The following is a 72,089-nucleotide window of genomic DNA, read 5'->3' on the forward strand; positions in this document are numbered from 1 at the left end:
CACGGACTCCGAACCGCCTGCACCCATGCGTATTGAATCTGACTGGGCGTCGATCATGGAGTTTACCTCTGCGGATATTTTTCAGCACTCGCCTTTCGGCGACATACTGAACTCATTAAGGTCTCTCTCCCTATCAGGAGAGTCTGAGCCGAACTATGTTCGGCAGGATTGGGATGCGGATGACGAAGAAATTCGCCGCCCACCCACCACCCACTTAGTAGCCACTATCGACGATTTGACCGACATGCTCGACTTCGACTCCGAAGACACCGACGGTATGGACGATGATGCAGGAGATGAACAGGAACCATTGCACACAGGGCACTGGACGCCCACTTCATCATATGATGTATACATGGTGGACACACCCAATGAAAACAACAACGAGGAACAGAAGGACGCAGCGAAGGGTTGTTCGCTTGAGAAGCAGTCAAAGCAGCGGCATAAGCGCCGCTCCAAATCCCGCCTCGGCAGAAACAACGGTCATATAGACCCAGCGTAGAGCAGGGTGAACCATCGCCCGACTAGGGAAAGACGGAGAATTAAACCGAACAACCCGACCCCGTAGAAGATAACAGTCCGGACGATATCACACCGGACAGGCACCCGGAGCAATAGAATGCCCATCAAAGGCTGGTTGCCACTGTGAGGAGTCTGAAAAAGCAGAAGCAAAGTCTCAGGGCTGCACAAGACACACTCAGAATCAGATGCAGTAAAGTACTCAACACTGCAGCGAAGTATGGCGGTAATCGCCACACCAAGAGCTACCCGAAGCGAAAGCTGCTACCTGAATTCGATGAGGAGGCCTTAGATCCCCCGCAATCAAAAATCAAAACAACCATCCAGTCGGATAGACAACCTCGTGGCAACCATAGAACGGCTGACGACACTGCACATAAGCCGTACACGATCCACGTGAGGACTCGCATTAAAAGTACGACGCAACCAGATCCATCTACGGGCCACGCAAGCGCGCTCTAGCATGCAATGCAACACAACAAACATCCCAATACCTCGGTACACCCAAATACAGGGGTGCCGCACACCCCCTATTTTTCACCTATGAGGTGCTGGACCATGAATTTCCAGAGGGATTCAAACCCGTAAACATAGAGGCGTACGATGGAACGACAGACCCGGGGGTCTGGATTGAGGACTACATCCTCCATATCCATATGGCTCGAGGAGACGATCTCCACGCCATCAACTACTTACCCCTCAAGCTCAAAGGGCCAGCTCGGCACTGGCTTAAAAGCCTCCCCAAAAACTCCATTGGAAGCTGGGAAGATCCTTTTGGGCAAATTTTCAAGGGACCTATGTCCGACCACCAGATGCAGACGATTTAAGTCATATAACTCAACTGCCTGGAGAGTCAGCCCGAAAGCTTTGGAACAGGTTCCTCACTAAAAAGAACCAAATAGTCGACTGTCCGGACATCGAAGCCTTAGCAGCTTTCAAGCACATCGTTCAAGACGGATGGCTTGCCAGACACCTCGGCCAAGAAAAGCCGAGAACAATGGCAACATTAACAAGCCTCATGACCCGCTTTTGCGCGGGCGAGGACAGCTGGTTAGCCTGATGCAGCACCAGCAACCCAAGTACATCCGAAGTCAGGGACGGAAATGGGAAATCACGACGCAACAAAAACAAGCGCCGGAATAAAGAAGACAGCCCGAAGAGCACAACGGTAAACGCCGGATTCAAAAGCTCTCGGCTAGGTCAGCAAAAGCTGCCCCCAAAGGCAATAGAGGCGAACTGTCCAACCTAAACAAGATTCTGGACCAAATATGTCAGATCCATAGCACCCCCGATAAACTTGCAAATCATACCCATAGAGAATGTTGGGTCTTCAAGCAGTCCGGCAAGCTCAACGCCGAACACAAGGGGCAGGATACACCAAGCGAAGACGAGGACGAGCCTTGCAAGCAAAGCACTGGGGAACAGAAGAAGTTCCCACCAGAAGTCAAAACAGTAAACGTATTACACGTGACAAAGGGGAGAAACAAAGCGGCACTCCTAGAGACACATGCCCCAGGGCCTATCACAACGGAGTTCTGCCACTGGTCGTCCCAACCAATCACCTTCGACCATCGGGATTACTCGGCAAGTATCCGGCGTGCAGGATGGGCTACTTTGGTGTTAGACCCGATAATTAATGGATACCACTTGACACGAGTCCTGATGGACGGCGGCAGTAGTTTAAACCTGATATATCAGGACACAGTCCGCAAAATGGGGATAGACTCAACAAAAATCAGCCGCAGCAATACTACCTTTAAAGGAGTAACGCCAGGCCCAGAAGCCCATTGCACGGGCTCCCTGCTACTAGAGGTTATATTCGGCTTCCCCGATAAATTCCGCAGCGAAAATTTAACCTTCCACATCGTTCCGTTCCAAAGTGGCTATCAAGCACTACTCGGACGCGAAGCTTTCGCTCTCTTTAACACAATACCGCATTACGCTTCCCTCATGCTTAAGATGCCCGGTCCACGTGGCATCATTACAGTAAATGGAAATATTGAGCGCTCCTTACGCGCGGAAGACCGTGCGGCTGCCTTGGCAGCCGCACACTAAACGGCCTCACCAACTAAAACATCTGACAAGTCGTTAAGACCAAGGACACGGTTGGACGAGTCCGGTGCAGCTATATGTAATTGATACATGTTTGATGGCTATACCCCTATTACAATACAAGGGGCTCAACGCGCGCGCACAAGTGGCAATCAGGCTCAACTTTACTCATTTTGAACTATATCTTGTTTATTTTGTATAACTTACCTTTTGCACGTCAACTTTTCAACTAAGTTCCTCTCTTTTACAAATGACCATCGTGCTACACCCGTCCAGAATACGGCACAACGGAGACACAGGCGCAGATGTGCAGCAGGGACCCGTTCCAAGGATTCTTTTTAGATTAAGACCCTGCGTAAACCTTTTTTATTGTCTCTCGTTGATACACATCCCTCGGATTCTCAGTACAATTGGAAAGGATGCTAACGTATTGGCATGTGGCCACGTCAGAATATGGCACGTACCTGGACACCAGGGGCTTATTACAAAGGGCATTGTTTAGGCCCGGTTTACACCATAAAGACCGAATACCTTAGGGAGTGTTCGGCATCGCGAGTTTGGACTTATATGCATCAGCTCCGAATCATGTCTTTGGTCAAATGTTGGATTTGCTCGGCTCCTGTGTTTTGCTGCCTTACGTTCCGCTCTATCGGCTAAGGCGGCACCAGGAGAACTACTGCAATTGTGCCCTGGTTCATCCGGACGAGCACCTTAGTAGAGAAAGCCGAAAACTGACTGTCATGATATAGCGTGAGACTGGTCAACCACTCGATGACCTATCGGAATCTTAGGTATTCCTCCGCCTTAACGAAGGGCCGTTTCCCGGCCAGGCATGTACGCACCCCGAATTCGGATGAGTGCGGAGCCACCAGGGGCTATATAGTAGCCCCACTGTCAAACTCCTCTAGCTAAGTCAAAGTGTTAAAGCATTATAGTCCGGTTGCCTAGTTCGCTGCGCTATCAACTCCTTAAGGGACCAAGACGTTGGGTCAAGTGTGAGCATGCGTCTTCTGCGAACACCCCCACATTATATGTGTGGGGGCTGAAGCCGACGACTGCAATCTTTCAGGTTATATACATATATACATAAACGGCCGCACAGGAGGCATCATAATACTTTCGGGCAAAAGTATAAATACAACCTTGATAAACTTAATAAAACATTGTTTTCACAATGGGAATACATGTCACACAAACATAATATTCTTCGAGCACTGGGCCTCTATTGAACGAGCGCCTTCAAGAACTTCTTCAAAATAGTGCTCGGCAGCTACTCGGCCTATGGCCGAACCCTGCGCCGCAACAGTGGTGGCATCCATCTCTGCCCAGTAAGTTTTAACACGGGCAAGGGCCATCCGCGAGCCTTCAATGCACGCCGACCTCTTCATCGCATTAATGCGCGGCACCGCACCAAGGAACTGCTGCACCAAACTAAAATAGTTGTTCGGCTTTGGCCTTTCCGGCCACAGATGATCCACAACAGACCTCATGGCGAGTCCGGACAATCTATTCAGCTCGGCGCATTCGGCAAGCCGATTAGTCAATGGAAGCGGACACTCTGGAACATTAAATTATGACCAGAATAGCTTGTCCACTTCACGATCTGTTTGATCTCGGAAGTATTCGGCCGCATCGACAGCACTCGCCGCCAAGTCAAGATATGCGACCGCCAAACTCCACAGCCGGTCTAGAGGGGCATACTGAGGATCTCCAAACTTCCTCTGCAGCATAAAGGGTTTCCCAGCCATGATATCCCCGACTTGACGCAGCTCCTCCTTTTTTGCTCTCATCATCGAGTGGGTATCTTTGGTCGCCATCGTGGCCTTTTCCAGGTCCATCGCCTTCGCCCGGTTTTCTTCTTCTAGAAGCTGGCAACGGTCGGCAGTATCTTTTAACTTTACTGCCATCTTGGCCATTTTCTCTTTGCTCTCACAATGTGCGGCCTGTTTGGTCCTTAACTCTTCAGCCGCTTGCAAAGCAGCCGCATTGCTACTCCTTGATTGCTCCTTGGCTCGGGCAAGCTTCGCTCGAAGGGCCTCCATGGTGGCCGCTCCATCTACAGTCAGAACATATTAAAGATACTGGCATCATGCTGCTCTTATTATGTGATGATCACCAGAAAGGCCACTCACCCAGTGCCTCGTCAAGCCGCTCGTTGACAAGCACGATGTCGGCATCTGCCGCATCCAGCTGCCGCTTTAGTTCGGCATACCCATCAGTCCAGCTAGCCACCAGAACCTCCATCACCTGCACATAAAGGCAGTCTGGTTATTACCTGGGACTATGATCCTCTATTTGCTACCGTTTTCGATGATAACCAGAGTCTCAGGGGCTACTATCTACATAGGGCACATCTAAAAATGTGCGGTACTTTAAAAATATACATCATTTCACGTACCTCAAAACCCGTCAGTAGACTCATAAAGGCTTCATGCAGCCCGCTTTCGGCGGACAAAATCCTTTCAATCACCATACTCATCAATGTGCGGTGCTCTTCTGAGATAGCCGCCTTCTCCAGCAGTTCCCTCCGTACATCCGACCGCGCACCAGACGATGTCAGACTCTTTTTGCTCTCTTCGAGAGCCGGATACTGAGGACTTCGGGTGGCCATAGGATTACCTTCTGGCCTTGCCGGATCAGGACAAGCCCTCCGTGACGACACCTCAGGGTCGCCTACTTCGTAAGGCGGCGTGCCAGGGGGAGGCGTTTCTTTTTCCATCATCTCCGGAAGAAGATCCCCCGAAGACGAGCTCAGCTGAGAAGGGCTAAGATTCGAACTACAAGATAAATACTTCGGTTATTTTCCTCAGAAGTAAGGTAGGATATCTTCACCATTAAATAACTTTTGATTACTTACAACTTGTTAGAGGGCTGATCCCCGCGCGGACATTGTGCGGCAAGAACACCCTCCGAGGCAGGACCCTCTGGCGGAGATTTCTTCTCCCGTTTGGAAACCTTGATTTCCGGATCTTCGGAGGTAATCCTCTTCCTTCCCCGGGGAGAGAGAATGTCAGATTCTTCCCCTCGGTTATCCTCCCTCGCGGAGGCGCTCCTTACCTTGGTTGGAATAGGTAGCGAAGGAGGCCCGCTTTCGCCCTCTTTATTCCCCCCTCCGTCTTCCTTTGAGGGCACCAGACAAGGTGCTGGCTCGAGCATCTTTTCCAGCACTGGATTGTCCAAGCCTTTAGGAAGGGGGGCCGAACACTGGATCATCTTCGCCTTTGTTATCCAGTCCTGGTCAAAGAGCGATTCTTCAGAATGATGTCATGATAAATAAAAGGACGGTGTGTTCGGCCATGTGATTACTTACTTGGGCAGCGATGCGGTTGCTGCTCAGGCCCACGTCCTCGGTAGTGTTCGGACACTCTATTTGGGGTCCGAAGAACGATTTGTACATCTCCTCGTGCGTCATGCCAAGGAAATTCTGAATAGTGCGCGGTCCTTCTGGGTTGAACTCCCACATGTGGAGGGGCCGACGTTTGCAAGGCTGGACTCGACGAACCAGCATGACTTGCATTACCATAACCAGACTAAAATCTCCCTCGAAGAGATCTCGGATACGGCACTGCAGTATTGGCACGTCCTTGGCTGGACCCCAGCTCAGTCCCCTGCTGATCCATGACATCAGTTGTGGTGGAGGGCCCGAGCGAAAGGTGGGGGCAGCTACCCACTTGGCACTTCGGGGATCTGTGATGTAAAACCACTCCCGTTGCCACAATCCGGACACCTTGGAAAGGAACCCTTTGGCCATGGAGCATCAGCAATTCTGCTTATTAAAGCACCTCTGCACGCTGCATACTGTCCCTCGAGCATCTTCGGCTTCACATCGAAGGTCTTGAGCCACAAGCCGAAGTGAGGGGTAATGCGGAGGAAGGCCTCACAAACGACAATAAATGACGAGATGTGAAGAAGGGAGTCTGGGGCCAGATCATGAAAATCCAGCCCGTAATAGAACATAAGACCCCTGACAAAGGGATCCATAGCGAGGCCTAGTCCTTGGAGGAAGTGGGAGACGAACACAACGCTCTCGTTGGGTTTAGGAGTAGGGACGACCTGCCCTCGGGTGGGCAGCCTATGCAAAATTTCGGCGGTCAGATATCTGGCCTCCCTCAACTTCTTGATGTCCTCCTCCATGACAGAGGAAGACATCCACCGGCCTTGAAGGCTGGATCCGGACATGATTGAAGGTCCGAAGCACCTGACCTTGGCTTTGGGTGTTAGAACTCGAGGCGGGGGAAGGATTCGATTGAGCACGGGAGGGAGAAAAGTAATAGCCTTGTCCCTTTATAAAGAGGGTGAATATCAAGCGTCCTCCTCGTGGCCGTTTGGGACTCGCCTAAAATCTAGGTGTCCTAGGCACGGTTGGGTTACCCACGTCCATATTGTTGAGAATCCCGTAATAAGGGGAACACAATCTCTGCTTTGACAAGACGTGTCAAGAAACCGCCTCGCGTTATGTGCGGGGCTGGTTAAAGAAAAACGGTTCAAATAGTTACCGGGTCGTGGCGTGATGTCATGCTGCCAAAACGTGTCAGCAGATTAGATTTGTGGTAATATTATTCTCTCTACAGTGGTATGTGGAACTTATTTTGCAGGGTCGAACACTATCCTTGTATTCAAATTCTTCCCTGGTGTATTCGGAGGAGGAACCCGTCTTGCAATGTCGAAGACAACACTACGCGCCGGACTCGTCGTCATTGAAGCCTGGTTCAGGGGCTACTGAGCGAATCCTGGATTAGGGGGTCTCCCGAGAGCCGGACTATATCCTTTGGCCGGACTGTTGGACTATGAAGATACGAGATTGAAGACTTCGTCCCGTGTCCAGATGGGACTCTACTTGGCGTAGAAGGCAAGCTAGGCAATACAGATATGTATATCTCCTCCTTTGTAACCGACCTTGTGAAAGGATCGATATGGTTGACTAGAGGGGGGGGGGTGAATAGGCAACTACCAATTTTTAGCTTTTCTTTACCAAATTAAACTTTGCATCAAAGTAGGTTGTCTAGATGTGCAACTAGGTGAGCAACCTATATGATGCAATAACAACAAGCATACAAGCAAGCAAGGGTAGAAACAATAAAGAGCTTGCACAAGTAAAGGTAAGAGATAACCAAGAGTGGATCCGGTGGAGACGAGGATGTGTTACCGAAGTTCTTTCCTTTTGAGGGGAAGTACGTCTCCGTCGGAGCGGTGTGGAGGCACAATGCTCCCCAAGAAGCCACTAGGGCCACCGTATTCTCCTCACGCCCTCACACAATGCGAGATGCCGTGATTCCACTATTCGTGCCCTTGAAGGCGGCGACCGAACCTTTACAAACAAGGTTGGGGCAATCTCCACAACTTAATCGGAGGCTCCCAACAAGACCACGAAGCTTCACCACAATGGAATATGCCTCCGAGGTGACCTCAACCATCTAGGGTGCTCAAAACACCCAAGAGTAACAAAATCCGCTAGGGATGAGTGGGGGAATCGAAAATCCCTTGGTGGAAGTGTAGATCGGGGCCTTCTCAACCACTCCCGAGCAAATCAACAAATTTGATTGGCTAGAGAGATAGATCAGGCGGAAATTAAGCTTGGAGTATTTAATGGAGCTTGAGCAATAAATGGAGCTTGGAGGAGGAAGAGGTAGGTGAGAAGGAGGAAGGGGACTCCCTTTTATAGTGGGGGCAACAATCCCGTTGCCCCCCACCAACCAGCCCCGCACAGGGCGGTACTATCGCTAAGAGGGGGCGGTACTACCGCCAGGCGATGGTACTGCCGCGCCAACCAGCGGTACAGCCGCGCTGAGGATACTTAGTAGGGAACGGACCCAAATGTGGTACTACCACGGTGGTAGGGCGGTACTACCGCTGGGTGCGCGGTACTGCCGCTTAGACCTAGACAGAACAAGGAAGAGAGGAGAGATCTCTTCAATGGACAGGAAAAGCTCGGAGGGTGAGAAGCTGATGTGTACGTGATGATTCCACCCAAGCAAAACCCCAGCGGACCCCCTCTTGATAGTACGGTGCCCTCTATGCAACTAGTCCACCGAGAAAGAAACGAAAGAGCTACACCGTCTTGAAATACACTCCGAGGGGAAGAAAGCGTCTCGTGCCAGGGGAGAATCTGTGAATAATTCAACGCACAAGATTAGTCCGCAAACATGTTGTCATCAATCACCAAAACTACCTTGAGAGAGATATGCCGTAACAATCTCCCCCTTTTTTGGTGAATTGATGACAACTAGGGATTTGCGCAAGGAAAAGAGATGAAACGAAGAAAACTAAGAACTACAAAATACAGACGGGCTCCCCCAGAATGTGTGCACCTAGAGATGGCACGACACACACATTCGGATCAACACTCCCCCTATATTTTATAGTCCAACAATACTAAGCATAATATATATGAGAGAAGTGAGTAAACAGGACAAGCATGCATCTCACAATAAACTACAGTACTTTGAAATGACATAAGTAATAAGGTAGCGACAGGGAGCATATGTCTTACACCATATGACTAGGACTTAGGACTCACACCAAACCAAACCAAAGAAGGAACACACAAGAAAACACAAGACGACTCAAAGCACGACACAAGAAGCAAATCCCTACACTCTCTCCCCCTTTGGCAGCGAGACACCAAAAAGGGCATAGAGTGACACTACGACTCCAGGTGATGGGAGGAGGAAGAGCCCAAACATCACATCTCTGCATCTTCATCATGGGTCGAAAACTGCTCGGCATCGGAGTCGGTCCAGTGGCAATTCTGATGAATCCAGTCCTCCTCTTCAGTGATCTGACCCTCAGACCCACTGACAACAGTTGCTCCCATCTGACGCATGAGCTCCTTGTGGCGCGTCCTGGCATGCTTCTCCGCCACATGAGTCATGTACTGACCATGAGACTCCATGCAGAAAAGCTTCTTCATCTTGCGCTTAAGCTTCTGTGCCCATGACGGTTTTGCACTAGAGGGGCCAAAGTTCTCCTCATGATCATCAGTAGCAGCCTCACCCTCGGTCCCCATGGCAGCAGCAGCAGCAGAAGACGGACCCTCTGTGGCAGCAGTAGAAGATGGACCCCCTGTGTGAGGCGCTGTCCAGTTGTCCTTCTTCCTCAGACGCTTGATCTCATGAGACACCAAGTCTCCAGTCTCTAGCAGCACTCTGGGATAAGTCTGTGCCCAGGCCCTCTCAATGAGCCTCATGATGAATGGACCATAGATAGGACACTTGCACTCAGACACGGCAGATAGAAGTTCAGACCACATGACATGAGAGATATCCAGGCTCTCTCCAGTGCTTGCTTCCTTCTCATGCTGACAGAAAAGGAGCATGTCCACGAGGTAAGAGTGGACCATATCTAGATTCCCGATCCGAGGGAAGAGAGTCTCACGGAATATGTGATGAAGAATGTCCAGATACGATGATAGCTCATAGGTCTTCTTCTCAGTTAATGGGTGAATCTTCACAGTGCAGTAAGGCCAAAGGGCTTGCTTGTGGGTGGATGTAGCATTGCGGTGAGGACGGAAACCGACAGGAGTCTCAAACCCGGTATCCACCACATCAAGTAACTCCATGAAAGCCTTCCACTTGATAGAAAGCAGCTTGCCATTGGTCATCCATGTTAGAGTCCTGTCGACATCCATCCCAAGATGGACGGTGGCATAGAATTGAGCCACCAAATCTGCATCGAAATCCTTGTTGAATTGCATGATCCTGAGAATGTTCAGCTGAGTGCACATCTGAAGAGCTTCGCCAAAGTACTCTGGGTCCTTCTCCATAGCATTAGTATCAATGGAGCGAACATCAACAAAAAGATTCTTCTTGGCCTTGATCACATCAAAGTAGATGGCAAACTGAAAACGGTTCCAGAACGGGCGGTTGACCAAAGTGGGTTCTTGGGCCACCGCATAGGGGTTGCGGCGACGCTTCTCCCAAAACTCCTTGTTGGTCATCTTAGTCACAGTCTTCCCTTTGGGTTTTCGGGCGGCCCGCTTCGATTGCTGAGGAGGTGGAGGAAGACTTGCAGATGCACTTGCTGGAGGCGGTTGGGTGCTCGAGGAACCACCGGTTGGCTTAGAGGTACGGTAGCGTTTTGATGTGGCACGCCCGGGGTTGATACGGCTACCTAGCTGCTCAGAAGGGTCATCACCTGGAGCCAAACACAAGAACACGCAAAACAACCAGAAAGAACGAGCATAAGCCAACAAACTCAACAAAAGATCAAGGTAAGACAGGAAAATGATGGAAATTGGCACGCAGCGGTAGTACCGTGACCTGCCCGCGGTAGTACCGCCCCAAGCGGTAGTACCACCCCAGAGAGAGCGGTAGTACCGCTCTAGGTCAAGCGGTAGTACCGCTCCAAGAGAGCGGTAGTACCGCTTGAGGCGGAGAAACAGCAGTTTCTTAGCACGAGGCAGTGAAACAGCGGGTTCCTACTACCGTGGTCAGATCCGGCACTACTGGCCTACCAAATTCAAAAATAATCCTACCAAACTCTAATTGAGATAGTCTAGTTGCTTTCTCCAACCAACTCAAGCCTAGATTTAGCCAAAAATCTAGAGATGCAACCACCATTGCCCTAAGAAACAAGAACTAAAAGGAGACAAAACGAAAGAAAGAACGGGGGTAATACCGGCATCCATGGCAAGAGGACGAGGTGGGGATCGACTCCACCAAAGGAAATGGAGAGGGACGCCCCGGAGACGGAGATCCGCCGGAGCCCTCCCGCGGTGAGAGGAGGCTAGAGAGAGGAAGAGACAAGAGGGGCGAAGTGAATGGGTATGGGGGAGAAGAAACCTCCCCCTGCCCCGACTTAACCCCCTGGTCCCGTCCCTCAGCAGTAGTACCGCGCACCACCAGCGGTAGTACCGCCCAGCATGCCACGGCAACTAAACAGACACGGCTTTAGCTCGACGAAACAACAAAAATGGCAAACACACCAGCAAACGACCAAGACACACCTCTTCACAAGAGGGCGGTGGCCGAGGCCACCTATGTTTGAGTCAAAAGGTATGGCACCGCGAAGATTTTAACCTTGGGCCCATGACCAAAACTCGTCTTTTAAGCACAAGTGCCATCAACAATGGCTAAAGTGAAAGACTTGATCAATTTATGCATAATGGGGGGAGGGAGAGTTCATTGAGAGAACAACACTCCCCCTATGTCCATGCCTACACCTAAACTACACAACAAGTTGAGCATGATAGGGTGTGCGCAGGTTCAAGCAACATTGCTCGAATCAATGATATTTAGCTCATGCCTTAACTCACGAAATCTTGCTTCATCCAAGGGCTTCGTGAAGATATCTGCAAGGTTGTCATGAGTGTTGACATAGTTGAGCTCGATCTCTCCTCACCTAATGTGATCCCGGATGAAGTGATACCGAATCTCAATATGCTTCGTCTTGAAGTGTTGCACTGGGTTGAGAGAAATCTTGATGGCACTTTCATTGTCACACCAAAGAGGCACTTTGATACAAGTGACACCGTAATCTTTTAAAGTTTGCCTCATCCATAGAAGTTGTGCACAACAACTACCGGCGGCAACATACTCCGCCTCAGTGGACGAGAGAGACACACAACTTTGCTTTTTGGAAAACCAACTTACCAAAGAGCAACCAAGGAATTGGCACATTCCGGAAGTGGACTTCCTATCCACTTTGTCTCCCGCCCAATCGGAATCTGAGTACCCTACAAGCTTGAAGTTTGATCCTCTTGGGTACCATAAGCCAAAGTTTGGGGTATGAGCCAAATATCGAAAGATTCGTTTGACCGCCACAAAGTGACTTTCCTTAGGTGCGGCTTGAAACTATGCATAAATTCCCACACTCAACATGATGTCCGGTCTAGATGCACAAAGGTAAAGCAAGGAACTAATCATGGAACGATATACCTTTTGATCCACCACTTTACCATTGGGATCTAAGTCAAGTTGGCACTTGGTGGGCATTGGAGTGGAGGCCGGCTTGACGTCACTTAGCTTGAATCTCTTGAGCATGTCTTGGGTGTATTTGGATTGATTGATGAAGGTTCCTTCTCTTCTTTGCTTCACTTCGAACCCTAGAAAGAACTTCAACTCTCCCATGGAGGACATCTCGAACTTTGAGGTCATGAGAGCGGCAAATTCCTCATTGAAAGCTTTGTTAGGAGAACCTAAGATAATATCATCAACATATAATTGGCACACAAACAACTCCCCTTTGACCTTCTTAGTAAAAAAAGTGGGGTCGATTAGGCCAACTTCAAAACCACGGTCTTGTAACAACTCGGTAAGGTGGTCATACCACGCACGTGGGGCTTGTTTAAGGCCATAGAGTGCCTTATCGAGTTGATACACATGATCGGGAAAGTAGGGATCCTCGAACCCGGGGGGTTGCTTGACGTAAACCAATTCATTAATGGGACCATTAAGAAAAGCACTCTTCACATCCATTTGTTGTAACTTAAAGTTATGATGAGAAGCATATGCAATCAACATGCGAATGGATTCAAGACGAGCAACGGGAGCAAAGGTTTCATCGTAGTCGATACCCTCGACTTGGGAGTAGCCTTGTGCTACCAAACGAGCCTTGTTGCGAATGATAATCCCATGGGAATCTTGCTTGTTCTTGAATATCCACTTGGTTCCAATGACATTATGGTTCCCCATTGGCCTTGGCACCAATCTCCACACTTTGTTGCGCTCGAAGTTGTTGAGTTCTTCGTGCATGGCGTTGAGCCAATCCGGATCTTCTAGCGCCTCATAGACCTTGTGGGGTTCCACACAAGAGACAAACGCGTGATGCTCACAATAATTTGCTAATTGTCTACGAGTGCTTACCCCCTTTCTTAAGCTTCCAAGAACATTCGTCATGAGATGATCCTTGGTGGAGAGCTTGGAAGCAACCTTGGCGGCACGACACTCTAATTCCTCCTCGGTGGTGAGTTGAGGAGCGGTTACTTGATCATCTTGAGCGCCGTCATGAACTTGTTCTTGATCTTGAACTTGCTCGGGGGAGAGAACTTGACCTTGGGCATCACTTGGTGTGTCAACACCGTCTTGAGTATGATCTTGCCCTTGGTCTTGTTCATGAGGTTGAGGGCCTTCACTTTGTTCTTCGGAAGCGTGTGGGCCTTGGGTTGGTGATGGCTCCACTTGAGTGGAGCATTGTCCTTCTCCTTCGGCCACAAGGGGTTCCTCAATGGGTAGGATGAAACCAACACCCATTCTTCTTATGGCTTGAGGAGGAATTTCATCACCTACATCACAAGTGCCACTTTGCTCCACTTGGGAGCCGTTATTCTCATCAAACTCCACGTTACACGTCTCCTCAATAAGTCCCGTGGATTTATTGAGGACACGGTAAGCATGAGAGTTTGTAGCATAACCAACAAATATGCCCTCATAAGATGTAGCCTCAAATTTAGACAACCGAACACATTTCTTGAGAATGAAACACTTACACCCGAATACCCGGAAGTACTTGAGGTTGGGCTTGTTACCGATGAGTATCTCATATGGGGTCTTGTTCAAGCCCTTACGGAGGTAGAGCCGATTGGATGCATGACACGCGGTGTTGATGGCTTTGGCCCAAAAGTTGTATGAAGACTTGAACTCCGCCATCATGGTCCTTGCCACATCCATGAACGTCCGGTTCTTCCTCTCTGCAACACTGTTTTGTTGAGGGGTGTATGGTGCGGAATATTGATGCTTGATTCCCTCATCACTAAGAAATTCATCCAAGGTGTAGTTCTTGAACTCGGTGCCGTTGTCACTTCTTATTGTCAAGATCTTTGCATTGTGTTGACGTTGTGCTTCATTTGCGAAGTCAATGACGGTTTGTTGGGTCTCGCTCTTCCTCTTGAAGAAATACACCCACGTGTACCTTGAGTAGTCATCCACAATCACCAAGCAATACTTCCTACCTCCAAGACTATCGAAGGATGGGGGCCCAAAAAGATCCATGTGAAGGAGCTCCAAGGGCCTCTTTGAATAAATGATAGTCGTGGGAGGGTGAGCCTTCTCATGTAGCTTTCCTTCGATACAGGCACTGCAAGCACGATCTTTAACAAAACTAACATTCGTTAGTCTACGGACATGGTCCCCCTTGAGAAGACTTTGCAAAGATCTCATATTGACATGGGCTAAACGGCGATGCCAAAGCCATCCCACATCAACTTTAGCCATTAGGCATGTCGCGGTCTTAGTGGGTCGCTCCGAAAAGTTAATCACATATAGACCATTCTCGACATGCCCAACAAAAGCTACTTTAAGAGTCTTGCTCCACAAGAGGGCCACGGTATCGATATCAAAGAAAGTGGCAAAGCCCATGATTGCAAGTTGACGAACGGAAAGTAAATTGTATGCAAGGGACTCAACAAGCATGACCTTCTCGATCGTGAGATCATGAGAGATGACCACCTTGCCAAGTGCCAATACCTTAGAGGATGAGGCGTCACCCCACTCGACATTGGTGGGCATAGATGGAAGTTTGTGCACGTCCACCACCAAGTCCTTGCTTCCGGTCATATGATTTGTAGCTCCGCTATCGAGCAACCATGATCCACCACCGGAAGCAAACACCTACAAGAGATCAATGCTTGGTTTTAGGTACCCATTTTGTAATGGGTCCTTTGATGTTAGTAACAAGGGTCTTAGGAACCCAAATAGACCATTCAATATCCTCATGAAGAGAACCAACAAACTTGGCATAAACATGCCCATCACTAGCACGGCATAACACATAAGAAGGATTAAAATTGCCGACTTTGTTGGGAGGGGTGACATTGCCCTTCTTGACATTGTTCTTCTTCTTCTCCTCGGGGGCACTTTCTCCCTCCCTCACAAAGGTTTGCATGAGGGGAGGAGGTCATTTGGTCTTGTCATTCTTCTTCTTGTTCTTGGAGTCGGGCCCATACCCAACCCCTTCCTTGGCCACACACCCCTTTTGGTTGATCAAGAGATCGTTGAGGTTCTTCCTGCCTTGTATGCAAGTCGCAAGACCTCTCTCAACTTGCTCCTTCAACTTAGCATTTTCCTCAACAAGATGTATATGCTCACAACACGGGTTAGTAGCATTTGCATTATCAATTAAAACCATATGAGGAAAAGTTGCTTTCTCCTTTGTTAGCTTCACTTGGAGTTGATCATGAGACTCCTTGAGACTAGCGTGAATACCCTTCAAGGCCTTGTGGGCCTTGTCAAGTATATCAAACTCCTCTTTGAGTCTAGCAAGATCAACCCCGAGTTTGGCCTTCTCGGAATTTAGCACACGAGAAACAATGAGGGCATGATCATAATCTTTCTTTAACTTAGCATGATCAACGTTGTGTGACTCCTCAAGAGCCAAACGAAGACCACGCTCTTCCTCAAGAGCATTGGAAAGATCCGAAATCTCATCGGCATAGTCACGACTATGCCCTTCCATCTTAGAGATGGTGTCTTCGTGAGCCTCGATCATGTCATTGGCCTCACCCAGTTGTTCCAAGAGAGCAACAAAGTGCTTCTTGGATTTTCCCTTGAGTTTGCCCATAAAGGCCTCAAACTCGTTAGACTCCACATTAGCTCCCTCAAGTTCATTAATGCTATCCGTTTGGGAAGGATGATTAATGATGTTAGTTTTGATGTTGGAGGTTACCTTGTTGGTGGCTTTAGCCATGAGGCACTTGGCGGTGGTGCTCTCGTTGGGTGAGTCGAAGAGAGACACTCGTGACGTTGTTGCAATGGCAACGGAGGCCATGGCAACCGACTCATCATCTTCATCATCGTCATCATCCTCATTGTACTCTTCTTGCACAACCAAAGCCTTGGGAGGAGTCTTCTTGGTGAAGTTGTTCTTGTTGGGGAACGACTTGACCTTGTCCTTTCAGATGAGTTTGCCACCATTGTCTTCCCTCTTCTCATATGGGCATTCCGCAACGAAATGACTCACGTTGCCGCAGTTGTAGCAAGTCCTTACATGTTGCTTGCCCCTTGTGCCACTCGAGTTGTTTTTGCTAAAGTTGGGCCTCGAGTTTTTCTTGCTCCAAAATTGCCTTGAAGCAAGTTCCATGTGTTCATGATATGCATACTTCGTATCTTCGGGGTTGCTCTCCTCTTCTTCATCTTCTTCTTCTTCCACGGTGAGCTTGGCCTTCAAAGCAAGGTTAGGCTTCTTTACCCGTTGAGAATGGAGCACCGCATTGTCGGCGGTCTTGTACAAAATGTTCATGGCCACAAACTCATCCAACACTTCGCTTGAGGTCAAAGTGTGGAAGTTCGGTCTTTGACGAATGATGGAGGACATGGCATTGTGGTAGGGCATCATTGCCTTGAGGAATTTGCGCTTGATCCAATTATCATCCGTGTCCTTGCTCCCGTGATCTCGTAGTGAGACCGCGAGTTTGGTTACTCTCCGATAAAGCTCACGAGGTTCTTCATATTCCTTCATTGCAAACTCATCGGCCTCATCTTGTACCACTTCATAGTTGGAGCATTGAATGCTTGCGCTTCCCCGGTAGAGAGACACGACACAATGCCATGCATCTTCGGCCAAGGCGAAGGGACGAAGATGAGGTAAGTCTTCGGGTGGAATTGCATCTTGAATGATGAAGAGAGCATTCTCATTGAATTGATTGTCCGCGGCTTCTCAAGGAGTGAAGTTGCTTGGATCATTTGGATAGAAACCTTCTTCAATGATTCTCCAAAGGTTAGTGTTCACATGATTTAAATGACGTTTAAAGCGGTAAACCCAAGAATCAAAATCCTCATTTTTCACAATCTTAGGGGGAGGACCAGAATGGTTCAAATGAGTGGAAGGAACCGGTCCACCATAAACAAGTGGTGGTTCCACATGGGAAAAGATGCAGGTGCCATTCTTGCCACTAGAAGAAGGAGCCTTTTCACTACTAGCTTCCCCCTTGTCGGGGATAGCATCCGACACCTTGTTGGCGGAATCACCCACTTTCAACGATGCGGTGGATAGTTTAAGCCCCTCAAGAAATTTAGTAAACATGCTTTCAACTTCAATCGTCATGGAGGTTTTCCATGTCTCCAAGGCCACATTGAACTCCTCATGAGAGACCGAAGTTCCCCCATCTCCCGTAGACGAGATCGGATTCACACCGGAGTGTTCCTCCACACCGTCTACGGTATCAACCATACTCTTTGGACGGTAAAGTCCTTAATAAAGAGACGAGGCTCTGATACCAATTGAAAGGATCGATATGGTTGACTAGAGGGGGGTGAATAGGCAACTACCAATTTTTAGCTTTTCTTTACCAAATTAAACTTTGCATCAAAGTAGGTTGTCTAGATGTGCAACTAGGTGAGCAACCTATATGATGCAATAACAACAAGCATACAAGCAAGCAAGGTTAGAAACAATAAAGAGCTTGCACAAGTAAAGGTAAGAGATAACCAAGAGTGGATCCGGTGGAGACGAGGATGTGTTACCGAAGTTCTTTCCTTTTGAGAGGAAGTACGTCTCCGTTGGAGCGGTGTGGAGGCACAATGCTCCCCAAGAAGCTATTAGGGCCACCGTATTCTCCTCACGCCCTCACACAATGCGAGATGCCGTGATTCCACTATTGGTGCCCTTGAAGGCGGCGACCGAACCTTTACAAACAAGGTTGGGGCAATCTCCACAACTTAATTAGAGGCTCCCAACAAGACCACGAAGCTTCACCACAATGGAATATGGCTCTGAGGTGACCTCAACCGTCTAGGGTGCTCAAAACACCCAAGAGTAACAAGATCCGCTAGGGATGAGTGGGGGAATCGAAAATCCCTTGGTGGAAGTGTAGATCGGGGCCTTCTCAACCACTCCCAAGAAAATCAACAAATTTGATTGGCTAGAGTGATAGATCGGGCGGAAATGAAGCTTGGAGTATTTAATGGAGCTTGAGCAATAAATGGAGCTTGGAGGAGGAAGAGGTAGGTGATAAGGAGGAAGGGGACTCCCTTTTATAGTGGGGGCAACAATCCTGTTGCCCCCCACCAACCAGCCCCGCACAGGGCGGTACTATCGCTAAGAGGGGGCGGTACTACCGCCAGGCGACGGTACTGCCGCGCCAACCAGCGGTACAGCCACGCTGAGGAGACTTAGTAGGGAACGGACCCAAATGCGGTACTACCGCAGTGCTAGGGCGGTACTACCGCTCCTGGAACGGTACTACCGCCACTACAACCGTGACTAGTGCCACAAAACCCGCCACGACAAAAAGACCTCTCGAATCGAGGCGGTAGGAGCCAGACTACCCAGCGGTACTACTGCAGAGGGGTCAGGGCGGTAGTACCGCTATGGAGCGGTACTGCCGCTTGTGACCCTTCGGCCGTAGTACCGCAGGCAGTGCGGTACTACCGCTGGGGCGCGAGAGAGAGGGAGAAGGGATCTCTCAAGGAAACTGAGGACCAGGCGGAGGTGCCAGGCCCCCAGCGGTACTACTGCTGTGGAGCCATGGCGGTACTACCGCTACGAAGCGGTACTGCCGCTTGTGGCTTCTCAGCGGTACTACCGCTGGGTGCGCGGTACTGCCACTTAGACCTAGACAGAACAAGGAAGAGAGGAGAGATCTCTTCAATGGACAGGAAAAGCTCGGAGGGTGAGAAGCTGATGTGTACATGATGATTCCACCCAAGCAAAACCCCAGTGGACCCCCTCTTGATAGTACGGTGCCCTCTACGCAACTAGTCCACCGAGAAAGAAACGAAAGAGCTACACCGTCTTGAAATACACTCCGAGGGGAAGAAAGCGTCTCGTGCCAGGGGAGAATCTGTGAATAATTCAATGCACAAGATTAGTCCGCAAACATGTTGTCATCAATCACCAAAACTACCTTGAGAGAAATATGCCGTAACACCTTGTGTAACCCTAGCCCCCTCCGTTGTCTATATAAACCGGAGGGTTTTAGTCCATAGGACAACATACAATCATACCATAGGCTAGCTTCTAGGGTTTAGCCTCTCCGATCTCGTGGTAGATCAACTCTTGTACTACTCATATTATCAAGAATAATCAAGCAGGACGTAGGGTTTTACCTCCATCAAGAGGGCCCGAACCTGGGTAAAACATCGTGTCCCCTGCCTCCTGTTACCATCCGCCTTAGACACACAGTTCGGGACCCCCTACCCGAGATCCGCTGGTTTTGACACCGACACTGGGTCTCCGGATCGTCCTCCTCATCGCCAGCTGCCTCCCACCGCTGGTCTCCGCCGCCGTCAATGGGAATCATCTCCGCCGTGTCCACCGTAGCAAGTCCATCACCGCACTAGGGTATGGACTTGATCCTTGTGCTATTCCCCCTCTGATTCTTAGCACATTGTTTTGCCATGTATCTTGCCATGTTTGAGATCATTCTATCCATCGAAATCACTTTGTAGTTTAGTCGTGGATTGAAAATTTAGGGTTAGGTTTCCGCTGAAACCATCTCGGACCGACCGAGTTGTTGAAATCGGTTCCACTGATTTGGCTAAGGCCATTGTACATGTGATTCTCGGTCTGACCGAGTTCAATACTTTGTGAAACCCTAGCAGTCTCGGTGCCACCGAACTGTGACTCCGTCTGACCGAGTTCACTAGTTTAGGTTCCAAAAGCTGCTTCGGTATCACCAAGTTTGAAAATCGTTAGATCCGAAATGCTTTCTGTGGAAAACTAAAACTAAGTTTTTAACTCATTCTTTTGCAAAAACCTCTGTACTTTGTGATGCTTATCAAATCTACCTCATCTATAATCTATTCACAGGGTCTGCTGTCAGTCTTTGCATCATGTTAGATCAGAGTGACAGTCAGAACAAGTCTGAGGAGCAAGTGAACATGAGTGAGGGCACTAGTCCCTCTAGAAGCTTTGATGAAGTAAGCAGGAGTACACCCAGCAACTTGCCTAAGGCAGCCACCAGGACCAGAAAGAAGAAAACCTCAGATTCTGAGGATGAGGACTATGTGGCTGTTGAGGAAGAGACCACCTCAAAGAGGAAAGTCCTGAAAAAGGAATATGGCACAGCTGCTTTCACTAAGCCAGGAATGAAGCAAAAGGTTCCTCCCAAGAGAGTTCTCATGTCAAAAGCCAGAACATCCACTCAAGAGACTTTGGGATCTGCACCCAAAGAACAGTTGTGGCAGAGAAGAAAAGGAAGGAAAGGGTCAAGAAGACCACTGCCAGAGTGCTTGGGAGATCTTCAATAATGAAAGACTCTGAAGAAGAGGAAGAGGAAGAGGAAGAGGATGCAGCACCAGCACCCAAAGCTCAAAAGCTTATGGGAGATGCTATAAGGGCAGGGGCTGCTCCATCTAAGCCTAAGACTGCTCCTAAGACTGCTGCTCCAGCTCCAAAGCCAAAACCCAAGAGGAGCACCAGGAACATTCCTGCTGAGGAGAAGAACAAGGCCCCGATGCCTCAAGCTGCTGAAGAAGAAGATGATTCTGTCGTCTTGAGGAAGTTGAAGCCCAAAATTCCAGATCACAATGATGCTCACCCGGTTGCAGAGAACATGAAAATCAGAAAGGATTCAAGTTTAAGGCTATGGAGAGAGTCTGATACATATGCCACCAGGAGGAGGACTGTTGTGGACTACAGGTTCCATACAAAGGAACAGCAGGACTTCTATGAGACTATCTTACTAGAGAAGAAGCCCATCATGTGTGACATGAGATGGGTAGACTGGAAATTCATTGAGGAAAATTAAGATCACTTCCCTGGTGTATATGAAAGCTTCAAGGCATGTGGAGTCGATGAGTTTGTGGCTCAGAAGCTCACAAAGTGGAATGATGACCTCATTATGCAGTTCTACTCCACAGCTCATTTCTACCCAGATGGAAGGATTGTCTGGATGTCTGAAGGTACTAGGTACCAGTCAACGGTTGCAGAATGGGAAAAATTGATCAATGCTCCCGAGGAGAGTGAAGATAACTTGGATGTCTATGCCAAGAAGAAGAAGGATCACAACACCATGGCACATATGTACAAAGAGATCCCAGATGCTGCTCTTGAGACACACAAATTTGGATCAGTACATTACCTTCTGTCAGGCTTGCCAACAATCAACTGGATCCTCAGGCACACTCTCTTGCCAAAGTCAGGTGATCACAAGATGATCAGAGGCCATGAAATTAACTTGCTTCACATATTTGATGTGCCTCAAAATTTCAAGGTCATGAGCCTAATTATGGAAACCATTAAGAGAACAGCTGCAGATTAGAAGAGAAGTTGTGGGTATGCTCCACAGATTCTGGAGCTAATCAACTCCAAGATGGGAACTCGCACATATCTCCTGGATAAGGAACACATGCACATCTACCCAGACTTTGAGGACAACATTGTGGTGATGGATGAAAATGAACCATCTTCTGTGCAAGCACAATCCAAGAGGGAGAAGGCAAGGGCTGAAAAGACTGCAAAGATGCCAACCACTGAAGAGGCATCTCAGTATCTTCTGAAGAGCAAGCAAGATCAGCTTGGCTACTTGATTGCCTCCACTCTGAGGATTGAGAAGGGATTGGCTACCCTGACTCAAAACTAGGAGAGCTTGGAGAGGATCATGGAGCAGAAGTTCTATGACTTAGATGTGAAGGTCAATGAGATCCAGTCAGTTGTTGAGCAACTTCAGGATGAAGTGCAAGAGAAGAAGGGCAAGTCCACCACTGATGCTTTTGCTAGAGTGCCCAGAGAACAAAGATCTGCTGCAGTGCCTGTCACAGACACCAAAGCAACTTCATCTGCGCCAGCTACAGCTTCAGTGCCACCAGCTCCAGCACCCACTCCACCAGCTCCATCTACATCAACTGATGCCTTCGTCCTTGGCGTGTTATCTACACCACCACCTGAAGACCAAGCCTGAGAGTCGATCTAGCACTATGCATTTTTATGAAGTTTTTGGTAACTTGTTGCCAAAGGGGGAGAAAATGTATATATCATAGGCTTCGAGAGAGAGTGTCGGTGTCAAAACCGGCGGACCTCGGGTAGGGGGTCCCGAACTGTGTGTCTAGGATCGATGGTAACAGGAGACAAGGGACACAATGTTTTACCCAGGTTCAGGCCCTCTTGATGGAGGTAAAACCCTACGTCCTGCTCGATTAATATTGATGATATGGGTAGTACAAGAGTAGATCTACCACGAGATCAAGGAGGCTAAACCCTAGAAGCTAGCCTATGGTATGATTGTTGTATATATTGTATATATATCGACTAGCCTGGCCTCGATTTATATAATGCACCGGAGGCCTAGGATAACAAGAGTCCTAGCCGAATACGCCGGTGGGGAGAAGTCCTTGTCTTGATCGCCAAGTCTTGTGGAATCTTCCTTGTATGCGACAGCCGTCCGAACTGGCCCATGAGTATACGGCCACGGGGGTCCTCGGCCCAATCTAATAGATCGGGAGATGACGTGGTGAGTACCCCCTAGTCCAGGACACCGTCAGTAGCCCCCTGAACCGGTCTTCAAGTTAGGGACGCTCCTCGATTCTTCCGAACTGTTCTTCATCTTCGGTTGCCGGTCTTGAAAACTGGTTCAACAAATCTTCTTTATCTTCGATCTTGAGGATCGCCGAAATGCATTCGACGAGTTTACACGTCGGGTATCCGAGGAGCCCCTTTAAGTTTCCGGCCTTTATCAATGCCTTGTTTATTTTTATGCCACACCTCAGGTTTGAAGTTGTTCCCGGGAGGCAGGGTCCTCTTGCGTCCGAGCTCCAACGCCGGACTGCATTCGAGGTATCTTTTGCAGCCGAGCACCAACGCCGGACCGCTTCCCAGCTCTAGCACCGGAATGTATCCGAGCTCCAATGCCGGACTATGTATCCGAGCTCCAACGCTGGACTGTATATCCGAGCTCCAACGCCGAAATATATCCGAGCTCCAACGCCGGACTGTGTCCAGGCTCCAATGCCGGACTATATCCGAGGTGTCACATCACCTTGGTTCAAAAAAGTTGAAGGAGTTTAGCCGAGCTTAATGCCGGAAATGCCCTCTATGGAGCCAGCCACTAGCGCCCGAGCTTTATGCTGGACTGCTTCCGAGGTGGTGCACCACCCCGACTATGGGCCGATTTTTTGTCAATATTTTTTATTGGTGCAATTTATTCTCTGCCGAGATATATAGCCAATAGCCCTCAAGGTGTGTATCGGTCTAAAACCCGAGATGCACATGAAGGATGACATAAGACCGCTGATCCCAGTAGCCGCTGAGACTCAGGTTGATTTGCAAAATCGGCCTGAGGATCAAGTCCTAGCTTGGTAGAATACTTCGGGACACAAAAGCGGCATGCTCAGTCCTCAAGACTCAGGTTGGGTGCGGCCCACCAACCTGAGGATCAAAATCTCCTCGGAAACTATATTGCACATACAATTTTCTGCATTGGACAAGCAATGCAGTAGCCCCCGAGACACTGGTCGGGTGGCAACACCAGATCAGGGGATCGATGTGCCCCTTTAATATTTGTAAATAATAAGCCCGAAGCCCAGTAGCCCCCGAGCCTTAATGCGGGCACGGGTGGCCGAATTAAGGACCAATATCCATAGTAAAATCACAAATTATGTGTAATGACTCTATGTATCCAAGTACTTTACGTCATTAATGCTCGGATCCGCATTGTACAAAACTTTGTTGACCGACCATCGACTTCCACCTCCTTGGCTAGTAGCCGAGGAGTGTTTGTCCTACTTTATAAAGCCTTTATGAGGGCAAAGATTTACGACAAACAAGGCAATCTGGCTACACGGTTTTATAAACAAAGGTACGCAGAGAGATATGTTATATTACTGTTTAGAAATGTATTCCAAAGAAAATAGTCCCGCTGTCGGTTCCTTTCTTTGGGTTGTCATGCTAAGCATGATCATGAAACCTCAGCTCGAATGTAAGAGCAAAATATCGAGGATTTAGTTTGGGAGGCAAGTTAATAGCCCCCGGTAGTGTTCGGCGACAGTCGAGGTCAAGCCGTAAACACTTCGGCCAATGTTATGAATGGCCCGTCATAGTCATCGGATCGCTGACCAGTTTACGCTTATTGTGACAGTCAGTTTCCGGCTTTCTCCACTAAGGTGCTTAACCATGTGAGCTGGAAGCACAATCGCAGTGGTTCTCCCTTTGCACGCCTAGATGAACAAAACGGAACGTAGGAAGCAAGTGCAGGAGCCAGGCAACCCAACTATTGACCGAAGACACAATTCGAAACCGATGCATATATAGCAATATCTGAGAATGTTTTTGCCGAATCCCTAAAGGTGTCCGGCGTTGCACTGCGAGACTAATGCTGGAAAAACACAAATAGTTTAAAAGTGCCAAATAGCTTGGAGAACCAAGAAACGTCAGTAAAAACATGACGTCCGAACAAGATCAAGTGTTCGGTGCCAATCCGAAAATTGGTCTTAGAAAAAAGAAGTGCTTCTGTCGTCCTTTAACATGACACATCCTATCTCAAGACTTCGAGCGGGTCAGCCTACGGCTTCAACCTCCTATCTCGAGGGCGGAGTACTTCTCATTAGGCCAGTTTAGCAAACTAAACTCTAGCGGCTTTGAGAGAGAAATTAGGCTCCCCGGCTAGTGACCGCACACTCGCGTCGAAAAAAGGAGTGATAAATAATAATAATAGAACTTTGCAACGACTGAGAAGAAGAACACTTATTATAAAATGGCTCAAATAAACGTAAGAGCCCCCAAGTGACTTGGGTAGAAGAATGATTGCATGTACCGAAGTACTTATATCATATCTATGTTCAACCGAACTTTAAACGCGTCTTAACCGACCGTCGGCTTCTCCCTCTTTGGTTAAGGACCGAAAAGTGTTATGTACTCCATCGGTCGAGAATATCGACGGTGTTTCCAATAACCAGGCAATCAGGCCATAAGGCTATAATAGACAAAGCGCGCTCAGGGAACTTATGCTATATTACTGCGAAGAGTAAGAAGCATCTTCGAAGAAAATAGTACCCCCACCGATACCTTTCTTCGGTGCTCATTGTTATTATGAGACTTGTGCAACAGATTTTTTGTACTCATGAGTTCCGTTGTGTGCCGACCATCATTGAATAACTATAAGAGCGCTAGCTTTCGGCTTCACCCAGTCTGAGGTCCGGCTCGGGTGACCCGATCGTGACAATCGCAGAGGTGCTCCCTTTACTCCCTAGCCGAACAATCGGGAACGTAGGGGTAAACACAGGAGCGAGGCAACCCAGCTTGCAAATCGCTTAAGTCAATGTGGTGCATATTGTGGCGTAATACACGAAGAAGGAACGAAGCCGTACAAGTATAATCATATGCAACGGGAAAAGCTTCACCAAGGAAGCCCCCAAGTAAACGGGGTATTTGAATTTATGCGTCACAAACAAAGTTTGGACAAGGAAATTTTTTAGAAGCAACTTTTTTCCAAAAAAGTATAATGCTTGGTCGAACCGAACGCAAGTTAGAAATTAAAGCTTTGAGCGTGAAAGCGACTTAGCTGGTTAATGTGTTCGGTATTGATGACGTGGTCCGAGCTTGATGCGGGGCAAGGTTCCATCCCTCAAGCCGGTCCCGAGGTGGCAGAGCGGAGAGCTTGACACGCCGAAGTGGTGACATAGCACGATCAATGCAGACCGGCAGAGTGACGGCGAAGTCCCCGGATCATTTTCCTGTGCACAAAAAATAGTGCAAACCGGAGATAATAGTAATAATGATAATTAAAAAAATCATTGCATAATAAATAATTTATGCAAAGTGAGTAATAAAAGAAATATGGCCTGGCGCTGAAGTCAAGTCGATGCAAGGTGTCGGCGTGATGCGGTAAAGGCGTGGCAAAGCCTGAATTCGCAGGTCGGTCCGAGCTCCGAGTGCGGCGTTCGCCGAACTATATACGGAAACTGAACGAACCACCATGCGACTGTCGTTAATGCAGCCACCATTTTATAGACCTGTATACATATGACGGACAAACCAGAGTAATAATTCCTTGGGAAAAATGAACCCAAACAAGCAAAAAATACTGGGATTAATAGCACCTGGTTTATTTGTTGTAGCAATCCGAAGGAAGGTGATTCCTAAAATTGGGACCCGCTCGCACACCCATTGCCCGATGGGTGATAAAACGACGGCATGACAATGCTGGTAAAGGTTGACTCGCCGAGGCAAAGCCCTTGGCCCAGCTAATGTGATGGAGCTGGTCGGCTAGTGACGCCGAAGTGTCCGGAGTAGGTTGATGAAGAGATGGCGAAGCCCCCGATCCAGCAGAGATGTCGAAGCCTCGATGTCAGCCGATGAGTCGAAGTAGGTCAGCGTGACGGACACCAGCTTGAAGAAGCAATAGTGCGGCCCTGTCGATGCAGGTCGTGACGTGGTCGATGCCGGCTTGATGAAGCGACCATGCGGCGATGCCGGTATGCCCGCTCCGTGTAATCCGTGGGGCGGCGATGTTGGTGATGATTTATCCTTCGCGATGCCGGGCTCTTGTTCGGCTTGCCGAGATGATGATCCTAAGAAGTTGAGCTCGGCTCAACAAAGTGACGCCGTGTCTAGCGCAGGTCGGCAGCCGTGGAGTAATATTGCCGGACTGGTTTGACACCAGCATGATGTTGAAGATCATGTTCAAAAGATCTTACAGTTAGTGGGATGTGTTCGGGAACAAAACACAATACCCCATACAAAACTTTCTTCAAAAAGGATGTCCGAAATCCTGTTTATAAAAAAGATGAACTCGGGCCGGATTCGTTTTCGCGCAGAAAACAGATCCGAAAAGTGATGCACTAATCGGAAGGTTCCCGGAGTTTGGACGGTCGGATCGAGCCAAAATTTTGAGAGGTGGTAGATCTAGGAATTCCATAGCCGATCAACGGTTGGATCTTCCAAAGGACGTCCGAGCTAGAAGCTGGACACCACGCCCTAAACTCATCCAAATTCCCGTCCAGATTTGACAGAGCTCCGGTATATCGTGGATTGCCAGAGATTCCTCCATCGGAACTCGATGAAATTTTCAAGGGTTGTTGTAGACTCAATTCCGCACAATTCCACCAAAGCGATCGTCAAAGCGATACTCGAGGAGGTGGTGGTGGCAGATACGAGTTCGCTGTCCAGAAAAACAGCACGATCGCTTGAGGGCAATGTTGATGTTGAGCCCCCGAGCTCCATAGATGATTCCTCTGTGATTTTGATAGAGATCGGAGTTGATGTTTGATGAAGGCCCTCGTCCGGACATGGTGATCCAAACAAGGGGCGCAATTCTTGGTCGAACCAAGGTGACCAGTCGAGCTGGTGACGAAGATGCCGAAGTCGTAGTTGATCTACAGGCGAGCCATCGATCCTTTTGTCGATCACACAACGGAACTCTCAATGAAAGCACCAATGTTGGTGTCAAAACCGGCGGACCTCGGGTAGGGGGTCCTGAACTGTGCGTCTAGGATCGATGGTAACAAGAGACAAGGGACACAATGTTTACCCAGGTTCAGGCCCTGTTGATGGAGGTAAAACCCTACGTCCTGCTCGATTAATATTGATGATATGGGTAGTACAAGAGTAGATCTACCACGAGATCAAGGAGGCTAAACCCTAGAAGCTAGCCTATGGTATGATTGTTGTATATATTGTATATATATCGACTAGCCTGGCCTCGGTTTATATAATGCACCGGAGGCCTAGGATAATAAGAGTCCTAGCCAAATACGCCGGTGGGGGGAAGTCCTTGTCTTGATCGCCAAGTCTTGTGGAATCTTCCTTGTATGCGGCAGCCGTCCGAACTGGCCCATGAGTATACGGCCACGGTGGTCCTCGGCCCAATCTAATAGATCAGGAGACGACATGGTGAGTACCCCCTAGTACAGGACACCGTCAGAGAGTGTTGCTTTTTATTCTCTCTTTTTGTTTGGTGGTTAAACTTTGTTGATTTGCTTGTTTGAGATACTTTATGCTTTTATGCGATACTTGGATGATCATGTGTTTGATCATATGCTACCTTAATGCTTGTTGGATGACATTATCTTTTTATATCCCCATATATGATCATTCACTTTTCTTGGTGATGAGTGCATGTAATTCATTATTATCATTTTGAGCGCTCCACCAAGATGTATGTGACATGGAAGAGTAACCCATGATCCTAACTCATTGTGCATTTGAAGTCCAAAGCAAATCTTAAACTATGCACAAATTTAGGGGGAGCTCTTGCTTTTCACATCCTTCTCAAAGCGACAATGTTTTTCACTCTTGTTATCATTTGTCGAAGCTTTGATCTATATGTTGTCATCAGTTACCAAAAAGGGGGAGATTGAAAGTGCATTTATCCCTAGGTGGTTTTGGTAATTCCTAATAACATATAGCTCATTGAGCTAATGCTATTTCAAGATTAATATCTCAGGAAAGCTCAATGATTGGCATGGCATGGATGAGAAAAGTGGACCCCTCAAAATGCTAAGGACAAAGGATTGGCTCAAACTCAAAGCTCAAGACTCTACATTTTCTATTTTAGTGATCCAAGATCACATTGAGTCTATAGGAAAAGCCAATACTATCAAGGAGGGATGAGGTGTTGCTTAATGAGGCTCTTGCTCAAAATGCTTAGTAATATGCTCCAAAACCCTCAACTACTTTCTCACATCCACATATGACCTAAACCAAAAGTCAAACTCGGCCCCACCGATTCTTTCTATCCGGCGCCACCGAGTTTACCTGACCAACTAGGCAAATTGGTCTCACTGATAGGGATCTCGTCTCACCGAGATAGGATTGTAATCTCTCCGTTTCCCTTCATAACATTTCGGTCTTACCGAGATGAGCGATCGGTCCCACCGAGATTGCAATGTAAACTTTCTGTTTCTCCTTCGTAACGTTTCGGTCTCACCGAAATGAGCGATCGATCCCACCGAGTTTACCTGACCAACTCTCGGGTTAGCTTATTACTAAAATCGGTCTCACCGAGTTTGTGTAATCGGTCTCACCGAGATTACGATATGCCCTAACCCTAATCATATCGGTCCTACCGAGTTGCATGTCGGTCCCACCGAAAACCGTAACGGTCACTAGCTTTGCTGAATCGGTCCGACCGAGTTTAACAATTCGGTCCCATCGAGATTGGCAGGTTTTGTAACGGTTAGATTTTGTGTGGAGGCTATATATACCCCTCCACCACCTCTTCATTCATGGATAGAGCCATCAGAACAAACCTACACTTCCAACTTACTTTTTCTGAGAGAGAACCACCTACACTTGTGTTGAGGCCAAGATATTCCATTCTTACCATATGAATCTTGATCTCTAGCCTTCCCCAAGTTGCTTTCCACTCAAATCTTCTTTCCACCAAATCCATATCCTGTGAGAGAGAGTTGAGTGCTGGGGAGACTATCATTTCAAGCACAAGAGCAAGGAGTTCATCATCAACACACCATTTGTTACTTCTTGGAGAGTGGTGTCTCCTAGATTGGCTAGGTGTCACTTGGGAGCCTCCAAAAAGATTGTGGAGTTGAACCAAGGAGTTTGTAAGGGCAAGGAGATCGCCTACTTCGTGAAGATCTACCGCTAGTGAGGCAAGTACTTCGTGGGCGACGGCCATGGTGGGATAGACAAGGTTGCTTCTTCGTGGACCCTTCGTGGGTGGAGCCCTCCATGGACTCGCGCAACCGTTACCCTTCGTGGGTTGAAGTATCCATCAATGTGGATGTACGATAGCACCACCTATCGGAACCATGACAAAAACATCCATGTCTCCATTGCGTTTGAATCCTCCAAACCCTTCCCCTTACATTCTTGCAAGTTGCATGCTTTACTTTCCGCTGCTCATATACACTTTGCATGCTTGCTTGAATTGTGTTAAGATTGCTTGACTTGTCCAAAGTTGCTAAAATTTGCCAAGAACTAAAATTGGGAAAAGGATAAGTTTTTATTTGGTTAAGTAGTCTAATCATCACCCTCTAGACATACTTTCAATCCTACACGGACAAAATCCGACTACCTCTCAACGTCGGCAACTCTAGGGGAGTTAACGTGCAACCATGGCCAGGGAGCGGTCGATTGTTCGAAGGATTGTCCCATAGAAGAACCTTCTCCTCGAGGACGCATGGAAGACCAACAAGCATGGACTTTTCCCAAGCCTGTTTAAGCACCGTCTTAAAAAAGTTGGTGCAGGAAGCACCGAGCCTTGCGGTGGTGAGGACGTCGAAGCGGCGTGCGATTTCTCCTAGAGGATCGTCATCCAAGGTCTCCCAACCCCGACGAGGAGCAGAACCGCCTGGCTAATCCATGGGAGCAGCAACAAACTGCCTTCTCTTTGGGGGGATTGGTACTGGCGAGGAGGAGATAAGAGCGTAGTAACCCTAGGGCCTCATCCCTTCCAACTATAGCTCCTCGATTGTTCCTTAGTGAAGGGGTGAGGCTATTATTTACTACGTGCTCGTACTATAGCACCACTAGTACTACTTTCTCAACTAGTAGTGCGATATACTATACTTCTAGTATAGTGCACCAGTTTGAACTCTTGAATCTCAGGGCCAAGGAGCTACAGTTGGAAGTGGAGGGTACTACTATTCTCTAGAACCGTCGATGTACTATCAATGCAGGGAAAGTACACCTACGTAGTGGGTACTGTCGGTTCTATATCCGGCATATCTCATAGTAGGTGTCCTAAGCTAGGCATCTTGGAGCGATGGTAACATGGACACGGGATTTTACCCAGGTTCGGGCCCTCTTGATGGAGGTAAAACCCTACGTCCTGCTTTTGATTGTATTCATATGGGGTGTTGTACATAGTACATGTATCTACCACGAGATTGTTCTAATGAATATTAGATGTTTTTTATTGACTAGCCTGTCCTCGGTTTATATAACACACTAGAGGCCTAGGGTTTAGGAGAGTCCTCGTCTTGTGCGCCAAATCTTGTGGGATCTCCCTTGTATGCGACATGGGCTGCCCGAAGTGGCCCATGAGTGAACCGCCATGGGGGTCCTTGGCCCGATCCAGTAGGTCGGGAGACGACGTGGTGAGTACCCCCTAGTCCAGGACACCGTCAGTAGCCCCCTGAACCAGTCTTCAAATTGGGGATGCTCCTCGATTCTTCAAAATTGTTCTTCATCTTCGGTCGTCAGTCTTGAAAACTGGTTCAACAAATCTTCTTATAACACCCTCGATGCGACTATAGCTCCCATGTGTCGAGGCACGACTTAGAGACATAATCGCATTGAAGGCATATGTCGCAAGTTAGGCAATCATCACAACATCCCATATAATATAGATAATAAAAGGGGAGATAACATAGTTGGCTTACACTCGCCACGTCAATCAAGTACATAAAATAGCATTACATAATCCAAACACTCATGGCCCGACTATGGCGCCAACATAAAAGATAACCCAACATGCGACACAGTCCCGATCACCCCAACTGGGCACCACTACTGATCATCAGGAAAGGAAACATAGTATCGTTGAGAGTCCTCGTCGAACTCCCACTTGAGCTCAACCGCGTCACCTGGAGCGGAATCATCAGGCCCTGCATCTGGTTTGGAAGTAATCTGTGAGCCACAGGGACTCAGCAATCTCGCACCCTCGCGATCAAGACTATTTGAGCTTAATAGGTAAGGCAAGGTAATATATGTGGAGCTGCGGCAAGCGACTAGCATATATGGTGGCTATCCTGTTCGCAAAAGAGAGCGAGAAGAGGAGGCGAAGCGCGATCGAGAAACTAGAGGGCATCCTGCGGCAAGCATTACTCCGACACCGTGTTCACTTCTCGGACTCCGCCGAGAAGAGACCATCACAGTAACTCACACGGTTGATTCATTTTAATTAAGTTAAGGTTCAAGTTATCTACAACCGGACATTAACAAATTCCCATCTGCCCATAACCGCGGGCACGGCTTTCGAAAGTTCATATCCCTGCAGGGGAGTCCCAACTTAGCCCATGACAAGCTCTCACGGTCAATGAAGGAATAGACCTCCTCCCGAGACGTTCCGATCAGACTCGGTACCTCGATTCTTCAAGACACTTCGAGAAGTTAAAACAAATCCAGCAACACCACCCAGATGCGCCGACAAATCCCGATAGGAGCTGCACATATCTCGTTCTCAGGGCACACTGGATGAGTAAGACGTTGGGTAGGCCAGCGCATAGTTGCCCCTGGTAGCCCCGGACATCGCTCGGTTGGACCAACACTCAGAGGAGCACTGGCCCGGGGGGGGGGGCTTAAATAAGATGACACTCGGGCTCCGCAAACCCAAAGGAAAAAGAGGCTAGGTGGAAAATGGTAAAACCAAGGTTGGGCATTGCTGGAAAAGCTTTAATCAAGGCGAACTATCAAGGGGTTCCCATTATAACCCAACCGCGTAAGGAACGCAAAATCCGGGAACATAACACCGATATGACGGAAACTAGGGCGGCAAGAGTGGAACAAAACACTAGGCGAGAGGCCGAGCCTTCCACCCTTTACCAGGTATATAGATGCATTAAGATAACAAGATAATATAATGATATCCCAACAAGTAAATAATGTTCCAACAAGGAACGGTCTCCAATCTTCACCTGCAACTAGCAACGCTATAAGAGGGGCTGAGCAAAGTGGTAACATAGCCAATCAACGGTTTGCTAGGACATGGTGGGTTAGAGGATGAACATGGCAATTTGGGAGGCATGAAATCAAGTGGTAGGCATCATAGCATAGGCATATCAAAAGAGCGAGCATCTAGCAAAGCAAAGATAGTAGTGATTTCGAGGGTATGATCATCTTGCCTGCAAAGTTGACAGAGTTGACTGGATCCTCGAAAGCAAACTCAACGGGCTCCTCGTTAGCAAACTCGTCTCCCGGCTCTACCCAAACAAGACAAACAAGCAAACGGAACACAATCAACCACGTGCAAAGCTCAAACAATATGATGCAAGGATGATATGCTATGCGGGATGCAATGCGGGATGCATATGCAAGATTTGACAAGGAGTGCATGAACCTGGCCTCAACATGGAAATCCAAGTTTGCCACTGGAAAGATGAGATGAAATCGCTTGAAAACAATATAAAGAACGCCGGAAACGGAGTTACGGTTTGGAAATGACAAGCGATTCAAATATGACCACGTTCTGCGATTTACAGCAAGTAGCCATCTAAATGCAACAAGATGAACATGCTACGGCACCCAAACATGGCATAAAAATACATGGCAGGAATCCATTCATGATGCTTAACAAAAGTCTAGCACTGAGCTACGGCCAATTCATCCATTAACAGGTTCAAACAAGCATGGCAAAAATGCATTTGACAAACAGATTTTAGACTTAGTGAAATTAACACTTGCCTGGAATTTCATATCAGATAGCACTCTTTGGAGCATGAAAACAATATGCTACAGGACCTGAACATGGCAAAGTAAAGCATGGCATGGATATACTCAAAGAGCTTAACAAAAGTCCCTTAGTGACCTTGAGCCAAAACGGATCAGAAAATACAATTGCAAGCATGTGAACATGGCAAAAACATAATCAGTTCTCAGACTTAGTGAAAACTGGAGCATGCTGAAAACAGATATCAAGTAGGCATGTTTACGAGCTCGATGCACTCACTACAGAGCAAGTCATGACAAGCTAAGCATACATCCATCAAGAATACACAAAATGCAAGCTAGACATGGCAAGAACAATAGCATAGCATGCACGGATCAACTATAACAACATCGGCAAAATCGCTAACAAGTAGACAATCTGCCCAGATTCACGAAATGACAAAAGGAGAGCTCGATTGACTCAAGCTAGGTTGCTCCATAATTGCAAAAAAAGACATGGATGGATATAGCACTACAATATTAACAAAACATCCTTACTGATCATCCTCAAAAGAGGCACGGATCACTAGGAAACAACATGAACATATGGCCATATGAGATAAACAGGTCAAGGACTGTGGAAATGCTAAGTCCCTGAAATCAGCATTAACAAATGCCTCACTTTGCAAGCTTGTGCTAGTCACCACACACATCACAAAAATACATGGGTTGCACCTCTAGAAAGATGGCAAAACCCTTACAAAACATATGTAGAGCTCAAGGGCATATCATGCACACATTAATCATGGCAAAAATGACAAATATCTAATTGGAGCAGCAGATCTGACAATTATCTCAAATAGCACTCTTCTAACAGCATTTCGGGCATCAAGATGAACTCAAATGAAAATGATGCAATGGAATGAAATGATGTGCTCTCTGAGACGAACATTTTGATATGCTATATGCCCAAAATGGAGCTACGGATGAGGAGTTACGATGCAATGAATAGGAGCAAAAAGTTAGGGTTTTGGGCAAAAGTCAACCCGAACGGGATCTCAGATCCAGATCCACTGTTCACGCATGGATAACGAGGATCACTGCAACGGAGCTCGAAGTCGACGGAGGTGGCCGGAGTCGTCGGGGTCGCCGGACTTGACGCTTCCCGGCGCGAGGAGGTGCGGAGGAGGGCTCGGACGACGAGATGGCGGTCGGGCACGACGCCGACGCGGCTTGGCGGCGCGTTGGACGGCGGGGAGCTCGCCGGAGGAAGCAACGGAGCCCGCTGGTGATGGCGTCTGCGGCAGGGCTGGCCGCTGGAGCGGTAGATGGCGGCGGCGGGGTGAAGGCGCGGGAGGCGACGCGCGCGTGGGCCTGGAGGGCCCCTCGTGGGCCGAGCGGGCCGGCGGCGGGAGGAGGCGGCAATGTGGGCGCGGCTGCCCATGTGGCGGCTCGCGGTTGGCGGGGCGATTTCGTCCGTTCAGGCGGCGGACATGTTCGGCGGCGGCAGGCAATTTTTTTAGGGTTTAGAGAGAGGTGATCCGAGATTTGGAATGGGGGGTATATATAGGCATAGAGGGAGCTAGGAGAGTCCAAATGAGGTGCGGTTTTCGGCCACGCGATCGTGATCGAACACTCTAGATGATAAAGAGGGTTTTGGTTGGTTTTGGGCCAAATTGGAGGGGTGTTGGGCTGCAACACACACGAGGCCTTTTCGGTCCCTCGGTTAACCGTTGGAGTATCAAACGAAGTCCAAATGGTACGAAACTTGACAGGCGGTCTACCGGTAGTAAACCAAGGCCGCTTGGCAAGTCTCAGTCCAATCCGGAAATGTTTAATCCCCACACACGAAAGAAAGGTAGAAATGACCACCGGAGGAGAACGAAGCGCCGGAATGCAAAACGGACAACGGGGAAAATGCTCGAATGCATGAGATGAACATGTATGCAAATGCAATGCACATGATGACATGATATGAGGTGCATGACAACGACAACAACACACGGAGACAAAAACCCGAACCCGAGAAAATAAAATAACTTAAGGCCGGAAACGGCAAGAGTTGGAGTACATATTAGGAAAGTCATATCCGGGGTGTTACACTTCTCATCTTCGATCTTGAGGATCGCCGAAGTGAATCTGAAGAGTTTACACATCGGGTATCCGAGGAGCCCCTTTAAGTTATTGGCCTTTATCAATGCCTTATTATTTTTTACGCCACACCTCGGGTTTGAAGTTGTTCTCGTGCGGTGGTGTCCTCTTGCGTCCGAGCTTCAATGCTGGACTGCATCCGAGCTCCAATGCCGGACTATATCCGAAGTCCAATGCCGGACTGTATCCGAGGTGTCATATATCACGTTGGCTCGAAGTAGTCAAAGGAGTTTAGCCGAGCTTTAATGCCGGAAATGCCCTCTATAGAGCCAGCCACTTGCATCCGAGCTTTATGCCAGACTGCTTCTAAGGTGATGCACCACCTCGGGCTTGGGCTGATTGTTTGCGGATTTTATTTCCGATTGATGCAATTTATTTACTAACGAGATATATATCCAGTAGCCTTCAAGGTGTGTGTCAGCCAAAAATCCGAGATGCACATTAGAGGAGATAGTGATTGGCGGACGGGCCCTAGGGAGAGGGTCTCGAGAAGTCACTGTAATATATTAGCTTGACCCAGGATAGGTCCTAGATAGTTCCTTTTGTTATCTGAAGATGTGTTTGCCCATAGTTCGATCAAGCCGAACACTGAGCACTTTGAATTTTCTGTCTTGAATATGCAATGCATTAGCCCCCGAGACACTGGTCGGGTGGCAACATCAGATCAGGGGATCGATGTGCCCCTTTAACATTACTAAATGATAAGCCCGAAGCCCAGTAGCCCCCGAGCCTTAATGTGGGCACGAGTGGCCGAATTAAGGACCGATATCCGAAGTAAAATCACAAATTATGTGTAATGATTCTATGTATCCAAGTACTCTACATCATTAATGCTCGGATCCGCATTGTACAAAACTTTGTTGACCGACCATCGGCTTCAACCTCCTCGGCCAGTAGCCAGGGAGTGTTTGCCCCACTTTATAAAGCCTTTATGAGGGCAAAGATTTACGACAAACAAGGCAATTTGTCCATATAGTTTTATAAACAAAGGTATGCAGAGAGAATGTTGTATTATTATTTAATGTAAGAAACATCTTCCAAAGAAAATAGTCCCGCTATCGGTTCCTTTCTTTGGGTTGTCATGCCGACCATGATCATGAAACCTCACCTCCGATGAATGCGGCAGAAAAATACTGAGGATTTAGTTTCAGGAAAGCTCCTGAACTATGTGGTCTTTAGCGAACCTAAATTTTCACTTCCGTCATTGCCGACCAATTATATCCTTTAAGATTGCTAGCTTTTGGCTTCACCCAGTCTGAGATACTAACTCGGATGACCCGGCAGTAACAATCACAGGGGTGCTACCTTTACCGCCTAGCCGAATAAATCGGGAACGTAGTGGTAAGCACAAGAGCTAGGCAAGCCAGCTTGGCCAAAATCTGAAGTCAAATTGATGCATATTTATGGCTTTATAACAATGATTATGGAAGGCGGCCCTCATATATTAAATACAAACGCCGATGATATGTTTATTTTGACTCCGTTGCGACCATTTGTCAGCTGAAAGTGGCCCATTGTCAGATTTCCAACCCCTTGTAGATGCTACGCATGGTGTTTCCGCAATAACAAAACAACCCTTAGCCGATGTATCGGTGCCTGAAGGCGGTTGTGTTAGCAGAAATGAGGCAATCAAATATGTGGGCTTTATAACTTTCACTTAGTCATAGGAGCTTTAAACTGGGGAAGCTAGCTACGAGCGCCCGGTTAGTGTTCGGCACTAACCGAAGTCTATCCATTAACACTTCGACCAATGTTATGAAAGGTCCATCATTTAACACGGGGTAATCGATATCGATCTATAGTTTGACACCGTCGTCGGATCGCTGACCAGTTTATCCCATTGCGATAGTCAATTTTCGGCTTTCTCCACTAAGGTGCTTAACCATTCAAGCTGGAAGCACAATCACAGTGGTTCTCCCTTTGCACACCTAGCCGAACAAAGCGGAACGTAGGAGGCAATCACAGGAGCCGGGCAACCCAACTATTGACCGAAGACACAATTCGAAACCGATCCATATAAAGCAATGTCCGAGGATGCTTTGCCGAGGACTCCATGGGGTACCTTGGTTTTGGTGGGTTCGGCTGTAGTCTTAGCCCCCTGATACATCTCCATCGTATCTACTTTCCACAAACACTTTTGCCCTTGTTTTTGACTCTAACTTGCATGATTTGAATGGAACTAACCCGGACTGACGTTGTTTTCAGCAGAATTGCCATGGTGTTATCTTTGTGCAGAAATAAAAGTTCTCGGAATGACCTGAAAATCAACGGAGATTATTTTTGGAATATATAAAAAAAATACTGGAAGAAGAATCCACGTCAAGGGGCCCACACCCTGTCCACGAGGGTGGCGGCGCGCCTACCCCCTGGGCGCCCCCTGCCTCGTGGGCCCCCTGACGCTCCACCAACCTCAACTCCAACTCCATATATTCGTGTTCGGGGAGAAAAAAAAATCAGAGAGAAGGATTCATTGCGTTTCACGATATGGAGCCGCCGCCAAGCCCTAAACTCTCTCGGGACGGCTGATCTAGAGTTTGTTCGGGGCTCCGGAGAGGGAAATCCATCGCCATCGTCATCATCAACCTTCCTCCATCACCAATTTCATGATGCTCACCGCCATGCATGAGTAATTCCATTGTAGGCTTGCTGAACGGTGATGGTTTGGATGAGATTTATCATGTAATCGAGTTAGTTTTGTTAGGGTTTGATCCCTAGTATCCACTATGTTCTGAGATTGATGTTTCTATGTCTTTGCTATGATTAATGCTTGTCACTAGGGCCCGAGTGCCATGATTTCAGATCTAAACCTATTATGTTTTCATGAATATATGTGAGTTCTTGATCCTATCTTGCAAGTCTATAGTCACCTACTACGTGTTATGATCTGGCAACCCTGAAGTGACAATAATCGGGACCACTCCCGGTGATGACCGTATTTTGAGGAGTTCATGTATTCACTATGTGTTAATGCTTTGGTTCGGTACTCTATTAAAAGGGGGCCTTAATATCCCTTAGTTTCTAATAGGACCCCGCTGTCATGGGAGGGTAGGACAAAAGATGTCATGAAAGTTCTTTTCCATAAGCACGTATGACTATATTCGGAATACATGCCTGCATTACATTGATGAATTGGAGCTAGTTCTGTGTCACCCTATGTTATAACTATTGCATGAATAATCACATCCGACATAATTCTCCATCACCGATCCATTGCCTACGAGCTTTTCATATATTGTTCTTCGCTTATTTACTTTTCTGCTACTACTGTTACAATCACTACAAAACCCAAAAATATTCCTTTTGCTACCGTTACCACTACTATCATATTAATTTGCTACTAAATACCTTGCTGCAGATATTAAATTTCCAGGTGTGGTTGAATTGACAACTCAGCTGCTAATACTTGAGAATATTCTTTGGCTCCCCTTGTGTCGAATCAATAAATTTGGGTTGAATACTCTACCCTCGAAAATTGTTGCGATCCTCTATACTTGTGCGTTATCAAGACAATTTTCTGGTGCCATTGCCGGGGAGCATAGCTCTATTCTTTGAGTCACTTGGGATTTATATCTTTTTATCACTATGAAGAACTTGAAAGATCCGAGAATCAAGATTTATCCCTCAACTACGAGGGGAGGTAAGGAACTGCCATCTAGCTCTGCACTTGATTCACCTTCTGTTTTGCGTAAGCTTGCGACACCTAAACCTGCTTCTGCTATTAATTCTGATATGTCGCATGTTATTGATGATGCCACTTCTGCTATGCATGATACTTATGATGAAACTACTTCTATGCTTGATACTACTGTGCCACTTGGTGAATTTCTTGATCAACAACTTGCTAGGGCTAGAGAGAATGAAATTATTGAAATTGATAATATTGATGAAAGTGATGATGAAGATTCTCCCCCTAGATATGAATTTCCCATTGTTCCTCAGGGTTATGTTATGGATGAAGAAACTGCTAGAGACTTTCTTGCTTGCAATGATAGAAGTGATCTTAAGAAACTATTAGTTAAGCTGAAAGAAAAATCTTTGAATGCTAGAATGAAATATGATCCTGCTTATGCTACTTCACCTATCTTTATTACTGATAAGGATTATGATTTCTCAGTTGATCCTGATATAATTACTTTGGTTGAATCTGATCCTTTCTATGGCTATGAATCTGAAACTGTTGTGGCACATCTTAGTAAATTAAATGATATAGCTACCCTGTTCACTAATGATGAGAAAACTGGCTACTATTATATCCTTAAATTATTTCCGTTCTCTTTAAAGGGTGATGCTAAGATATGGTTTAATTCTCTTAATCCTCGTTGTGTGTGTAGTCCCCAGGATATGATTTACTATTTCTCTGCTAAATATTTCCCCGCTCATAAGAAACAAGCTGCTTTAAGGGAAATATATAATTTTGTGCAAATTGAAAAAGAGAGTCTCCCACAAGCTTGGGGGAGGCTTCTCCGATTACTTAATGCTTTGCCTGATCATCCTCTCAAGAAAAATGAAATACTTGATATCTTTTATAATGGACTAACCGATGCTTGCAGAGACCACCTGGATAGTTGTGATGGTTGTGTTTTCAGGGAAAGAACTGTTGATCAAGCTGAATTGCTATTGAATAATAAGTTGATTAATGAAAATAATTGGACACTTCCTGAACCAGCTCCTAAGCCAACTCCGAAGAAAAGGGTATTCTATTTCTCAGTCCTGAAGATATGCAAGAGGCAAAGAAATCTATGAAAGAAAAAGGTATAAAAGCTGAAGATGTTAAGAATTTACCTCTTGTTGAAGAAATACATGGTCTTAATTTGCCGCTTGTTGAAGAAATACATGGTCTTGATAATCCGACACAGGTAGTAAAGGTAAATTCTCTCTATAGATATGATAAAGATGAAATCCCTCCTGCTAAGTTTGCTAGCCAATGTTTGGATGAATTTGATAACTTTATTATTGAACAAGAAAATTTCAATGCTTATGTTGGTAGACAATTGAAACATAATGCTTATATGATTGAACACTTGAGTGATTATATGGCTAGTGTTAAAGGTGAACTTAAACTTATTAGTAAACATGCTTCTATGGTTACCACTCAAGTAGAACAAGTGCTTAAGGCTCAGAATGATTTGCTCAATGAATTAAATAATAAGAAGAAGGACAATGCTGTTAGAGTTATGACTAGAGGAGGTAAAATGACTCAGGAACCTTTGTATCCTAAGGGCCATCCTAAGAGAATTGAGCAAGATTCTCAGAGAACTAATGTAGATGCACCTAGTCCTTCTAAGAGGAAGAAAAATAAAAATGATAGGACTTTGCATGCTTCTAGTGAAACTGTTGTTGACACACCTGAGAATCCCAATGATATTTCTATCTCTGATGCTGAAACACAATCTGGTAATGAACATGAACCTAGTGATAATGTTAATGATGATGCTCAACCTAGCAATAATAATGATTTAGAAATTGAACCTGCTGTTGATCTCGATAACCCACAATCAAAGAATCAACGTTATGATAAGAGAGACTTTGTTGCTAAGAAGCACGGTAAAGAAAGAGAACCATGGGTTCAGAAACCCATGCCTTTTCCTCCTAAACCATCCAAGAAAAAAAGATGATGAGGATTTTGAGCGCTTTGCTGAAATGATTAGACCTATCTTTTTGCGTATGCGTTTGACCGATATGCTTCAAATGAATCCTTATGCTAAATATACGAAATATATAGTTACTAATAACAGAAAGATACCGGAAGCTGAAATTTCCACCATGCTTGCTAATTATACTTTTAAGGGTGGAATACCAAAGAAACTTGGAGATCTAGGAGTACCAACTATACCATGCTCCATTAAAAGAAACTATGTTAAAACTGCTTTATGTGATCTTGGAGGCAGTGTTAGTGTTATGCCTCTCTCCTTATATCGTAGACTTGATTTGGATAAGTTGACACCTACTGAAATATCTTTGCAAATGGCTGATAAATCAACTGCTACACCTGTCGGTATTTGTGAGGATGTGCCTGTTGTGGTTGCAAATGTTACTATTTTAACGAACTTTGTTATTCTTGATATTCCCGAGGACGATAGTATGTCTATTATTCTTGGAAGACCCTTTTTGAATACTACAGGGGTTGTTATTGATTGCAACAAAGCCAATGTCACTTTTCATGTTAATGGTAATGAGCATATGGTACACTTTCCGGGGAAACAACCTCAAGTCCACAGTATCAATTCTATTGGAAAAATTTCAACAATCACTATTAGAGGTTTTGAATTTCCTCTTCCTACTATCTAGAAGAAATATGATATTCTTATTGTTGGGGACATGCATATCCCCGTTGAGGTAACCTAGTGTTATTCGAAAATTCTCCAGTTTCATGTTATTCGAAATGAGTTTGTTAACAAGACCTGATCAACATTGTTAGTGGATTCCTTTTGATGAGCATGAGATGGATGAATTTAGAAAACACAACTCTCTTTACCCTCTTTTTACTTTCTGTTATTTATATTAAATAAGGCTAAAATAGTATTTTCTGTCTCTTTTCTAAATTATCCATGCAATAAAAAAATACTCCAAAAATAAAATTTCTCCAAATGCCCTAAAATTTAAATATGATTTTTTCTAGAATATTTGAGAATATCTGGCACTGAGAACACATCAGGGGGAGCCAGCACCTGACCACGAGGGTCCAGGGCACGCCCACCCCCCTAGGCGCGCCCCCCTGCCTCGTGGGCCCATGGTGGCTCCCCTCCACTTATTCCAGCCACCACACACTCCTTCCTCCCAAAAAAAATCACCATCCAGCTCAAGCACGAGTTCTAGCTCATCTTGCTGCCATTTTCAATCTCCTAGCTCAAAGCTCCATTCACAAAACTGCTTTGGGGGATTGTTCTTTGGTATGTGACTCCTCCAATGGTTCAATTAGTTTTTGTTCTAGTGCTTTATTCATTGCAAATTTTTCCTGCCTAGGTGACCCTGTTCTTGAGCTTGCATATCAAATTTATATGGTCACAAGTAGTTTTAATGCATGATATTGCCTCTAGGCACTTGTGGGAGTAGTTGATATCAATTTTATTGAGTTTGATCCACTTTTATTTTGAGTTACTAAAAATTTCAGAAATTTTTTAGAGGAAGAAATATGTTTAGGAAAATGTACCAGGGTGGTTCTTCAAGGAAGCAAGGACCCATACCCGCAATACGCGATGCGGACGATGAACCACCGAGGAACGCTCAAGTGCGGCCTTGTGAATGGCCATCAGAGGATTTCATGGTCCAAGCAAGAATCAAGGAGGAATTTGAAGCATATGTGTGTAATGCCGATCTTGAGAGCTTCATGGCAGATAAGTGCCATCAGTACCACAACCTCACTGATTCCATTGTGAGAAGGCAAAGGGGAGATATGTTATAACCAGGGAGGAGGCGAACGAGTATAAGAGGAGGACGGAAACAGCTCGCCTCCAAGCGGCAGCTCATGAGGCAATAGCTGCTGCATCACAGTACGACCACAACTACAACTTTGGATATCCGCCAGGCCAGCCGTGGCAGTAGACCAACTTAGGCCAAAAGCCTAAGCTTGGGGGAGTATGTACTTCTCACCGACATTACATTCATGTTCACACACTCATGCTAGTTGTCGGTGCTCATACTTTTTCGTTGTAATATCCATGCTAGTTTATTTTCCTTTTTATGCTTTCTTCTTGTGTGTTTGATAAACCTTAAGAAAAAACCAAAAAAATTAGTTGTAGCATTTAGTTAGTTTACTTTCCATGCCTATAGTAGTAGTAACTAAAAGAAAACCCAAAAAGATTTCTCGTTCTTTTTTTGCTTGTTGCGAGCTTTCCCGTGTAAATAGTTTTGTTTCTTTTCTTGTTCTTTGGGGGTCGAGAGGAGAAGACCTTGATGAAAATGTTGAGTGGCTCTCATATGCATTATTGTTGATCTAACAAAGATCCCATATTACCTTGCCTTCTCTCTTGAATTGAATGCTTGCAGATTCCAGCTTAGTCCAATGCACATGCACTATTATTATTATCCACACCGTTCGGTCGTGCAAGTGAAAGACAATAATGATGATTATATGATGAACTTATTGAGATGAGAAAAGCTGGTATGAACTCGACCCCTCTTGTTTTTGTAAATATGATTAGCTCATCGTTCCTGGTTCAGCCTATTATGAAAGAAACATATTTGCAATGACAATTAGAGATTACAGTTGCTTATGCCATGCTTAATTAGCTAGGAGCTTATAATGGTTTACCTTGCATGCCAACATGCTATTAAAATGGTTGTGATGTGGTATGATAGGGTGGTATCCTCTTTTGAATGATTCCAATGGCTTGACTTGGCACATGTTCACGCATGTAGTTGAAACAAAATCAACATAGCCTCTACAATAGTTATGTTCATGGTGCATTATATCCTACTCATGCTTGCATTCGGTGTTGGTTAATTTTAATGCATGTTCATGACTGTTGTCGCTCTCTAGCTGGTCGCTTCCCAGTATTTTTCTAGCCTTCACTTGTACTAAGCGGGAATACTGCTTGTGCATCCAATTCCATAAACCCCAAAGTTATTCCATATGAGTCCACCATACCTACGTATACATGGTATCTACCTGTCGTTCCAAGTAAATTTGTATGTGCCAAACTCTAAACCTTCAAATAAACATTATGTTTTGTATGCTCGAATAGCTCATGTATCAACTAAGGCTGTCTGTATCCTCCATGCTAGGCGGGTTATTCTCAAGAGGAGTGGACTCCGCTCCTCACTCACGAGAAAATGGCTGGTCACTGGGATGCCCAGTCCCATGCTTTATGCAAATCAAATCAAAATAACTGCAAACAAAACTCCCCCGGGACTCTTGTTAGTTGGAGGCACTCGTTGTTTCGAGCAAGCCATGGATTGATGCTTGTTGGTGGAGGGGGAGTATAAACTTTACCATTCTATTTGGGAACCGCCTACAATGTGTGTAGCATGGAAAATATCGAGATCTCTCGGTTGTTATGTTGACAATGAAAGTATACCGCTCAAAATATTATTCATATCTATTTCAAAACCGAGCTCTAGCACCTCTACAAATCCCTACTCCCCTCTGTGAAGGGCCTATCTACTTACTTTTATGTTGAGTCATCATCTTCTTATTAAAAAGCACTAGTTGAAGAGCACCGCTGTCATTTGCATCCATTACTATTAGTTTACATTGAGTATGACTTGATTGGATCTCTTTTACCATGAATTACAAGGTCTAGTCAGTCCTTGATCTTTGAAGGTGCTCTGCATTTAGGTTTTGCGGTCTCAAAAAGGGCTAGCAAGATACCATCTTGTTATATCATATTATGATTTTTTGAGAAAGTGTTATCACCCGAGATTTATTATTATTTCTCGCTAGTTGATTATGCCATTGATATGAGTAAACATGAGACCTAAATGTTATTGCGAATGTGGTTTGTTCATAATCTTTGCTGAAAACTTGAATGTTGGCTTTACGTATTTACAACAACAAGAGCAAACAGAGTTTGTAAAAGTTTTTATTTATCACTTTCAGTTTATCAACTGAATTGCTTCAGGACAAGCAAAGGTTTAAGCTTGGGGGAGTTGATACGTCTCCGTCATATCAACTTTTCCAAACACTTTTGCCCTTGTTTTGGACTCTAACTTGCATGATTTGAATGGAACTAACCTGGACTGATGCTGTTTTCAGAAGAATTGCCATGGTGTTATTTCTGTGCAGAAATAAAAGTTCTCGGAATGACCTTAAAATCAACGGAGATTATTTTTGGAATATATAAAAAATACTAGAAGAACAATCCATGTCGGGGGGCCCACACCCTGTCCACGAGGGTGGGCGCGCGCCAACCCCCTAGGCGCGCCCCCTGCCTCGTGGGCCCACTGACGCTCCACCCACCTCAACTCCAACTCCATATATTCGTGTTCGGGGAGAAAAAATCAGAGAGAAGGATTCATTGTGTTTCACGATATGGAGCCGCCGCCAAGCCCTAAACTCTCTCGGGAGGGCTGATCTAGAGTCCATTCGGTACTCGGGAGAGGGGAATCCATCGCCATCATCATCATCAACCTTCCTCCATCACAAATTTCATGATGCTCACTGCCGTGCATGAGTAATTCCATCATAGGGTTGTTGGACGGTGATGGGTTGGATGAGATTTATCACGTAATCGAGTTAGTTTTGTTAGGGTTTGATCCCTAGTATCCACTATGTTCTGAGATTGATGTTTCTATGACTTTGCTATGCTTAATGCTTGTCACTAGGGCCCGAGTGCCATGATTTCAGATCTGAACCTATTATTTTTTAATGAATATATGTGATTTCTTGATCCTATCTCGCAAGTCTATAGTCACCTACTATGTGTTATGATCCGGCAACCCCGAAGTGACAATAATCGGGACCACTCCCGGTGATGACCGTAGTTTGAGGAGTTCATGTATTCACTATGTGTTAATTCTTTGGTCCGTGTCGGTGTACTAGAATAGGGGTACCCTAGTACCCCGAACTTGTGCACGGGCAGTTGCAGCACCCCGCGGCAAGGCTTGCTGGGCGAACGCCAAGATCCTCCATGGTTCCCTTGGAGCCATTCAAGAACAAAGTATTTAAGCTCAGGAGACAAGGCCCCGGCAAGAGGAGCTTGCCGGGAAGGCCAACCAAGGCACTCCAAGGAACTTGCCGCGACGCGCCACGCGCTCCGGCAAGGCAACAAGGCCCCGGCAAGAGGAGTTTGCCGGGAAGACCAACCAAGGTACCTCGAGGCCCGGAGAGCGACAAGCTTCCGGACCAAACAAGATAACAACAGCGGCAAGGCGCTTGCCGCGGCAGGCGGCCACTCTGTGCCCGTGCTCCAGCGCATCCACCAACGTGTCGCTCTGGGGGCCTCTCCAGGCGCGCGTGCTGGGAGGCTGTGCAGCCAGCGGTGCGCAGTGGCATGCGAAGCTGACAAGATCGCCATCATGGCGAACAGTGGCGCCCCTAACGGTCCTTTTCTGCACTGTTTGGGCGACTCAGACGGGCCTTTAATGCCCTTGTCCCCTGCCGTCAGGGTTAGGTAGGGTGCACTGTACAAGCAACTGTACCAACCACCTCACTTTTTACGTTTATACCCTCCTCTGCGTTGCCACCTGTTGGTGACCCCTTTAGCGTATAAAAGGAGGCCCATGCGCAACGTAGAGGGGGTTCGGACGGTTCGCTTCGATTCATTCGTAGCCCAGAAAACACCACGCTCTCTCTCGAGAGCAAGAACACAAGGTAATACAACCAAACAAGCAGCAGTAGGAGTGTTATCTCTCCGGAGAGCTCCGAAGCTGGGTAAACTGCTCGTGTGCTTCGCCTCGATCCGCTCTTCGTGCTATCTCCGCCCCCCACCGAACCGAAAGGGGCCCGGTCCGCCGGCCCCATAGGTGATCGTGGATCAGTTTCCCCCGACATCTTTGGCGCGCCAGGTAGGGGGCGTCGAGATTGTGTGAACCTGATCCGGCGTTCACATGAGCTAGATCTTCATTCCCTTCATCAACATGCCACCGAAGAAGAAGACTTCGGCTGCAGCCGCTCCGTCCACGTCACTTCCGCCATCGTTGGAGCAAACGGGTGGTGGAATGGACGCCGGCAGAAGAATGGACGTCGACGAAGAAGCTCATGATGCCGCCAGGTCCAAGAACAAGGCTGCACAAACCTCGGCGACTGTACATGTTCCACGCCACTCTCAGGAGGCGCAAGATCAACAGTGTCATGGCACTAGCAGTGCCATACGCATGATAGGACAAAACCAAGCTGGTGGATCTCGGGGCACTCAAGACCAACATGCACGCCAGCGTGCTGGCACAAGCGGGACACGGTCGCCTGGACGGGATACTGCTCCTTCTAACATAGTTAGAAGTTCGAGCACGTCCCGCTCCTCGCGCCGCCCGCCACTGCCACCCACCACTCCAGCAGAAGCTTTGGCACGAGCTCAACTTCTCCTAGATTACCCTCCGACGTCGGACAAGATCGACGAATGGAGGGCCACCATTCAGAGTCTCATCGGCTACGCCAACGGCGACACTCCACGGCGGCCGAGCGTGTCGCCGCCGCAGCAAGGTTGCCAGACGCAAGCCGGTGGCGACGAAACGGGCGGAGGCGCAACTACCATGCAACCACTGCCCCGAAGGCCAAGATCGCCGACTCGCCGGATCCACCTCGACAGCAACTCCACTGCATCATCGGATCCACGAGCTCGTCGTGATCAGCGCCAAGTTCTTCATGATCGACAACAAGAAGACGCTCGAACCCGCATCGAGCGCCAAAGAGAAGCGCGACGTCAATCCGACAAGCGCGCTGGGCCCTCCGTTGACATGCATGCGCCAGGGGAACCAGGCGATCTGCCGTACGCGGTAGGTTGTCCTGCGTTCACTCGTGAGCTGCGGCAAGTCCAGTGGCCCAGCACAAAGAACTTCAAGCCAGACGTACCGGAGAAGTACGATGGCAAGACGCATCCGTCGGAGTTCCTCAACATCTACACCATTGCGGTACAGGCTGCCGGGGGACAAGATGACAAGATCCTTGCCAACTACTTCCCGCTGGTGCTCAAGCCCAACGTCAGATCCTGGCTCATGCACTTGCCGGACAACTCCATATCCTCTTGGGCTGATCTGTGCCATCAGTTTGTCGGCGCCTTCACAGGCGGACACAAGCCTCATGGCCAGGAGAGTGATCTTCATCTGCTCGCCCAGAAGGAAGGAGAGCCCCTGCGCAAGTACATTCAGAGATTCAGTAGTGTGCAGCACAACATCCCAGACGTCCACCCTGCCGCGGTGATCAGCGCATTCCATCAGAATGCGCGAAACCGCAGGATGCGGGAGGAAATGGCGATGTGCAAGATCAGGGACGTCAGTGAGTTATATGCACTAGCCGACAAGTGTGCACGTGCTGAGGAAGGGAGGAGACTCCCCGGAGAAAATATAGGAGCGGGAGGATCTCACAGTGAAGATGCTGCCCCAACAAGGAAAAACCGGCGGCGGAACAACAGAAGGAGGAAAGGCAAAGAAGTGCTAGTTGTTGAGCAGTTCGGCAACAGTGGCGGCGCCAAGGAAGCCAAAGCTGGTGACTCCGGCAAGGAGGTTGCCGCGGAGGTGGCGGTCGCCGACAAGCAGGACGGCACCAACAAGCAGTATTGCAAGATTCACCGCACCAAGGGCCATGATCTCCAGAACTGTAAGAAAGTCAAACAGCTTGTTGAGCAACAGAAAGCTGAATACGAGCGGCGCGACAAGGAGAAGGCCCAGGAAGGAGCTGGTGGATCCGGCAAGAAACGTCCCGGCCGAGGAGGACGCCGCGGCAAGGCCAAGCAGCGGCAAGGAGACAGACCTCCTCGCGGCCGCAACAAGGATGAAGATGACGACGACGATGAAGACATGGATGATGAGGAGACTGATGAGCAGGAGTTCCAGAAAGCCACAGAGGTCCTGTGCATTGACGGTGGTGCTTCTCTGCATGCCTCGCACCGCCAGCTCAAGCAGTGGGTGCGGGAAGTTAATGCAGCAGAACCACCCGTCGAGTCACGCAAGCCTCTGAAATGGTCCGGCACGCCTATCATCTTCGACATTGAGGACCATCCTGATCGCATAACTGCGGTCGGGTGCTTGCCGATGCTGGTTTCACCAACAATCTGCAACCTCAAGGTCACTAAGATGCTAGTTGACGGTGGGGCCGGCTTGAACCTGATCTCCTCCGCGGTGTTTCACATACTCCAGATCCCTGACAGCGAGCTCGAAGAGACCGGTACATTTCAAGGAATCAACCCGGGAAGGAGCAAGCCGAAGGGAAAGATCACGTTGCCAGTAACATTTGGCAGCGAGCTGAACTTCAGGACTGAGAGGGTCACGTTTGACGTTGCCGACTTTCCATTACCTTACAATGGAATCCTTGGCCGACCCGCACTCGCCAAGTTCATGGAAGCCTCTCACTATGCGTACAACGTACTGAAAATGCCAGGCCCGATAAGTGTCATCTCTGTCCCTGGCGACAAGAAGGATGCTCTTATCTGTGCCGACAAGATCTACCGGGAAGCAGCAGCCGCAGCAGAACGCAGGACACTTGCCGCTGAAGCTCCTGGGGGGAAGAAGAAGACCAGGTCCGGCAAGAGCTCTGATGCCCACTCCGGCAAGCGCACCTCTTCGGAGTGCTGCACTACCATCGAGGACGCACCATCGAGCTCCACCGGCAAGCGTAAGAAGGCAATGGCAGCTCCACCTGAGACCAAGAAGGTGTCCGCCAAGGAGGGCGGCACTGGTGGTACCTTCACCATCAGCGCCACTCTTGACCCCAAATAGGAAAGCGCGCTCGTTGCTTTCCTGCGGGCGAATGTCGACGTGTTTGCGTGGCAACTGTCTGATATCCCCGGTGTTCCCAGGAAAGTAATTGAGCACCACCTTATCGTTTGTCCTCATGCGCGGCCCGTCAAGCAGAGAGTCAGGAAGCACGCAGTAGAGCGCCAAGAATTCATCGCAGAAGAAATCAAGAAGTTGGAAGCAGCAGGCCTTGTCAGAGGAGTGCTCCATCCCACGTGGTTGGCCAATCCTGTTGTTGTGCGCAAGGCTAACGGGAAATGGAGACTTCGTATTGACTTCACTGATGTTAATAAAGCTTGTCCCAAAGACCCATTTCCCTTGCCGCGTATTGACCAGATTGTTGACTCCACAGCCGGATGTGATTTGCTTTCATTTCTTGATGCATACTCAGGATACCATCAAATCTTCATGGCAGAAGAAGATGAAGAGAAAACCGCATTTATCACCCCGTGTGGCACGTACTGCTTCGTACGGATGCCTTTCGGTTTGAAGAATGCCGGTTCAACATTCGCAAGGGTAGTCCACCACGCTTTTGAGCTGCAGATGCACAGAAATGTGGAAGCCTACATGGATGACATAGTGGTCAAGAGCAAGAACAGGGCGACCCTGATTCAAGATTTAGACGAGACATTTGCAAATCTACGCCAGATCAACCTCAAGCTTAACCCCGAGAAGTGCGTGTTTGGGGTCCCCTCCGGCAAGCTTCTCGGGTTCTTCGTGTCTCAGCGGGGAATTGAAGCCAATCCTGACAAGATCAAGGCCATTGAGCAGATCGAAGCACCAAAGCGCGTCAAGGATGTACGAAGGCTTGCCGGTTGCGTGGCTGCTCTCAGCAGGTTTATCTCTAGATCTGCTGAGCGCGCCCTGCCATTTTTCAAAATTTTGAAAAAGGCAGGTCCAGTAAAATGGACTCCGGAAGCGGAGGCTGCGCTGCAGGACTTGAAGAGATACTTGTCCTCCACTCCAACGCTTGTCGCACCTAAGCCGCAAGAGAAGTTGTTGCTGTATATAGCGGCAACCAATCAAGTGGTTAGTGCTGTGTTAGTGGCGGAGAGGGAGGCGGATGATGAGCCAGCAACCACGGCAGATCCGTCCAGCGACAAGCAGGGGGCTTCGCCGACAAGCTCTGGTCCCAACAAACATGGGTTTGCGCAGGAGCATGATAAGATGCCGAAGAGAATGGTGCAGCGCCCAGTTTACTTTGTCAGTTCTCTTCTGCAGGGGGCTAGATCAAGGTACTCTGGTGTGCAGAAGTTGCTTTTCGGCCTCCTCATGGCCTCGAGAAAGCTGTGCCATTACTTCCAAGCACATGAGATCACAGTCGTCACTCGCTTTCCGCTGTAGAGGATACTGCAAAATCCAGAAGCAACAGGCAGGATTGTCGAGTGGGCGCTGGAACTGTGAAGCTTTGGCCTCAAGTTTGAGAGCACTTCAACTATCCAAAGCAGAGCATTGGCAGAGTTCATAGTAGAGTGGACGCCAACCCCAGATGAAGAAATTCCAGAAACGAGCATCCCCGTCAAAGAGGCAAGCAAAGAGTGGCTGATGTACTTTGATGGTGCCTTCTAGCTGCAAGGCGCCGGTGGAGGCGTGCTGCTTGTCGCACCCACCGGAGAGCACCTCAATTACGTAGTCCAGATGCACTTTCCCAAAGAGCAAGCAACCAACAATACTGCAGAGTATGAAGGATTGCTTGCCGGTCTCAGAATCGCAGCAGACCTTGGGATCAAGAAGCTCATTGTCAGGGGTGACTCACAGCTTGTCATCCGACAAGTGAACAAGAACTACCAGAGTCCGTTGATGGAAGCATATGTTGATGAAGTGAGGAAGCTAGAAGAGCACTTTGACGGCCTACAAATGGAGCATATCCCAAGAGCTCAGAATGACATTGCTGATGGCCTGTCAAAGTGCGCCGCACTAAAGTTACCTGTGGAACCAGGGATCTTTGTGCTTAAGTTGACTCAACCATCCGTAACACCATCAACTGGACAAAGCAAGAAGAGGAAGTTGGTTTCTGGTGACTACATTCTGGCAGAGCTCCCCGAAGCCGCCGCCAAGAAAGTCCCCAAGATCAACACCAAGGAGGCTGAGGGGCAGTCTGCTCCGGCAAGCCTTATGGTTTGTTCCATTGAAGCAGACGCTCCCGACAAGTTTTGCTCCGGCAAGCTTGCCGGGGAACATCAAGCTCCGGCAGGACCACAAGTCCTTGCCGTGGAAGCGGATGTTCCCGCAGCAGCAGATGTGCCTTTAGTCCTTGTTGTCGAGCCACAAGCTCCAGCATGGGCACAGCAGATTGTCCACTTCCTTCAGACAGGAGAACTTCCCGAAGAACAAGAAGAAGCGGAAAGAGTAGCCCGGCAGTCAAGTATGTACCAGTTTGTCGATAGCGTACTGTACAGAAGAAGACTCAATGGTGTGAAATTGAAGTGTATTCGCCGGGAATTTGGACAAAAGCTGTTGGCAGAGATACATGGAGGCATATGTGGCCACCACATTGGCGCAAGAGCACTTGCCGGCAAAGCTTTCCGGCAAGGTTTCTTTTGGCCGACAGCCCTCCAGGATGCAACTGCACAAGTAACCAAGTGTGAAGCGTGCCAGTTCCACTCCAAACAGATACACCAGCCAGCTCAAGCTCTCCAGACGATCCCTTTATCCTGGCCATTTTCGGTCTGGGGGCTCGATATCCTCGGCCCCTTCCCCCGAGCTGTCGGGGGCTTTGAGTACTTGTACGTCGCAATTGACAAGTTCACAAAGTGGCCGGAAGTGCAGCCAGTGAGGAAGGTGACAGCACAGTCAGCAGTCAAGTTCTTCAGGTCAATTGTTTGCCGTTTCGGGATCCCTAACAGGATCATCACCGACAACGGCACGCAATTCACGAGCCGCACCTTCATGCAGTATGTCCAAGACCTTGGCGCCAAGGTCTGCTTCGCTTCTGTTGCTCATCCGAGAAGCAACGGTCAAGCAGAGAGGGCAAATGCTGAAGTGCTGCGCGGGCTCAAGACCAGAACTTTCGACAGGCTGCACAAGTGCGGAAGGAACTGGATCGAGGAGCTGCCGGTGGTTCTTTGGTCGATCAGAACGACGCCAAATCGAGCCACTGGCCAGACACCTTTCGCTCTAGTCTATGGAGCAGAGGCAGTTCTCCCCACGGAACTCGTATACGGATCACCTCGAGTGCTCGCTTATGATGAGCTTGAGCAAGAACAGCTGCGACAAGACGACGCGCTCCTCCTTGAGGAAGATCGTCTTCAGGCTGCTGTACGAGCTGCTCGATACCAGCAAGCTTTGTGCCGCTATCATAGCCGCAAAGTTAAAGCCAGAAGCTTCGAGGAAGGCGACCTTGTTCTTCGGCGCGTTCAGTCCGCCAAGAATTCCAGCAAGTTGACGCCGAACTGGGAAGGCCCTTATCGGGTGAAACGAGTCACAAGGCCCGGCACTGTCCGCCTTGAGACCGAAGATGGCATTCCGGTGAGCAACTCCTGGAACATAGAACATTTTCGTATGCTGGTCTTGAGTGCCCCGAGATCCACCAGCTTGGTCTTGGCCTATCATGCGTATGGCACCTTTTGTACAAGTCTTGCCGCTCTTGCATGTAATCCTTTGTACAAAGCCGGGCGCAGATCCCGTGCATAAGTAAAACCCCATGTGCTCCGCACAACTTGTCCATTTCATGCATTAGTTTCTTTCTTGCATGCGATTATCTGACACTTTGTGCAGCACCTACATCCGATAAGTACTAACGAGCCGAAGGGCTCCATATCATTATTTTCTCTTCTTTCTTCTTTTCAACAAAGGAAAAGAAGGTTCCCCGCACACATGTTTGTCGGGGGAGGATTAGAGAAGATTGTGGTATGGACCAGGCGTCGTTCAAGCGAAGTCCTGCCTTGCCGGGAAGCAAACGACAGAAAAGCTAAGTTGCCAAAGTTTGAGAAATCACTTTTTAAATTTTTGAGTTATCTTCCTCGAACGACCCTGCTTTGTATGGAAAACCTGTGCGCGGAGGAACCAACTCGTGGCTAGTTGCACCCTTACTTCGTTTCGAGTCCGCTCAACAGCTTAAGCGTGCTGCATCTAGTCGCGACAAGGTTTCTTGTCGGAAGCAGCGCCGCCAGCAGGCTGCTGAAGTTCCACACTCAGCGCTCGCGGCTCGGGAGCCTGCGCCGACAAGTTCCCTAGAAGCGTAGGGTAAAAACATACAAAGGAAGGAATCTAGTAGAGGAAATAACATAGCAATTGATAACAGAAATAAAGTTATATTACAAGATAACTTGTCGCAGCTCTAACAGACTGTTTTCATAACATGATTAGCAGCGACAAGGGAAAAGAAGAAATGGGCGGCCTAGTCTACGCGTCTGCCCTCAACCCTCTTGATCTCGCTCACCTTGTCCACAATGGGTGCGACAAGGGCCTTGAGTGCATCTAGATCGGCGTCAGGCGGCAAGGACCTGAGGACATTGGTGAAGCTGAGGCCTGGATTGCGGAAGGCTACCTTCATCAGCACCTTCTGGAGAACCCCGGCGCAGATTTTGTGCGACTCGTCGGCCAGCTGCTTTGGGATCCTCTCCCGGAGCCGCTGGAGTGTCGTCGCCACGCCCTTGAAGAACAGGCTGAGCTTGGCGCTGGGTTGAAGACTCTCGTCGGAAGGATACCCAAAGTCCTCCATCCCCAGCTGCGCCAGCTCCTCGTTGATGACTGCGGGAATGTTCACCAGACCCTCGGTCCAGTGCTCCACAATGTCTCTGAACGAGTTCTGGGTAACTGCAATGCTCTCCAGCAGCGCCGCGTCAGCCTTGACCTTCTCCGACAAGGTCTTCTCCCGCTCCTTGGCGGCCTCCAGCATCTGCGTCAGCGTGGCCAGCTTCAGCTCCAGGTCTGCTTGGAATCCTTGGCGGCGCTGAGCTCCTTGCCCCTCTCAGCGAGAAGACCTTGCAGCTCACCATGGGCGGCAGCATCCTTCTCACGCTCACGCTTGAGCGCGGCAAGCTCCTCGCCGCTCTTCCCAATGTTGGCCTCCAGCTGCGCCACCTTCTCCTCCAGCTCTTTCTTGGCGGCCTCTGCAATTGCCGCAGCGTCCTTGGCCTCCTTGAGCGCCCCGCCAAGTGCTTGCTCGCGCTCGGCGAGCTCTTCCTCGTAGCTGTCGAGGTTGGCCTTCCGCTGCACTAGTTCACCTTCCCGCGCGGACTGCTTCTCGGCGGCCAGCCTTTGCTCCTCCTCAGCCTCGGCCTTCTCGAGAAGGAAGGCCGTGCGCTCCTCGTCGAGTCGCTCCCGCTCCTGCGCCAGGGACCGGAGAGCTTCTTGATTTTGGCCCCGGAGCTCCTCCGCACGCTTCTCCATGTCAACTCCCGCCTTCGCGACAAGCGCTTCCCGGGAAGCTAGTTTGGCTTGCCGGGCGCGGTAGAGTGACAGCATCTTCCGCAGCAGCTCCTCCTCCTCAGGCTCGCCGCTGCTGCTGCTGGGCGCGTCGACCAACGACAGTCCAACAGTGGCAAGCACCTCCCCGTCGAAAGTTTCCCCCTCGACCGGCGCCCTGGAGCTCGACGCCCAGGGTAGCTTGATGAAGATACCGTCGCCGGCCTTCAAGTAGGCGCCGGGCTGGGGCTCCTCGGAGCCCGGCTCCGCAGAAGCAGCAGAGGGATCGGCGGTCAGTGCAGCGCCTGGCGCTCCTGCGGCCTCAGGGTCGTCAGTGCGATCGCCCGACCCCTCGCCGGCTTCTGCGGCGGCAGCCCTGGCGGCCTCCTCGTCGGCGGCCTCATCAGCACCGGCCCCTTCCTCGCCGGCGCCCTCTATCTCCATTGGCTCAGCCGCAGATGGGTCTGAAGAACGAAGAAGGGAGAAAAATCAATCCAAAATCCAAGAGAAGAAAATCAGAAGAAGATGAACCCAAGGGAAAGTTTCTGGGCAAGTGGATTACCTGTGCCAAGATCTGCAGTTGCGGCTTCGGTCGCCGCAGGATCAACGGTGCCGTCCCTTGCCGGAGAGCTGCCCCTTGCCGGAGAGTTCTCCCTTGCCGGAGAGCGCTCCCTTACCGGGAACCCCTCCCTTGGCGGCGTAGTAGAAGCAGATGGCACCTCGGGACCAGCTTCCGGGCGCTCCTGATGTGGCTGCTCTGCTCCTACACAAATCAACAAGCAAGATATCAACAAAGGAAGAAGCACTCAAGCGCGCCCGGCAGCAGAAGGCTAAACTATGAACTTACGCTAAGGGCTACGCTGGGGGCTGCTTTGAGGAGTGATTACCGGGTCCGTCAAGGTTGCCTCGGGCCCACCACCTACTGACACGGTGGGGTCATCCTCGATGACAATCATCGCGGCCTTGGCCCTCTTCGCCGCTCTCTGGGCCAGCGTCCTGAAAAGAAAGGAGTCCAGATTGAAGCAAGTTAGATACAAGATAAAAACAGCAAGATTGAAGAACTATAAGAGCACCAAAGAAGCTTACTCTTCTTCCTCCTCGTCGGAGCTGAGCGCGGAAAGATCGAAGTCCGGCTCCCCTCTGGTGCGGCGAGGCGGAGGAGTAGGATCCCTTGCCCGCTTGGCGGGGGCGGTGGCCGTGGCCCGGGAAGATCCCGCCCCAGTTGCCGCTGCTGCGTGAGGCGCTCCCGCGGCAACATGACTTGCCGCGGTAGAGCGTGTCGCACGGCTTGGCGGCTGTTGAGCCGGCTGCCGCCCCACTACGTCCGCGGCCCTGCAAAGACGCCTTCTTGGCGGGGCCGGGGGCTCCGCCTGCGGCAAGCCTTCTGAGGGCTCGGGCTCTTCCTCGCCGGCCTCGCTCGGCTCAGCTTCAGAACCGGCAAGCTCTTCCTCGCCAATGAACTCCACGCGCTCGGCAAGGTTTGCCGCCTCTGCAGCCTCCGCCTCCTCCACAGTGAACCTGAACGCGCCCGCGGCAGCTGTGGTCGCAACCTCTTCCGCCCTAGTGGCGATGCGCTGTAGCTCCTCGTCGGTGGTGTCACGTGTGAGGCTCTTCTGCTCGTCAGTGTGGACCGGCACTTCCTCCAAGGTGTCGAAGAAGGCTCGCACAATGTCATCCGCAGGCTCTTGCCAAGTTGGGACGATTCCGTGTGAATCGCACAACGGCATCATGGCGCGGATCCGGTCAAGCGAAGAGTTATTGCACAAAGGAACTACGCCCCTCGGCAGTGTGAATGGGTGCTAGGGGTCGCGTTTGAACAACTCCAGAAGCATCGCATCCAGCTCCAGGACGGTGAAGTTGTAGTTGAGGCTCGGCCGCAGCCTCATGATGTCCGCCGAATTCTTGAATTCCCAGGCGGGCCTCCCCCTCTCCTGCAGGGGGGCAATGCGGCGGCGGAGGAAATCTGCCCCGACAGCACCTACAGTGAGCCCGGCAAGCCTGAGGCGAAGAATCCTAGTGATGGCGATCTTCAGCCTCTCGTCTTCCGGGGCCACGTTGCTCCAGTCATTGCCGCGCACTATTGGAGCTTGGCGCACGGCGGTGAAGGGCTGCGGATTCTCCTCAACGATCCAGCACCACTCCGCTCTCCACTCCTCCCACTTGCTGCGGAGCTCACCCTCCAAGTACGCCTCTTTCTTGCCGACTCTCAAGATCTAGGCAATCCCTCCGGCAAGCGGCTCTCCTCTCTCTACCCGAGGTATGAAGAAGTGGCGGAAAAGGGCAACACTAGGGTGGACTCCGACAAAGTTTTCGCACAAATGTGCGAAAACTGCCATGGTCAGGACAACGTTGGGGGTGAAGTCAAGAAGGCGGAAGCCATATGTGTTCATAATATCACAGAAGAACTCCGAGAAGGGCGGGCAGAGCCCACAGTAGAAGAATAGCGCGAAGAATGGGTACCCGTTTGGAGCCAGCTCCGAAGCAGCGGCCGGGAGTACCCTCGTGCGCGGATGCGCCCACGTCTCCGTCGCCCAGAAGAGGAAGAAGTACTCCCTCAGCTCCTTCGCGCCGAGCTGGGGGGTGAAGATCGCCCGCTCCTTCCGCAGCGCCGCGAGCCGCTGCGCCTCAGCCGACTTCACGCCCTTTCCCTTGTCGGCTTTCGGAGCCATGGCGGAGGTGGTGGGGAAGGTCGACGGCGTTGGTGATGCTGGTGGCAATGGGGGGCGGAGCGCTTCTCTCTCAGCTTCAAGAAGAAGGGGGGAGCGGCGGAGTTTCTTGAAGATGAAGTAGCAGCAACCAGCGAGGGGGAACGAACTGCCCCTGTTTCCTCTGCTTATAAAGAGGGACGGGGCGGACGTTTCGCCCTTCCGAATAAACAACCACCCACAATCTCTCCCACGATGCCGCATTCAACGCATGCCGTTATGGGAGAGCGAGGTGGATACGGAGTGAGATTCGGCGTGGCCCAGCCCGCGTGTGCCCGTGTCCTGTCTTGGGCCTGGCCCAACAGCGCTCGGCACCGTGTCTGGCCCAGCCCCGGGGGCTCCTGTCGGTGTACTAGAATAGGGGTACCCTAGTACCCCGAACTTGTGCACGGGCAGTTGCAGCACCCCGCGGCAAGGCTTGCCGGGCGAACGCCAAGATCCTCCATGGTTCCCTTGGAGCCATTCAAGAACAAAGTATTTAAGCTCAGGAGACAAGGTCCCGGCAAGAGGAGCTTGCCGGGAAGGCCAACTAAGGCACTCCAAGGAACTTGCCGTGATGCGCCACGCGCTCCGGCAAGGCAACAAGGCCCCGGCAAGAGGAGTTTGCCGGGAAGACCAACCAAGGTACCTCGAGGCCCGGAGAGCGACAAGCTTCCGGACCCGACAAGATAACAATAGCGGCAAGGCGCTTGCCGCGGCAGGCGGCCACTCTGTGCCCGTGCTCCAGCGCATCCACCAACGTGTCGCTCTGGGGGCCTCTCCAGGCGCGCGTGGCGGGAGGCTGTGCAGCCAGCGGTGCGCAGTGGCATGCGAAGCTGACGAGATCGCCATCATGGCGAACGGTGGCGCCCCTAACGGTCCTTTTCTGCACTGTTTGGGCGACTCAGACGGGCCTTTAATGCCCTTGTCCCCTGCCGTCAGGGTTAGGTAGGGTGCACTGTACAAGCAACTGTACCAACCACCTCACTTTTTACGTTTATACCCTCCTCTGCGTTGCCCCCTGTCGGTGACCCCTTTAGCGTATAAAAGGAGGCCCATGCGCAACGTAGAGGGGGTTCGGACGGTTCGCTTCGATTCATTCGTAGCCCAGAAAACACCACGCTCTCTCTCGAGAGCAAGAACACAAGGTAATACAACCAGACAAGCAGCAGTAGGACTGTTATCTCTCCGGAGAGCTCCGAAGCTAGGTAAACTGCTCGTGTGCTTCGCCTCGATCCGCTCTTCGTGCTATCTCCGCCCCCCACCGAACTGAAAGGGGCCCGGTCCGCCGGCCCCATAGGTGATTGTGGATCAGTTTCCCCCGACAGTCCGGTACTCTATTAAAAGGAGGCCTTAATATCCCTTAGTTTCCAATAGGACCCCGCTGCCACGGGAGGATAGGACAAAAGATGTCATGCAAGTTATTTTCCATAAGCACGTATGACTATATTCGGAATACATGCCTGCATTACATTGATGAATTGGAGCTAGTTCTGTGTCATCCTATGTTATAACTATTGCATGAATAATCACATCCGACATAATTCTCCATCACCGATCCATTGCCTACGAGCTTTTCATATATTGTTCTTCGCTTATTTACTTTTCTGCTGCTACTGTTACAATCACTACAAAACCCAAAAATATTCCTTTTGCTACCGTTACCACTACTATCATATTACTTTGCTACTAAATACCTTGCTGCAGATATTAAGTTTCCGGGTGTGGTTGAATTGACAACTCAGCTACTACTACTTGAGAATATTCTTGGGCTCCCCTTGTGTTGAATGAATAAATTTGGGTTGAATACTCTACCCTCGAAAAGTATTGTGATCCCCTATACTTGTGGGTTATCAGCCCCCATTAATATTGCAAATGCTTTAAAGGCATCTGACATTGCACTACTCGGGAACTAGTCCTGATGTGACATTTATTTTGTCAACACCGAGGTGTAGTTCAGCGGGAAAGATGCCGTGTTGTGGGTCGGAAAAGATTTCCCCAGTTGAATTAGAATGCAGGGCACCTCGGTCATGAGGATGTCCTACTTCCCGAAAGAAGAACATACAAATAGCTATAAAAAGTGCCATAAGCTCGAAAATCCAAAAACTTATGTAAAAGCTTGACATCCGAACTAAATCAAGTCATTTGGTGCCAATCCGAAAATTGGTCTTAAAAATTTTGTGCTTCTGTCATGCATTAATATGACACATCCGATCTCAAGACTTCAAGCGGGTCAGCCTACGGCTACAACCACCTATGCCAAAGGCGGAGTACTTCTCGTTAGGCCAGTTTAGCGAACTAAACTCGAGCGACTTTGAGAGAGAAACTAGGCTCCTAGGCTATTGTCCACACACTTGTGTCGAAAAAAGGAGTGATAGAAAAAGACTTTGTCATGACTAAGAAGAATTTTTTATATTATAAAATGGCCCATTTATATTTAAGAGCCCCCAGTTAACTTAGGCAAAAGAAGTGTTTTTAACAAATAACATTTTTTAACAAACTAAGTTTTTAACAACCAACATTTTTGTTTAACACACATATAATGCTTGGGTGAACTGAACAAAAATTTAAGAGTTAAAAAGTTTGAGCATGAAAGCGACTTAGCTAGTTTATGTGCTTGGTGTTGATGACGTGGTCTGAGCTTGTAACGGGTTGAGGTCTCAGCCCCCAAGCCCATCCCGAGGGGCCTGAGCGAAGAGCTCGGCTTGATGATGTGACAGGAGAACACCGTTGATATGTCGAGGTGAAGCCCCCGGTCTAGCCGAGGCGACGAAGTAGGTCGGCATGGCAACATCGGGGCCCCGACGTCAACCGGTGTCTCGAAAACACGTCAGTGATGTAGACATCAGTTTGAAGAAATGACGGTGCCACGATGCCTGCATAGGGTGAGCTTGCCGGGGTGATGACACATCTTGGATGATACTAGGGGGGGCGACGACAACATCGGGCGAAGTACATTTCCTGCCACATATAAATAGTGCAAACTAGAAATAATAATGATAATAAAAGATGTCCGCATCATCAATTTACACAAAAGTAAATTATAAAAGAAGTATGGTCCACATGTCGAAGTTGGATCACCGACATGAGTCGAAACTCGTGACAAGGCGCGACATAGTTCAAATCGGAGGACGATGTGGATGAAGTTGGATCATCAACATGAAGCTAGCCAAGCCGTACGCAAAGCACCTGAAGATAAAAAAAGGTAGCTAATGTGGTGCCTCCATGTGAATTAGTATACCTCATCCATGATGCACTATTCACCAAGCAAGCCCCAAGTAACGTGCCTAACATGGAGTAACAATATTGAATCAAACTAGTAGTACAACTCTGGTGAGTCCCCGTTGAAAGAAACAAAAAAAACTTAGCTAATTGGGCTTCTTCGTTTGGACAGACGCGGTTTCACGACGCCTTTAGACAATCGAAGAACCACTTCATGGGCACCTTTCAGGCGGATATGTGCGCCATTTGGCAACCCTAGTCTTTGGGACGCAGGCGTACTACCTCACATCCGTTGTTAATTGATCAGAGGGCGATGGTTGCCGCTGATACATCCATTTTGCATCATGTTTTCTTACTATTATTTATGATGTTTTCATCCATAATAATGCTTTCTGGAGTAATTCTAATGCCTTTTCTCTCATAATTTGCAAGGTACACACCAAGAGGCAGAATTCCGGTAGCTAGAAATCTGGACCTGTAAAAGCTACGTCAGGCTACCTATTCTGCACAATTCCAAACAAGCTGAAACTTCAAGGAGATTTTTTAGGGAATATTTAAGAATTATTGGAGCAATAACTACCAGAGGGGGCACACCAGGTGGGCAAAACCCACCTGGGCACGCTAGGGAGCCTAGGCACGCCCTGGTGGGTTGTGCTCACCCAGGCCCACCCCCGGTGCCCATCTTCTGGTATATAGGTCATTTTGACCTAGAAAAAATAAAGGGAGGACTCGGGACCGAGCGCCGCCGCCTCGAGGCAGAACTTGGGCAAGAGCACTTTTGCCATCCGGCAGAGCGATTTCGCCGGGGGAACTTCCTTCCTGGAGGGGGAAATCATCGTCATCATCATCACCAACAACTCTCCCATCTTGGGGAGGGCAATCTCCATCAAAATATTCAACAACACCATCTCCTCTCAAACCCTAGTTCATTTCTTGTGTTCAATCTTGTTACCAGAACTATAGATTGGTGCTTGTCGGTGACTAGTAGTGTTGATTACATCTTGTAGTTTATTACTATATGGTTTATTTGATGGAAGATTATATGTTCATATCCAATATGCTATTTAATACTCCTCTGATCATGAGCATGTTTATCATTTGCCTTTGTTCTCGTGGTCACGGGAGAAATCATGTTGCAAGTAATCATGTGAATTTGATATGTGTTCGATATTTTGATAGTATGTATGTTGTTATTTTCTTAGTGGTTTCATGTGAACATCAACTACATGACACTTCACCATATTTGGGCCTAGGGGAATGCATTTTGGAGTAGCAATTAGATGATGGGTTGCGAGAGTGACAAAAGCTTAAACCCTAGTTCATGTGCTATTCTGTAAGGGACCGATTGGATCCAAAAGTTTAATGCTATGGTTAGAATTTATTCTTAATACTTTTCTCGTAGTTGCGGATGCTTGCGAGAGGGTTAATCATAAGTAGGAGGTTTGTTCAAGTAAGAACATCACCTAAGCACCGGTCCACCCACATATCAAATTATAAAAGTACTGAACACAAATTAAACCAACATGATGAAAGTGACTAGATGAAATCCCCGTGTACCCTCAAGAATGCTTTGCTTATCATAAGAGACCGTTTTGGCCTGTCCTTTGCCTCAAAAGGATTGGGATACCTTGCTGCACTTTTGTTACTACTATCGTTACTTGGTTGTTACAAATTATCTTGCTATCAAACTATTCCACTACTTACAATTTCAATACTTGCAGACATTACCTTACTGAAAACTACTTGTCATTTCCTTCTGCTCCACGTTGGATTCGATACTCTTACTTATCTAAAAGAGCTACAATTGATCCCCTATACTTGTGGGTCATCAAAGCTATTTTCTGGCGCCGTTGCCGGCGAGTGAAGCGCCTTTGGTACGGACACATTTATATAGTGTGCTGAAATTTACTGTCACTTGTTACTATAGAAAACAATCCTTTGAGGGGTTTGTTAGGGGTATCTTCACCTCAACCGGAACCACAATTAGCTACCCCTCAACCTACTACACCTACTGAAAATATTAAATATGAAATTCCTTCGGGTATGATAGAACAGCTGCTAGCTAATCCTTATGCAGGAGATGGAACCGAACATCCTAATATGCACCTGATATATGTAGAACAAATTTGTGGATTGTTTAAGCTTGCAGGTTTACATAGGGATGAAGTTATGAAAAAGGTTTTCCCTTTATCTTTGAAGGGAAAAGCATTGGCATGGTATAGGCTATGTGATGATATTGGATCTTGGAATTGGAATCATTTGAAATTGGAGTTCCACCAAAAATTTTGTCCTATGCATCTAGTTCATCGTGATCGGAATTATATATATATATATATATATATATAATTTTTGGCCTCATGAACGATAAAGTATTGCTCTAGCTTGGGGGAGGCTTAAGTCAATGTTATATTCATTCCCCAATCATCAGCTCTCAAGAGAAATTATTATCCAGAACTTTTATGATCGGCTTTCTCGTAATGATCAAACCATGCTTGATACTTCTTATGCTGGTTCTTTTATGAAGAAGACTATTGAATTCCGATGGGATCTTTTGGAAAGAATTAAATGCAACTCTGAAGATTGGGAACTCGACAAAGGTAAAGAGTCAGGTATTAAACTTAAGTATGATTGTGTTAAATCTTTTATGGATACCGATGCTTTTCAAATGTTTAGCACTAAATATGGACTTGACTCTGAGATAGTAGCCTCCTTTTGTGAATCATTTGCAACTCATGTTGAACTCCCTAAAGAGAAGTGGTTTAAATATCACCCACCTATTAAAGAAGAAACTAAAGAACCGGTGCCAGTTAAAGAAGAAACTATACTTTATAATGTTGATCTAGTTGTTCCTTGTACTTATTGAGGAACCACCTTTCCCTGTTAGGATAAAGGAACATGCTAAAGTATCAACTTTGGTTAACAAAAGCTATATTAGAACACCTAAACCTGATGAACAAATTAAAGTAGAACCTAGTATTGCTGTGGTTAAAGATCTCTTAGAATAAGATATGGATGAGCATGTTATTTACTTCCTTGAAGAAGCTGCCAGAATTGCCAAACCTGATAAAAAGGATAAACATTGACATGTTGTTGGCATTCCCATCATCTCAGTTAAAATAGGAGATCACTGTTATCATGGTTTATGTGACATAGGTGCTAGTGTGAGTTCTTTTCCTTACACCTTATATCAAGAAATTATGAATGACATAGCACCCGTAGAGATAGAAGAAATATATGTTACTATTAAACTTGCTAATAGAGACACTATATCACCAATTGGGATTGTTAGAGATGTTGAAGTCTTGTGTGGGAAAATAAAATACCCTACTGATTTTCTAGTTCTTGGTTCCCCACAAGACGACTTTTGTCCCATTATCTTTGGTAGACCTTTCTTGAACAACGTTAATGCTAAGATAGATTGCAAGAAACAAGCTGTTGGTGTTAGTTTTGGTGATGAGTCTCATGAGTTTAATTTTTCCAGTTTAGTAGAAATCTGCATGAAAAAGAATTGCCTATTAAGGATGAATTAATTAGTCTTGCTTCTATTGTTGTACCACCTACAGATCCTTTAGAACAATCCTTTCTAGACCATGAAAATGATTTACATATGCATGAAAGAAATAAAATAGATACAATTTTCTTTGAACAACGTCCTCTACTTAAACACAATTTGCCTATTGAAACTCTACGAGGTCCTCCTCCACCTAAAAGTGATCCTGTGTTTGAATTAAAACAATTGCCAGACACTTTGAAATATGCTTATCTTGACGAAAAGAATATATATCCTGTTATTATTAGTGCTAACCTTTTAGAACATAAGGAAGAAAGATTATTGAAAGTTCTAAGGAAGAACCGGGCTGCTATTGGATATACTCTTAACGATTTAAAGGGCATTAGTCCCACTCTATGTCAGCAAAAAATTAATATGGAACCTGATGCTAAACCCGTTGTTGAGCACCAATGTCAGTTAAATCCGAAGATGAAAGAAGTGGTAAGAACGGAGATATTAAAACTTCTGGAAGCATGTATAATCTATCCTATAGCTGATAGTAGATGGGTAAGTACTATTCATTGTGTTCCTAACAAGGGAGGTATAACTATTGTTCCTAATGATAAGAATGAACTTATTCCACAAAGAATTTTTACAGGCTATAGGATGGTGATAGATTTTAGAAAATTAAACAAAGCAACTAGAGAAGATCATTACCCTTTGCCTTTTATTGATCAAATGCTTGAAAGATTATCTAAGCACACACACTTTTGCTTCCTTGATGGATATTCTGGCTTTTCACAAATACCTGTTTCTCAACCTGATCAAGAAAAGACCACTTTTACTTGTCCTTTTGGAAGCTATGCTTATAGACGTATGCCTTTTGGTTTATGTAATGAACCTGCTACCTTTCAAAGATGTATGATTGCTATATTCTCTGACTTTTGTGAAAAGATTGTTGAGGTTTTCATGGATGATTTTTATGTTTATGGGAAGTCTTTTGATGATTGTTTAAGCAATCTTGATCGAGTTTTGCAGAGATGTGAACAAACAAATCTTGTCTTGAATTGGGAGAAGTGCCACTTTATGGTTAATGAAGGCATTGTCTTGGGTCATAAAATTTCTGAAAGAGGTATTGAAGTGGGCAAACTGAAGGTTGATGCAATTGAGAAAATGCAATGTCCTAACAATATAAAAGGTATTCATAGTTTCTTAGGTCATGCTGGTTTCTATAGGAGATTTATCAAAGACTTCTCAAAAATTTCTAGGCCTCTTACTAGTCTTTTCCAAAAGGATATTCATTTTGTTTTTGATGATGATTGTTTGGAAGCCTTTGAAACACTTAAGAAAGCTTTAATTTCTGCACCTATTGTTCAACCACCTGATTGGAACTTGCCTTTTGAAATATGTGTGATGCTAGTGATTATGGTATTGGTGTTGTTCTAGGACAAAGAGTTGATGCAAAACTTAATGCAATTCATTATGCTAGTAAAACTCTAGACAGTGCTCAAAGAAATTATGCTACTACTGAAAAAGGATTCTTAGCAGTGGTGTTTGCTTGTGATAAGTTTAGACCTTATATTGTTGATTCCAAAGTAACTGTTCACACAGACCATGCTGCTATTAAATATCTTATGGAAAAGAAAGATGCTAAACCTAGACTTATTCGATGGGTTCTCTTGCTACAAGAATTTGATTTGCATATCATTGATAGAAAAGGAGCTGAGAACCGAGTAGCTGATAATTTATCTAGGCTTGAAAATGTGCTTGATGACCCACTACCTATTGATGATAGTTTTCCTGATGAGCAGTTAGCTGCAATAAATGTTTCTCATAGTACTACTTGATATGTTGACTATGCTAATTACATTGTTGCTAAATATTTACCACCTAGCTTTACATACCAACAAAAGAAAAAAAATTCTTCTATGATTTAAGACATTACTTTTGGGATGTCCCACACCTTTATAAAGAAGGAGTAGATGGTATTATTAGACATTGTGTACCTGAGCATGAACAGGGACAAATCCTATGGAAATGTCACTCTGAAGCTTACGGAGGGCATCATGCTGGAGATAGAACCGCTCATAAGGTATTGCAGTCTGGATTTTATTGGCCTACCCTCTTCAAGGATGCCCGTAAGTTCATCTTATCTTGTGATGAATGTCAAAGAATAGGTAATATCGGTAAGTGTTAAGAAGTTCCTATGAATTATTCACTTGCTGTTGAACCATTTGATGTTTGGGGATTTGATTACATGGGACCTTTTCATCCCTCTAATGGGTATACACATATTTTGGTTGCTATTGATTATGTTACTAAATGGGTAGAAGCTATTCCAACCAGTAGTGCTGATCACAACACCTCTATTAAAATGCTTAAGGAAGTTATTTCCCAAGGTTTGGAGTCCCTAGATATTTAATGACCGATGGTGGTTCACACTTTATTCATGGCGCTTTCCGTAAAATGCTTGCCAAGTATGATGTTAACCATAGAATTGCATCACCATATCACCCTTAGTCTAGTGGTCAAGTTGAACTTAGCAATAGAGAAATAAAATTAATTTTGCAAAAGACTGTCAATAGATCCACGAAGAATTGATCTAAGAAATTAGATGATGCACTTTGGGCTTATAGAACAGCATATAAAAATCCTATGGGTATGTCTCCTTTTAAAATGGTTTATGGAAAATCTTGTCATTTGCCTCTTGAGTTAGAACATAAAGCATTTTGGGCAATCACAGAACTCAATTATGATTTCAAACTTGCTGGTGAAAAGAGGTTATTTGATATTAGCTCTCTAGATGAATGGAGAACCCAAGCTTATGAAAATGCAAAATTATTCAAAGAAAAAGTTAAAAGATGGCATGACAAAAGAATCCAAAAGCATGAGTTTAAAGTCGGAGAATATGCTCTTTTTTACAACTCTTGTTTCAGATTCTTTGCAGGAAAACTCCTCTCAAAATGGGAAGGCCCATATGTCATCGAGGAGGTCTATCGGTCTGGAGCCATCAAAATAAATAATTCCGAAGGTACTAACCCGAAGATTGTCAATGGGCAACGAATAAAGCATTATATCTCAGGTACACCTATTAATGTTGAAAGTAATGTTATCCAAACTTTGACACCGGAAGAACACATAAAAGAGTCCTTTCGGAACACTCCAGAATCGTGAAAATAAGGAGGTACGTGATACGGTAAGTAAATGGACTCCAAAAAATCTGCAAAAGTATTTTTTATCAGTTTTGGAATATTTACAAATTTTGGAAATAAAGAAACTTCTAGGAAGCATCCCCTGGTGGGCGCGCCCAGGTGGATTGTGCCCACCTAGGACACCTTTTGGACTCCGTTTTTCTACCGTATGCTTGTCCTCTAAGATAAAAAATCGATATATACTTCCCGAACCTATTGATCACCGTATCGCGGAGAAATCCTCTATTCTCTTTTCTAGCTGTTTTCTGTCAGATCCCATCTACCATGGCCTCTTCAAGTCCCTGCAAGGACAAGTTCTTCAAGAACGTCATCAACCCATATCTGCGGGAGGTGGTGTAGCACCCTCAAACCATCCAGATGCATGAGGGGGTGTTGTATATCCGTGATGAGCAAGGTCCCAAGGGCACAGGAACCGTGGAGGCCAGGCTTGAAGCCATGGAGCAGGAAATCTTCCGGTGCAAGGGGATGGTGGAGCGTGGGCTCAATGTCGATCACCTCATTATCACAGACCTTTCTCGCGATCTCAAGGTGGATGGCAAGCCCATGAAGGACATCATCTTCACCCTCAACGAGCAAATCAACTTTCTCCAAAGCCAGATCTATGATCTTCAAAACAAGTCTTTGAATATGAGGCGAGGTTTAAAGGTATGAGTTTGGCTGCTAGTTGCATGACCCGTGAGACTCACTCCTCCTCTTATGATTGTGGACCACTTCCATGGAAATCCGAGGACAAGATCTCTTCTTCTTCACCAACATCATCTTCTCCACCACCAAAAGAGAACTGAGTATCAGGCATGGGCACTCCCCTTGGCTTCCACCAAGCTTGGGGGAGGTGCCCCGATATCGTATCATCCCACTATCTTTTTGCTTTTACTTATTTTAGTTCAATATTTTCCTTTAGATGAATAAAAGTTTAGTTCGATCCTTTCTTCTTTGAGAGTTTGCTTAGTGATCTATCCTTGTAATCATGTGCAAGTTATATAATAAAGTTTAGTGTGACTTTTTTCTTTCTTTACTCTCATGTTGCAAATAAATAAAAGAAATAAGAAATGAAAAATATAAAGGTAATAAATAAAAGAAAGGAAATAAATCAATAAGATCATATACTAATCCTATGGTAGGTGATGGCACCACATAAGGAAAAGTATAAGTAGAAAATTTTATTAGAGATTGACAAACATAGCATTAGTCAATGATGCAAGTCAGGAAAGAATTAATAAGGGAAGAGAAGATTCACATATAATTATACTATCCTAGAAATCTTTTGTGATTGTGAGCCATCATCAAAATATTATATGCCAAAAAATTGTTGACATTGGACAAGGAAGACAATGTAATGATTTGTGCTTGTTCATATTCACATAAAAGACATATTGTCATGGACCCTTTAACATGTGGTGCTTGCATCCTATCTTTGCTAGCCAAAAATTCCGCACTATGTAGAGATACTACTTGTGCATCCAAAAACCCTTAAACCCAAATCTCATTTTCAAGAGTCCACCATACCTACCTAGGGATTGAGCAAGATCCCTCAAGTAAGTTGTCATCAGTGCAGAAAGGCAATAAAATTGCTTCTAATAGTGTGAGATCATTTAGTGTAAGAGAAAATTGAGTGTTGCATGAACCTGTGATGGTGAAGAATAAAAGTGACAGACTGCATAATAAAGGTCGCTATCACAAGGGGCAATGTAACGTGACATTATTTTGCACTAAGGGATTGAACATACAAACAAATAAGCGCATGGCAACCTGTGCTTCCCTCTGCGAAGGGCCTATCTTTTACTTTTATGCAAGAGTCAACGTTTTTCTCTCTATTCCTTTTATTTTTCTCCTTTGGCAAGCATCATATGGTGAGAAAAGATCTAGGCACATATGTCCAGTTGAATATGGGTGGCATGAGTTATTATTGTTGACATCAGCCTTGAGGTGAGTACGTTGGGAGGCGAAACCATAAGCCCCTATCTTTCTATGTGTCCGGTTGAAACATTTTGCTCATGCGTACGCAGTGAGTGTTAGCAATGATAGAAGACTATTTGATGGTTGAATATGTGGACTTGCTTAAAGCTCCGACACGGGACCCTTCCTGAAAAGATGATGAATTGTAGTTGCAAAGTTAACTGAGAACATAGTTTGTTGGTTTTTAATAGAGTTTTTGCTTTATACTTCGATTGTGTGATGAACTATTACTTATTCGTGAGAAGTATATGATAAAAGTTCTATGCTAAAAGTCCTATGTTTAATTTTGTTGCTGTTATAATAATCAACATGATGCTTCTATGTCCGTATTTTTTTTTATCGACACCTCTCTCTCAAACCATGTGGACATGTTTTTCGATTTCGGTTTTCGCTTCAGGACAAGCAAGACCGAAGCTTGGGGGAGTTGATACGTCCATTTTGCATCATGTTTTCTTACTATTATTTATGATTTTTTATCCATAATAATGCTTTTTGGAGTAATTCTAATGCCTTTTCTCTCATAATTTGCAAGGTACACAGCAAGAGGGAGAATTCCGGCAGCTGGAAATCTGGACCAGGAAAAGCTACGTCAGGCTACCTATTATGCACAACTCCAAACAAGCTAAAACTTCACGGAGATTTTTTATGGAATATTTAAGAATTATTGGAGCAAATAACTACTAGAGGGGGCCCACCAGGTGGGCACAACCCACCTGCGTGCGCCAGGCAGCCCAGGCGTGCCCTGGTGGGTTGTGCTCTCCTCGGACCACCTCCGGTGCCCATATTCTGGTATATAAGTCATTTTGACCTAGAAAAAAAATAAGGAGAGGACTTTCGAGATGGAGCGTCGCCGCCTTGCGGCGGAACTTGGGAAGGAGCACTTTTGCCCTCCGGTGGAGCAATTCCGCCGGGGGAACTTCCCTCTCGGAGGGGGAAATCATCGTCATCATCATCACCAACAACTCTCCCAACTTGGGGAGGGCAATCTCCATCAACATTTTCAACAACACCATCTCCTCTCAAACCCTAGTTCATCTCTTGTGTTCAATCTTGTTACCGGAACTATAGATTGGTGCTTGTAGGTGACTAGTAGTTTTGATTACATCTTGTAGTTGATTACTATATGGTTTACTTGGTGGAAGATTATATGTTCAGATCCAATATGCTATTTAATACACCTCTTATCATGCGCATGTTTATCATTTGTGAGTAGTTACCTTTGCTCTTGAGCTCACGGGAGAAATCATGTTGCAAGTAATCATGTGAATTTGATATGTGTTTGATATTTTGATAGTATGTATGTTGTGATTTCCTTAGTGGTGTCATGTGAACGTCGACTACATGACACTTCACCATATTTGGGCCTAAGGGAATGCATTGTGGAGTAGCAATTAGATGATGGGTTGCGAGAGTGACAGAAGCTTAAACCCCAGTTTATGCGCTATTCCGTAAGGGACCGATTGGATCCAAAAGTTTAATGCTATGGTTAGAATTTATTCTTAATACTTTTCTCGTAGTTGCGGATGCTTTCGGGAGGCTTAATCATAAGTAGGAGGTTTTTTCAAGTAAGAAAAGCACCTAAGGACCGGTCCACCCACATATCGAAATATCAAAGTATCGAACACGAATTAAACCAACATGATGAAAGTGACTAGATGAAATTCCCATGTACCCTCAAGAACACTTTGCTTATCATAAGAGACCATTTTGGCCTGTCCTTTGCCTCAAAAGGATTGGGCTACCTTGCTGCCCTTTTGTTACTACTATCGTTACTTGCTCGTTACAAATTATCTTGCTATCAAACTATTCCACTACTTACAATTTCAGCACTTGCAAGCATTACCTTACTGAAAACTACTTGTCATTTCCTTCTGCTCCTCTTTGGGTTCGACACTCTTACTTATCAAAAAGATCTACAATTGATCCCCTATACTTGTGGGTCATCAGCCGCTAAGGCTAAACCAGAAATAATAATGATGATGATAAAAAAGC

The sequence above is a fragment of the Triticum dicoccoides genome, chromosome 3A, assembly GCF_002162155.2.
Source record: "Triticum dicoccoides isolate Atlit2015 ecotype Zavitan chromosome 3A, WEW_v2.0, whole genome shotgun sequence".
Lineage (NCBI taxonomy): Eukaryota > Viridiplantae > Streptophyta > Magnoliopsida > Poales > Poaceae > Triticum > Triticum dicoccoides.